Source organism: Callithrix jacchus, chromosome 7, assembly GCF_049354715.1.
Source record: "Callithrix jacchus isolate 240 chromosome 7, calJac240_pri, whole genome shotgun sequence".
In the NCBI taxonomy this organism is placed as follows: domain Eukaryota; kingdom Metazoa; phylum Chordata; class Mammalia; order Primates; family Cebidae; genus Callithrix; species Callithrix jacchus.
In genome coordinates, this window is record NC_133508.1 from 76,395,253 (window position 1) to 76,467,341 (window position 72,089).

Consider the following 72,089-nt stretch of genomic DNA (forward strand, 5'->3'; position numbering starts at 1 on the left):
GATGGTGCTGCTGTACTCCAGCCTGGGTGACAGGGTGAGATCCTTCTCAAAAACAAAACAAAGGAAACAAAAAGAATGTGGGGAAATCTGTGTTGATTTAAAAAACAATGAAACAAACCCAGATACGTTTATTATCCAATAAACTGAATTGAGTATTTATGTATGAAACTGGATTCTACCCAGAAAGGGTTTGAAATGTAAATAACATGAATAATAAAGTTATCTTAGGAAAATGATAGTCTGACCAGGAAATAAAACAAATGCAAAGTCAATTACCTTTAAGATAACCATATAGGGCCATAAAACTAGAAAAAAACAAAAAAGGGCAACAAGGCCCCAGCTGGTGAGGCTGTGGGGAAGCAAGGAGTCCACAAGCCACAGATGAGAGTGACGTGGGCCGTCGAGGCCAGGACCCCAGAGCACACCTGCAGCAAGGAGCCTTGTGGGTAAACAGAAATGAAATCCACTTTGATGAAAATGGAGATTTTTACAAGGAAACGGGGGTATCTCAGGAACCCAAGGAAGCACAGTGGGCCTCAGGAGGGTCAGGAACCAGGAGCTGGGAAGTCAAGAGGGATCTCTGTCTCCCTTTCTCTTCTGGGCTTCCCTCCCGCACCTACTGCTTTTCGCCTTCACTGTGTTGTAGCGCACCCATTCATAACAACCAATAGTTATTTCCTGTGTATAACCAAACATGGTTCTTGCATTTCTCTGTTCAAGTGTACCCAGCTAGGACTGAGCTGCAATTTGAAATTCCTGGGAGGAGTGTGCTTGGCCCAGCCGGCCCTCCACTGGTCTAAGAAGCTAGGACCCTGGAGGGTTTTGATCTCTGATTTGATCTCTGAACTTTATGAAGTTATGATCTCTGATTTCTTTTCCACAGGAAGAGAAATTCGTGAATGTGATTAGAAAAGATAAAGGTGCCCCAAGGCAGAGAGACAGCTCAAAACTTCTGAGCTCCAGGCCCTGGTTCCAGTCAGAACATCCTGTTAAACTTTTTCCTGCTTCCACAGACCACTTCCTTGTTATACCTTTACAGTCTATTCTTCACGTAGCAGCTAGACTTATCTTTCAGTATGTAAATCAGATCATATTCCTCCCCTCGCTAAACGACCAAACCAGCCAGAAAACTCTTTAACTCCTTCCTTTGCAATTAGAATAAATACCAGACCGGGTGCGGTGGCTCACACCTGTAATCCCAGCACTTTGGGGGCCTGAGGTGGGTGGTTTGTTTGAGATCAAGAGTTTGAGACCAGCCTGGCCAACATGGTGAACAAATTAACCGGCCAGTTACAGTGGCTCACACCTGTAATCCCAGCACTTTGGGAGGTCAAGAAGGGTGAATCATCTGAGGTCAGGACCAGCCTGGCCAACATGGTGAAACTTCGTATTTACTAAAAATACATTATCTGGCATGGTGGCAGGCACCTGTAATCTCAGCTACTTGGGAGGCTGAGGCAGGAGAATTGCTTGAATTTGAAAGGCAGCAGAGGTTGCAGTGAGCCGAGATTACACCACTGCACTCCAGCCTGGGAGACGGAGCAAGAACGCCCACCTCAACAGAGACATACACCAATCACTCTCTACCCTGCTTTTCAGTTTTTCACAGGACTTCACACTTACTGAAATTTTCTTCATTGTTTGTTACTTGCATTTTTTTTCTTTCTTGCCATGACAATGTAAGCTGCATTGGAGCAGGAACCCTGTCTCTCTCTCATATTTTCCCAGCAGCAAAGCTGAGCCTGGCACTTAGTAGACACCAAAAAATACTTTAATGAATGCATGAACAATTTGGTTTCAATATTAAACTGTGAGGATGTGCAGTGCAGCACTTCAGAGCAAAGACTTTGGGGCCAGACCACCTGAGTTCACCAGCTCCACAACTCCTGCCTGCATAAACTTGCACTGACTCACTAATCTGTGATTCAGTCTTGCCATATGGAAAATGGGGTGGAGGGGAGGATAGCAGTACACATCCCTCAGTGTTGTTATGAGAATTAAATGAGTTCACACATGTCAAGGGTTGGAAAGGGCTTGCCACAGAGCAAGCACTCAACATGTCCTCATGCTTATTATTCATTATTAATCATGAGTCCATTCAGTTTTGAATTATCAAAATTCATCTTTCATTGTTCTGCCCTCTAGAGCTCCTCTTTTACATTATTTTCATGTCTTTTTTTTTTTCTTTTTGAGATGGAGTTTAGCTCTTGTTACCCAGACTGGAGTGCAATGGCGCAATCTCGGCTCACCGCAACCTCCACCTCCTGGGTTCAGGCAATTCTCCTGCCTCAGCCTCCTGAGTAGCTGGGATTACAGGCACGCGCCACCATGCCCAGCTAATTTTTTGTATTTTTAGTAGAGACGGGGTTTCACCATGTTGACCAGGATGGTCTCAATCTCTTGACCTCGTGATCCACCCGCCTCGGCCTCCCAAAGTGCTGGGATTACAGGCTTGAGCCACCGCGCCCAGCCGTTTTCATGTCTTTTATCAGTTTCCTGTGTTCTAGGAGACTATCTGAAGCTTGTTTTCTTTACTAAATTGATCTTCTGTGCTTCACCTGGTGTTCATTGCTTCCATGCAGTTTTTAATTCAGCAGCCAGGTCTTTAATCTCCTCCTAATCTCCTCTTATCCCATATTATTCCATTTGCAGGATTGGTGATTCTAAGTGAATTATGTACCATTTTTTGAATCCTATTGAAACTTTAATCAGGTCTCACCTACATTCTCTTCTATTATTCTCTTCTATTATTTCAGAGGTGAGTGCTCCTCTAAATCTTCAGAGAAAAGCTAAATCACAGTCTCTGCAACTGCAGAATGTGTCTAATCCTCCTGGAAGGAAGCCTCTACATAGGGTAACCAATCATCTTCGTTTACCCTCACTAAGGGGTTTCCCGGGACATGAGACTTTCAATGCTGAGACCAGTAAATCCCAAGCCAAACAGGATGACTTGGTAACCCCATCTGCAGACAGTGTCAAGGAAGAGCTGTATCATATTAAGAAAAATGGTCATTTTCTCGTATTTAGAACTACTAGTTCCTTTCAAGTAGCTTTTTTTTTTTTTTTTTTGAGTTGGAGTTTCACTCTTGTTGCCCAGGCTAGAGTGCAATGGTGTGATCTTGGCTCACTGCAACCTCCGCCTCCCAGGTTCAAGTGATTCTCCTACCTCAGCCTCCCAAGTAGCTGGGATTACAGGCATGCACCACCGTACCCAGCTAATTTTGTATTTTTAGTAGAGATGGGGTTTCTCCATGTTGGTCAGGCTGGTCTCGAACTCCTGACCTCAAGTGATCCACCCACCTCAGCCTCCCAAAATGCTGAGATTACAGGCGTGAGCCACTGTGCCCTGCCCAAGTAGCATTTTAAAATGTGAAAGTCTCTTAGAAGTAAAGGGGGAAAAAAAACCTGCCTTAACCCCAGGCCTCCCTTTAGCAACCCCCCTCTTTCCTTTCCTAACTTAGACACTTGTCACTTTCTTTCTTCCCATTCATTCCTCAAACCACTGGAAATGGCTTCCATTTTTTAACCCTCAGCTGGCCCTTCTCCTACCAAGGTTACCATTGATGTCATCACTCAGATGCAATGGATACTTCTCATTCTTTATTGTGCACGACCCCCACACACTTCCCTGCAGACCACTCCCTTCTCCTAGCTCTGTGAGCTTCTCTGTCCATGTTCAAGGCTCTGCTCCAGATTGCTTCTCTTCTCACTACACCCCCTGCTCGAGTGACTTCATCTTCCAGCTTCAAATACCATCAATGCTGATAACTGAGATCCCTATCTCCAGCCCAGAGTGCAATCTGGGCTCAACCCGAATATCCAGTCCCATGAAGATTCTCTACAGATACCTCAGTCTCCACAAGTTCCAAACCAAACTCATCCTCAGCCCAAACCTGCTCTTCCTCCAGTGTTCTTATCTTGGCCAAAGGACTTGGCCACTGTCCAATCAACTGTTCAAGTCAGAAACCTGAGCCTCATTCCTGACCCTTTCCCCTCCCTCACTCCCAACATTTCATCAAGTCCTATAAATGCCACCTGCTAAATATCTGAACTGTCCCCCTGCCTCTGGGCTGTCTGCAGCCAACCCTTTCTCTGCATTGCACCAGAGTGATCTCTCCAGGAAACACATCTCATGTTTCTCAGGATGCATGCTTTTCAGGGTCCTCTATGACCCAGGTTCTGCAGACCTCTCCTGCCTTTTCCCCTAACACTCCCCTACCTTGCTTCTGCCCATTGTTCTCAGGGTTTTCTTGTTTTTGTTTTTTTGAGATGGAGTCCCACCCCGTTGCCCAGACTGGAGTGCAGTGGCTCCATTTTGGCTCACTGCAACCTCTGCCTCCCGGGTTCAAGTAATCCCCCTGCCTCAGCCTCATGAGTAGCTGGGACTAATGGCACATGCCACCATGCCTGGCTAATTTTTGTATTTTTTTTAGAGGAAGGGTTTCACCGTGTCACCCAGGCTGGTCTCGAGCTCCTGACCTCAAGCCATTCTCTTGCCTCAGCCTCCGAGCCATGGCAACTGGCCTCATGTTTTTTTCAGATTGCATTTTCTCAGGAAAGCCTTCCCAGATTCTTCTAGAATAAGTCAGGTAAAATCTTGTGTGTTCCCTGAACGACTCGATTACAGCATTTATCATATTCACTGAAATAGCATGGACGACTCCAGCTCTCTGAAGACAGGAACTGTCTTGTCACTGATATATCTTTAGCACCTAGAATAGTGAATGATAGGCACTCATTTTAAGTCCGTTGAATAACAGGCATTCCTAATTATAAAGCTCTTTGACTCCTAAAGTCCTCTACTTGCCTTCATATTAGTCCAGTTCAACTTACCATGTACTTGATAAAAAATACAACTACTTTTTAATTCAAAAATAACTGGAAGTGGCATAATCCAGTAAAAAGAACATTACTGTTAAACTAGGAGACCAGGGTTCCAGGCACGGCTCTGCTACTTACTCTTGATGCTGCTGTTGGTGACTTACTTAACCTCTCTGGGACTCGATTTCTCTATCTGCTCAATATCATTGCTAATCTGGATGAGGGATTTTCAAAGTGTGTCCCACAGTAGGGGGGCGCCAAATCAGAAGGACCAGAAGACTGTGTGCCCCATCCAGACCCCAAGCCATTCTGTTTCAGTACATATTATATATTGGAATTTATGTACAACTTGGGAGAAGGAAAAAAAAAGGAGCCACACTTAAAAACAAGTTTGAAAACAGCTGAAACATGATCACTGAATTCTCTGCATCCTTTACATGCTGACATTTAGAACAATAGAAAGAAGGTAGTTTCTAAAAAGCACTTGAAGATTCTGACTGCAAAAGTTTGGAGAGAGTAAGCTGGTACTTTTGTCTGCCATCAGGAACCCACCAGGCTCCAAGCAACTTGACTTCATTATGCAGATCCAGCAGGACACAAAGACATTTTTGAATCCACAAATAACATCTATATAAATATTTACACCTTGGGACCAGACACAGTGGTTCACACCTGTAATTCCAGCACTTTGGGACGTTGAGACGGGGGCATCACTTGAGACCGGGAATTCAAGACCAGCCTGGGCAACATGGCGAAACCCCATTTGTAAAACAATACAAAATTAGCTGGGCATGGTAGTGGGTGCTGGTGGTCCCAGCCTTCCTAGGCTGAGGTGGCAGGATCACCTGCGCCTGGGAGTGCCACTGCACTTTAACCTGGGTGACAGAGTGAGACCCTGTCTCAAAAATATAAAACATCTTTATACCTCGATCCCCTTGATATTAACAAGGAGGCTCATGCAGAAGGCACAGACTTAAATAGTTTTCCTTGAAGCCTTGCTTTCAGGTGGCTTGTCACCCACTTCTGGTGACTCAAAATCTGACCCCAGCCTCACACTTGATAATGCACCATTTGGGGATCTTGCAGAGACAGGGCCTTCCTTTTGCATGGGAAGTACTGGGTAGTTACTGTGTGCTGGTAAGGGCTGTAGTCAGAGGAATTGGACTTCTCTCCTGATCTGCTACCTACTCTGTGTCACTGCTATGGACACCTATTGTTTGGTCTACTCAGCACAAATCCCATTCCTGCCCTCCTTCTAAAAACTCTGTTTCCTAGCTTCATTCTATCATACTGTTCTATAGGGAGGGCCATGTTCTTAGATGGTACACTGTCCTGCTTAATCCGAGGGTAGACACCAGAATTCAGCTCTACTCAATTGAGTCTTTTCCTGGGGCTTTTTTTTTTTTTGAGACGGAGTTTTGCTTTTGTTGCCCAGGCTGGAGTGCAATGTCACATTCTCGGCTCACCGCAACCTCTGCCTCCTGGGTTCAAGCGATTCTCCTGTCTCAGCCTCCCAAGTAGCTGGGATTACAGGCATGTGCCACCACACCCAGCTAATTTTTTGTATTTTTAGTAGAGACAGGGTTTCACCATGTTGGCCAGGATGGTCTCAATCTTTTTCTTTTTTTTTTTTTGAGACGGAGTTTCGCTCTTGTTACCCAGGCTGGAGTGCAATGGCGTGATCTCAGCTCACCGCAACCTCCACCTCCTGGGTTCAGGCAATTCTCCTCCCTCAGCCTCCTGACTAGCTGGGATTATAGGCACGCGCCACCGTGCCCAGCTAAGTTTTTGTATTTTTAGTAGAGACGCGGTTTCACCATGTTGACCAGGATGGTCTTGATCTTTTGACCTCGTGATCCACCCGCCTTGGCCTCCCAAAGTGCTGGGATTACAGGCGGGAGCCACAGCGCCTGGCCTCCTGGGGCTTTTAAGCTTAGGATTTGGTCCACTTCTTTGCAGTGAAGAAAAGCTGTAAGATGTGAGGTGTGGCAGCTTCCAATGACCATATGAAGAAAGCCAGTTTGCATGGAGAAAAACGTGAAGTTGGCACACTGAGAAGAGATGAGACAGACAGTGCTGGTAGTGTCTGAGTCCTCGGTAGCAGTTGTTCCTGAGGCCCAGCTGCACCTCACCTGTCTGTTCAGAAGCTCAGTTGTTGGCTCTTAGATTCCATAAGCCAACAAATCCTCTTTTATACCTAAATTCATTTAAATTTGCTTTTAGTCCCTTACAACTGAACACCAGCCCTGTGTTAAATCATTGAAATAGTGTGAGTCTCTTTCTTCATTTGTAGAAACGACCTCAAAGGTTTTTGGCAAGTACTAACGAGATATGTAGTTTTGTTAAAACCATACTGAGCTATAAATTTCTAAGGAATGACTACTACAGATATCTCATGATGTAGCAAGTACCACCCAGAAGGCATGTGGACCTAGTTTAAGCTCAGCCCTCCTGCTAGAAAAGCAAGTGTCTTACTGAATAGCAGACAGCAGCTCCACAGTGGACACTCCTGCTTGTCTGCCCAGGTGCTCTCCCTCCCACCAACCTGCCACCCTCTTCCTCTGGGAATCACTCCACCTCCACTCCATCCTTTCCATGAAACTGTCCTATCCTTTCAGGAATCCATCTCCAGCCTGGCTGATGGGCCTCAGGATAAGCACTAGACCCAAGCTGGGCCAAAGGATCCCTTTCCTAGGACTTTGACTTTTTTTTTAATGGTGGTAAAATTCACTCTGAAGTGTATAGTTCAGTAGTGTTAAGCGTATTCACATTGTTGGCAGCTGATTTCCAGAATGTTTTCATCTTACAAAACTGAAACTCTATCCCATTAAACGTCTCCATTTGTCCTTCCCCTCCACCCCCGGCAACCATGATACTGTTTCTATGAGTTTGACTATTCTAGACACTTTATGTAAGTGGAACTATAACATATTTGTCTTTTGGTGATTGGCTTGGGTCTTGCTTAGCTGCCCACACTGCATTGCAGTGGTGCCAAGGCTTACTGCTGCCTTGACCTCCGAGGCTCAAGCAATCCTTTCACCTCTGACCTCCGAGTGCTGGGTAATCATTCTTTTATTTTTTGTAGAGGTGGCATCTCATTCTGTTGCCCAGGCTGGTCTCAAAACTCCAGCCTCAAGCAGTCCTCCCACCTCAGCCTCCCAAAGTGTTGGGATTACAAGCGTGAGCCACTGCGCCTGGGCTGGCTGGCTTTCATTCAGCACAGTGTCCTCAAAGTTGTAGCATGCGTCAGAACTTCCTTCCTTGCTAAGACTGAATATTCCATCCTATGTACATACATTTTGTTTATCCACTCATTCTTATTTTTGAGATAGTGTCTGTCTCATCCTCTCACCTAGGATCTGGAGTGCAGTGGCACAATCACAGCTCACTGAGGCCTTGACCTCCTGGGCTTACGTGATCCTCCCTCCTCAGCCTCTAAAGTAGCTTTGTAGACTCCACCTCTACAAAAAATAAAAGAATTATTACCAGCACTCGGGGGGGACGAACTGCCATATCATGTTCCACAGCAGCTGCATTATTTTACATCCTCACCAACAGTGCAAAGTGTTCCAATTTTTCCACATTCTTACCAACACTTGTTATCTTCTGGGTTTATTTTGTTTTCTTTTGTTTTATAGCAGCCATTCTAGTGGGTATGAGGTGTCTTAGGCTTTTGAACTTAGAACCAGAGAAAACAACTACACAATCTGTCTCCAGTTGTCAAGGCCGTAAGAGGTGAAACACAGGCGCTACTAGCAGGCCTGTCTCCTGCCATGTAGAGAAAGCCTGTTTACAGTGACAGAGGAACGAGCTAATTTGCAGAGAAAAGAGAAAGTCTCTACAGCCTCAGACTGGGTAGTGCAAGTTGTACCTGGAGCCTAGATACTTTCTTGACCTTGAATTTGATGAGATACCTCATTAACCCAATCATACATTCACTTTTTTAATTAAATTAGTTTGAGTTGGACTCGTCTCATTTGTAACCATGATTCTTGCCATAAACATCTTTGTACAAGAGTTAGTTCTTCAATCATCTTTTCGATCTTCTTTTTTTTTTTTTTTTTTTTTTTTAACATTTTCTTCCTTTGATTTCTTCTTAGAAGTAGATGGGATAGGCCGGGCATGGTAGCTCACGCGTGTAATCCCAGAACTTTGGGAGGCCGAGGTGGGCAGATCATGAGGTCAGGAGTCTGAGACCAGCCTGGCCAATATGGTGAAACCCTGTCTCTACTAAAAATACAAAAATTAGCCAGGCGTGGTGGTGCACGCCTGTAGTCCCAGCTACTCAGGAGGTTGAGGCAGGAGAATCCCTTGAACCTGGGAGGTGGAGGTTGCAGTGAGCCAAGATCGTGCCACTGTCTCAGAAAAAAAAAGTAGATGGGATATAAATCATGTGTACATTCAAAAACCCTAAGTTTGTACATTCAGAAACCCTAAGTTTGTACATTCAGAAACCCTAAAGAAATGCCCTTGCAGAAGTAGAGGGTTGTGGTTAGAGCATGGGCTTGGAGTTGGACCAAACTGGCTTCAAATTCGAGCTCAACAAATGTTTATGGGATGTGTTAACTAACTTGATTGTTATATACACACATACATATAAAATCACTTTGTATAGCTTAAATATATATAATTTTATCTGTCACTATCTCAATAAAGCTGGAGAAAAATAAAAGGCTGACTTCAAGTAAAAAACAAAAACTCAAATGTTTACTGAGAGCTTTTAAGCAGCAGACCCTTGTAGATGCCAGGGATAAAGCAGTGAACAACAGACGAAAATCGCTGCCCTAACCAAGCTTTCCCTCTGGTACTCAGCAAATATTTGCATGCCTACTCTGTGCCAACCACTGTTCATTAAGCTGTGTTTATAAAATGGTGATAATAAATTATCTTGCCTGCTTGTGGTTTTTTTTTTTTTTTTTTTTTTTGAGATGAGGTCTCTGTCGCCCAGGCCAAAGTGCAGTGGCACGATCTAGGCTCACCACAACCTGCACCTCCCAGGTTCAAGCAGTTCTTCTGCCTCAGCCTCCAGAGTAGCTGGGATTACAGGTACGCACCGCCCTGCCCGGCTAATTTTTGTATTTGTAGTAGAGAAGAGATTTCACCATATTGGCCAGGTTGGTCTCGAACTTCTGACCTTGTGATCCACCTGCCTCGGCCTCTCAAAGTGCTGGGATTATAGACATGATCCGCTGCGCCCAGCCTGTTTTAAGGAATCATTGTAAAGTACGTATGTGCTTGATACAATGCCTGACACACACAAAGCACTCAATGAAGAGAAGCCATATCTTTGTTTAGACTGGGAGATGTGCCTTGCAGGAATTAGCCTCAATATACATTGGGTGCCCAATATATGTTCCACAATCATCTTAAAATAGTACCCAGATCCTGGCAGAATTTACTTTCCAGTGGGAACAAGAGATAGATTAACAGGTGCTACGAGCTGTAGCAAAATAATGAGGCAGAACAGACTCTGGAGCCACCAGCCTATTTTCAAATCCCAGCTTGCCCTTGGCAAAGTTACCTAACTACTCTACACCGTTTCCTCAGTTGTAAGACAGAGCTAATAAGAACAATGACAATACTACCTCACAGGGCTTTGTGAGGATTGAGTTAATACGTGTAAAAGTGATCAGAACAGTGCCTAGCTCATAGGACAACATGAGCACCAGCTAATATTAACACTAACGTATTAACTGCTAGGTGGAGAAATTAAGCCTCCTTACAGGAGTCGAAGAAGTTTTTCTAAGGAGAGGACATCAGATCTGGGCCTTGAAGGATGTGCAGGAGTTCACTAGGTGAAGAGTAAGGGAAAGGACATTTCAAGGGAAGAAAATAGTTCAAGCAAATGAGCTGAACCATGGAAGTAATCATATGCATTAAAACAAACAAAACCTAACAGCTGAAGCCTACGTGGGTGGCAGACAAAGCCTGAGGCACCATTTCTGGCCATTAGTACTACAGTCCACTCAACTAGTCAGTCTTAAGTCACAGCTTGCCCTGATAGCTTCCAAGAAATGACACCATATCATAAACTAACATTTTAGTAGCGTTAACAATTTTTTGGCCAGGCGCAGTGGCTCATGTCTATAATCCCAATACTTTGAGAGGCCGAGGTGGGCAGATCACGAGGTCAGGAGATAGAGACCATCCTGGCCCACATGCTGAAACCCTGTCTCTACTAAAAACACACAAAAAATTATCTGGGCATGGTGACACGCGCCTGTAATCCCAGCTACTTGGGAGGCTGAGGCAGGAGAATTGCTTGAACCTGGAAGGTGGAGGTTGCAGTAAGCCGAGATTGCACCATTGCACTCCAGCCTGGCAACAGTGAAACTCCATCTCAAAAAAAAACAACAAAAAATTTTTTCCCCAATGAAGCAAATAAATCCAATTTATACCTACCATTTACTTGGCAGTACAGTGCCAAAACACTATGTTATTTACAAAAGGACCTCACTTAATCTTTACCATGTCCCCTGGAATACAGATAACTTCATTTAATATATGAGGAAACAGGCTTTTAAGCAATATTCCCAAGATCATATAGATAGTATTTTAGAAAGTAAAGTGTTCAGCTGCAAATACAAATAGTGGCTTCTCTCTCCCCCTGCCCCTTCCCCGCCACATAAAACAAAGTCTGGAGGTGGGCAGTTATTATTAGTTCAGTTATTCAAAAATGCCACCAAAACACCTTCCATCTTTCCCCTCCACCATCTTTTAGAGTATCAGCCATTGGCCCTGAGGTTTATAAGGTTTCCCATTCCCAATAATGCTTTCTTATTCTCATCTTAAAGTCTTACCAGTCAGAATTTTGTCAAGCTTTACTTTTTGAAATATTTCAGAGGTCAGCTCAATACAACTCACTAATTTCACAGATGGGGAAATAGAGAGATTTGCCCCTAGCAAACTAACAGAATTAATTAATTAGTTAAATGAGCCTGGAGTTGAGTGCTCCTTCCATGATACCAATTTAGTGGGGACTGTAAGTTACCCACCAAAATCTGTCCTCCCATTCCTTCTTGGCACATGGCTTGACTACGTTTCTCAGCCTTCCTGGCAGGTAGGTGTGGCCATCAGGCTAAGTCCTTGCCAGTATAAAGTGAGAATGTATGCAGAAGTATCCATGCCACTGCAGGGTCTAGGCCTTCAGTCAGCAGGTCAGCCTTCTCCCTGCTCCTTTTCCCCTTCCCATCAGCTGGGACCAGTGAGGACCCAGCTTCAAGCACATAGCAGATGAAGACAAAGCTCCAGAGGATGGAGAAGCAACATGATACAAAGAACCTGTGTCCCTGAATGACCATTTGGAGCAGAGCTGTCCCAATGACCTGGACTGCTCACTTCAGACAGGTTAACTCCCTTCAGAGCTGTTATGTGGGGAAAAATAAACTTCTTTAAGCCACTGTATCGTTCAGTCTCTTTGTTATAACAACTTAGCCTTTTACCCACACTAATACAAACATGCAGCTTCCCTTGTAAGCATTCAGAGTAGCTTTACAAATAACCAGTTAGCCATCATTTTTGAAAACAGCCCTAACTGCCTAAGTAGGTGATAATCAAATACTAAAATTCATGCCAGTGGCTATCCCAAAATTTCTTCATCCTGGCTGAAGGATATTGAAGCAGATCACTTATGTAGAGACCTAGTTAGTTTTTATGCTTTCGTGCAATTAATTTAACAAATATTTGACTGTTTCTAGGTGACATGGATATTAACAAGTCACTGCATTCATAAAAGGTTGATTTCATCCATGTGTTTGGGGGAAGGGATGATTTTATTTTTGAGCCACATGGTCTTACTCTGTCACCCAGACTGGAGTACAGTGGCATGACTGTGTCTCACTGTAGCCTCAATCTCCCAGGCTCAAGTCATCCTCCTACCTAAGCTTTCCAAGTAGCCGGGACTATAGGCATGTCCCATCATACCTGGCCATTTTTTTTTTTTTTTTTTTGGTACAGACTGGATCTCACTACATTGCCTAGGCTGGTCTCAAACTCCTAGGCTTGAGTGATCCTTCTGCTTCAGCTTCCCAAAGTGTTGGGATTACAGGTGTGAACCACTACACTCACACTATTGTTTCTTAATGTTATATTGTGTTTTTTGTTTTGTTTTAAGCAAAAAAAAAATCCTCTTTGGAACTAAACGGAGCTAAGAGAGTACAAAAAATTACCGAGAGTTAGGAAGGATCAAGCCATATTCCTGGAGTACAAATGAGCCATTCTCTTGCTTAGCCCTAAAAATCAAGTAAAGTATTTTCAAGTCTAAGAATCTAGATCTCTCTTCAGAATCAAAGTACTTACTACCCACTTACAACAATTGCCTGAACTGTAAGAAGTATCTAAAGCTGGCCAAGTTGGCCATGAGCCACCAGCAGGAAGTGGCTCATGCCTGTAATCCCAGCACTTTGGGAGGCTGAAGCAGGAGGATCACAAGATCAGGAGTTCAAGACCAGCTTGGCCAATACGGTGAAACCCTGTCTCTACTAAAAATACAAAAACTTGCCGGGCATGGTGGGTGGTGCACGCCTATAGTCCCAGCTACTCAGGAGGCTGAGGCAGGAGAATCACTTGAACCTGGGAGGCAGAGGTTGCAGTGAGCCGAGATTGTGTCACTGCCCTCCAGCCTGGGCGACAGGGAGAGAGACTCCATCTCAAAAAAAAAAGTATCTAAAGCCTAATCAAGATTTTTACTGACAGAAGTAGATGAACCTAATAGCTCACTGAGTATTGGAATTAATTGCCAAAGCCATTTAGATAGCACTGCTGGTGTGATGGAGTGGAGGCTCTGGGTACCTGGACTGGAGGGCTATGCTTGCCTGGAGATTAGCTATGGCCAGATGGTACAAAATGGCATTCCTCATTCTCACTCCAGGCTGAGCAAATAGCCCAAAGCTCTATGGTACTTTTCAGCTCTCAGATGAGATTTGGTATGAGATTTAGTAGTAGAGTAAAAGAAAGGTGATCTAAGGTTTGTCCTGCCTTTGCCTTGCTCTGTGACCGGAACATCCATATTTTAGGCCTGTTTCCCCACCCATACAAGAGATAAAGGATTTTTTCACCTCTAAATTTATGACCATCACAAGACAAATTACTTTTCTTTCCTACACTCAATAGCAAAGTCAATTCATAGGGCAGCAGGCACAAAAGGGGAAATCTACTCAGGGCAATGGCTCAGACCAAAGCACCACGCAGATTTCTAGTGAGTGTTCTGCCTTTCCCAGGCTCTTTGCTGCTGATAAAGGAATTCATTTGGCTGAATTTACAATATCTAAGATGATCAGTGGGCTCAACCAGTGCCTTACACTTAGTTAGTGCTTTGTAAATATTAAATACTTTGATTTTTTTGTAAAAAATGCCTGATTTCCAATTGCCATAGAGATAACGAGTTCGATGAGAAGTGACTGCTCTAGGTATTTCAGATGGAAGGATTAAAGGCTTTTTAGACTTTAAAATATTTAGCAACTTGGTCAGAGAAACTAAGGTTCTTCCCTACAAATAGCCAGCTTAACACAGTGCTTAATAGCTTGAGTGTACCAGCCTCACCTCAATTCCAGCTCTGCTGCTCGCTAGTTGTACTCCAACGCCGAGCCTTAGTTAACAGCATCTCCGTCCCAGGGCTGTGTGAGAAGATAATGCGTAAAGAGGACTTGGCACTAAGTTGCTCACAGTAAGTACTCATCTCCCTCCCACTGGAAAGACGTGGTTTTCCACTTTGTTAGGTCCTAAAGTAGTTAATAAACTTCTTAGCCCAGAGAATAAACTTATTTTTGAGATTCAAATCAGCTAAAGATGATGGGTGAGGCTCTGTTTAAAAAGGTCAATTGAGTTCGTTTTTTCTTTCTAGCTTCTCCTCTATGAAGTCTTTTACAGATAGGAAACAAAACATTTACCAATAATTGCTTTTCAAGGTCCAGCAGAAATGCTCCTCCTTCCATGATCCCTTCCCTTCCTTCTAAACTGAAATTCTACACAGCTCTTATGGCCTCTGAAACTCAATTGCCTGGATTGGTGTTTGTGTACGCACGCAATTATTACAAGCTCCCTGAAGGCAAGAACCACATCTCATCTCTGCATTCCCTTTAGCCTAATTCAAGGCCTCTCATACAGCAGATTCTGAACAAACAAAATGTATTTGAATGGGGAGTTTATGCTTAAGGGGCACAAAGTTTGTTTGGAGTGACACAAATTTTGGAAACAGATAGTGGTAACGATTGCACAACAACTATATTGTAAATATAGTCAATGCTGCTTAACTATACCCTAAAAATGCTATATTTGATGTTATATATATATAAGTAAGTATCTATTTAACATTGCTGGCAGCTCAGGTCACTCCAGAGGGCTTCAACTGGAAGTAACAGACCTCCAATAAAAGACCTTCTCTAGATGTCTTCAAGGACTATAATGTGTTAAGTAAACACCTGCTACATGAATGAACAGACAGCATAATCTATGAACAACGTCAAATTTGAGAAAAAGCTATCATGTTGATAACGGAGCATACTGTGCATAAACTAGACATGAACTTGTATATCTTTTTACAGATTACAGAGGCTCTTGTAAATTTTTTCTTTATTTAACCTTCAATAAAAATATAGATTTGTAATTCAACAGAAAGACAGCAGTAATAACTATTACATATGAGCAGCTCGCCAATTTCAAAATCTTTGGTCTTCAAGTCCCACGTCATAGCTTCCTCAGTCTGATTCCGTCTTCTGTAGAATTCTGAGAACTAGAGTGGTTAACTTACTCATCTCAGTGGGGATGGTCCTTTCCTGCCATTCATTCAAATCTAGAGCTCCTGATATGTGGCTCACAAATACTTCAGTCACCTACAAAAGCATCTGGAAATTAGATAATTTTGGCCATAATAAAACTTCTTTAAAGGGATATAGTCAATCCTGGTATTCACCACTAAAAAGATCCTCACATACAAAAATGTGGAATCCGTGCCTTATTAAAAATGGAACCTTTAAGGTTCAAAGAAAAAAAAATGCTTTCCTGAACTACATCATTTCCAGACACATCAGCCACACAAGGAGCTGACAAGACCTGCTGTTTCCATTACAGAGAACATGAGACTTTAAAACCACACCAATGAATGAAAGAAAATGGTGGGAGCTTTTCTACTATGCAGACAATTCTACATAGCACTCTCTGCCCAGACTGGGAGACAGACATAACACTCCCTCCTGAACTGGATCCCTGCCACCTTTGCAAAGGCCACCGGACAAGTCTCTTAAATGCTGCATTTCAACTCTTGATTATTGTGCCCTGGGGATCCCTTCTCTTTAGGTTCTTTGTCATGGTCTGGGGAGATACTCTGACTTTCCATGGTGCTGACAGCATCTGAATCCAATCTTCTTCTTTTCTTCAGTTGGTTCAAGTGGGATTTGGATTTTATATGCGCTGATAAGATAAAACCAAACAAACAGAAAAAAACTCATTAGAATTTTCTAGAATTAATCCTAGAAGCAAGTAAAAGTAACTATACAATGCTTTTCTTCAACAATAAATAGCAGGATCAACATATAGCTGCTTAGCATTTTTGAGGGAAGAATACATTATACGGCCAGTGAGCTAGCAAAATAAAGCTACCACATATCAAGTGCTCCCTGCTAGGTACTTTACATCACTAATCCTCATGGCAGTCTTGTAAGATGGTACTATTCTGCCCATTTTATACAAGGGAAACTGAAGTTCAGAGAGGTCTTACAAAATGTCCAAGGTCACACAGCAGGTAAACTCTTCTACTTAGATAGCTTCAAAAAGAGATCCCACTTTCCAGAATCAGGTCTTTGCAGTATGGGGCTTCCTGTTACAAATGCATTTAACTTGTAAGGCTGAAAAGTTAGAAATTCAAATCCTAATCTGTACTGCAGGGCATTGCCTATTGTCCTTCCTGGTCTGACATCCCTGTGCCTGGGTCAAAAAGGTCATGTGAGGCCGGGCACAGTGGCTCAAGCCTGTAATCCCAGGACTTTGGGAGGCCGAGACGGGTGGATCACGAGGTCAAGAGATCAAGACCATCCTGGTCAACATGGTGAAACCCCGTCTCTACTAAAGATACAAAAAAAATTAGCTGAGCGTGGTGGCGCATGCCTGTAGTCCCAGATACTCGGGAGGCTGAAGCAGGAGAATTGCCTGAACCCAGGAGGCGGAGGTTGCAGTGAGCCGAGATCACGCCATTGCACTCCAGCCTGGGTAACAAGAGTGAAACTCCGTCTCAAAAAAAAAAAAAAGAAAAGAAAAAAAGGTCATATGAATGACTCTGGCAAGATTACTATTCTATAGGCACACACTGCTCCAGGGAGACAGGAAGGTGCATTTATCAAAGACAATCTCTTGTGAAGGTCCACAGAAGAAATAAAACTAAAGGCCACTGTTGCCTGCTATCAAGTCCTGACCTGTCACCCCTAAGACAGTTCCCACCTTCTGACTGACTCATACAGGTTTATTTTCACTATCTGGTTCTTTTTTCAAGGAAATCTCGTCTGGGAACTGAAAGAGATAGACAACTAGTTTAAATTCTCTTTTATGTATATTTAAAACAGCATTTTTAAGAGTTTAGAAGCAATAATAAGTAAGGTAGAGGTTAGAAGTAAAAGAAAAGTTTACTTGGGGAAAGAAGTCAGCTTTGTTCTCCAGCTAAAGCCTAAGGCAAAAAATGGGCTTCTGGGCTGGCTCTCCATGGCAGCAGGAGATGGGAGCAAGGACTTGACAGATGGCACTACAGAAGGGCTTACACAAGCTAAGCTCACAAAGGCTCACAAATGCTGCTTCTCTAAGGCTATCCCTGAAGGACATTCAACAAATCGAACCACTAAGTTTCCTTTAGAAAAAAACAATCAGACACTCTCTTTCTCTTCTCCTTTCATCATTATAAACCAACAACAATGGAGGCTTCTTCTGCTGGTTGGGCAATCACAGCCGTCCCCAGTCTCTGACAACGGAGTTCATTTTGCCAGTTACCAGTTAATAGACCTAATCATTCTACTGGCTGCTTTGGGGAGAAAAATCTACTTCTCTGAGAATCCCATGCAAAACAGTACTCTGAACAGAAGGATCCCAGCCGCTGGGTAAATGACAAGCCCCACTGTGCCTGAAAGGAGCAAGCCTTACACCTGTTCCTAAATACATTAAACTCAAGGCTTGAGGATGAAGTCCTGGGCTTTGACTGGATGACTATAGAAATCTGAAAATCCAACAATGTGAGGGCAATGCGACTCTGTGGCAGAGGCAGATCCAGGCTCTAATGCAGGGATACAGAGCCTTAGGGTGGGGCTGGCCCTGAGGTGGTGGGGAACCAACCTTCTTTATACATGTGTGACAGGCTTGCTTTCACACAATTTCCCTTCACATCTTTTCATCACAGTTTTAGCAACTATCACTATGTCAACAATTACTTCAAAAGTTACTGAAGAGATATCACTTTTAAAAAATACTCTCAGGAGTAGTAACTGTATATCCTGCCCCCACCTGGCTATGCTCTGCTTCTTCCAGTCTACTGGATGAGCTTATCCTGGCTTCCCTTAGACCCTTACTTCCTAATCTCACACCCGCTTAGTTATAAACATGAAACAATTCCAGCTGAAGATGGAGAGCATTTGATCTTCCTTTGAATCTCAAAATACAGAGACAACTCCCCAGTTGGGGAAAACCTCCAAGGAATTTGAGTGTAGGCTCTTAGAGGAATCTAGCTGCCCTTTTATAAATAGACTGCAGGTTCAATCTACCAAAGGCCTTAAATTTCATGAAGTCAATGTGAACCCACCGTTATAGATTTCTTCATGCCTGGAGCTCCCCATACCTTACCTGCCCATTCCCGATCCCCAATGATGATTCGATCACAGATGTTACACATGTGATAACTTCTCTTGTTCTCAGCTTCATTGTATGGCATCTTTATTGGAGCGGCTGTAGGCTTGTGGCCCTAAAAGATAAGGGTGGAAGGAGTATTCAATTCAAAGAAACCTGGATATAATTCTCTATTAAGGGAAGTAGGATTTTCCTAAGATTTATTTTTTTCACCCCAGAGAGCAGATTGGCTGTATACAGATTTTAGAAACAACCTTTCTAAATGTAAAAGTAGAAAAGCAGTCTCTAGTCTCTATTGAAAACCAGCCAGCTCTTCTGCTTTATTCTATGGAAAAGAAGGCCTGGTTCTTCAATATAGCAACAAAGGTGTCAGCTAGCGAAAGTGCTCTGAAAGCCAGAAAAACGACTGTATCATGATTCACAATTACCTGGATGAAACTTTGCACGATTTCAAGAGCAGGTTCGAGAACAGACTCTTCCCACTTCGAGACATCAGATACCTCTAAGCCATAGACAGGGGGGACACTGGGACCGGGTCCTGATTATGACAAAGACAGGTTGTGAGAGATTAGCTTCTAAGACCCAATCTAATCTGCACCCAGGACTCTGAGATCCTCCAGGGAAATACACGGAGCCAAAGGAGTAAACATTTTGACCATGCTATTCATTCTAGCCAAATATGAACCACAATCCAGGAAAGACCTAGAGGTTTAACTGCTCTGCAGCCAATAAGACTAGCTACATAATCTGAATACATGGGTGCAGGATCTTCCAAATCAGCTAGGAAACTAGAATAGTGTGGGCTACAACACAAAAACAGCACATCATAAGAATAAATAAACTAACAGCTTTAAACAGGGGCCTATTTTAAGTTCCAAATCATCTTACAATTATGGCGATCCTCAAAGCAAGAGAATTCACAGCTTTCTTCAGGAGCAGATACTAGTCTTGGGTTTGGATATACTGCCTCAGCCGCCTGGGACTCATGAAATTCCTTGACAGCATGGGCTGGAATTACATCAGCCAATAAGCCGCAGAATCTGCGAACTAGAAATAAGCCTTGGAATTGATATAGTTGAGTAACTTCTTTTAAAGACCTGATCTAGAGGGTATTCAAGACCCCCTGATAGACACTTTTGAATGAAGATGAGACTAAAAGTAGCAAAGAGTATAGCTACAGGTATTTCACCCACCTGAGCCAATCATGTTGCAAGAGTTTAGTCTCCGTGGTTAGCTTCTCAGCCTATGAACACACTCAATTGCCTTCCACAGCTAGGTTAAGTCAGTTGCCTAAAGGCAAAGACATCCACCATGGACAAAAACATCAAAGGCCTTGGGATGCCAGCGACTGGCAGGTGCTGGCCTTTTGATTGTGCCAACCACAAATAAGATTCTTCATAAACTGGACTGGGCTGCACCTGCCACCACACGGAAAGGTGAGACTAGGAGGGTGCAGGCAGCATCCACAGCACACCTGGCCTTGGCTAAGCTCTGCACCTGTTTCCAGGCCACTCTACATTTTCCTTTCTCCTCTAAGCCCTTTGTTGGGTTTCTGTGCCCTGTCTAAGCACCTTTCAACAAGTTCTCGGCTCCCAGCTGCTATTTCTGGCTTGGGTCCAAGGCCAAGCTGGGGTGGGGAAGTCCTCCTGGCTTCCTGCCAGAACCATATCCCAGCAGACCAGCACTGGCCAATCATGCACCGCTCCTGATTTACAAGGCAGCTGTGCCTTTCACTCAAGCACCAGGATGATACTGGCATACACACGAATGAGGAACAGGCATATGACATACTGTGCCATCAACTCCTCCTGCCTCAGAGATGGAGGAATTGTTGTGGTTTTACTGCAGGAAGAAGTTCTAAATTATTTCCAAAAGTCTTCCGTTACAGGCTTATTGTCAGACATGGGGAGAAGAGAAGCTCCATTAGAAATTTGTAGAACAATAGTGAGCTTCAACTTCAGATGACACTAAGACTTCTATCTACCAGGACATGCAGAGAAAGCAGGATAGGCAGAAGAAAGCTTTACAAGCCTCTTCATACCACAACCACACTGGAGAGCTCAGGCAGAGAAGAGAGCAGAAGCTGGGAGAGGGAATGTCAGCAGTTTAGTGGTCAACAGCAAGGATCAAGTTATGTATTTTCAGAGGCACTGAGGGGGGCAGAGGCTTCAGCTGGCCCTTTCTGTAATTGAGAGCAGAAGTCTACCGGCAAAAGGTAAACATAGGATGATTCAGAAGCATATTTAAAACACGTCCACAAGATAAAACTGAAGCTTCACTTATGCTTAACCTCCTTTAGCTCATAATCACATAGTTTTTGACCCACAGTCCAATACTAATGGTGTCTTGCTAAAGTTACAGCTAAAGGAAACAAGAGTAGTAGTATAAAGCAGGGCGCGCACTCAGTGTCAGGCCTGCCTTCAGTTATCTACTGCCGACTAGCTGAGTCATTTTTGGCAAGTTATTTTAACTTCGATAGGCCTTCATTTTCTTATCTGTAAAAGGAAAAGAATAACACCTACCTGGAAGATTCAATAATATACATCTAGCATCAAATTTAGTGCCAAAGGCATAGTACAGGGTCAAATGAATGAGAATTTCCTTTCGTTTCCCTTAAAAATGCTATTCAGCTAAAGTTTCATTTGAAGCAATCTGAAGCACAATGTGGAGACACTGGGAGAGATGGTGAAGGTATCTTTTTATACTATTCATCTGGCCCCCAAAAAAACATTGTAATTAGGAAATCCTCCCTACAGAAATCTGACTGCTCTTCAGGTACAAAACTGAAGCTAAAAATTGACCCTGAACACCAACTCTCCTAAGGAGATGCTGCTGTTGTTCTTAGCTGTTTGCAGCCAGTATCCATCTGTTCAAGGCAGAAGGCAGACTCCTCAATGCAAACAATTTTGTTTTTCTGAGATATCACAAGAAAATATCCCTGGATAATCATTTATGTTATAGAACTTCCCCTAGGTCAGATCCAAAATCTTAGAACAGGCCCAGAAACTAAGAGTGAGCTGAGGAATCTATATTCTATTGAAAACAGACCCATAGGATAAGGAAAAACATGAGACTTACTGCTCAGAAAACGGTTTTTAACCCATCGGTTTTGCTTCCGGGCATATCTCTTGGTTACTTGTTTCAGAGCCTCAATACCTGAAAGATACAATAGATTTAAGAACATCTCGGTAAGCACTCCTTACCCTGCAGACAGGCAGGCCCTCCCAGCCCAAGAGGAGAAAATAAGCCATGGCAGTAAAATGTCAGACTTGGTGACGAAAAATCTCAATTCTGAACTGAAAGCTATTTGGGATGCTTTGAGCCTTGGCTCTTTCTTAGACCATACCATAGAGTACCCTGTCACCCAAAGATGTCCAAGACTAGGTTAGACGGAAGAATTCACACCTTTCTTTAGAAGCTGGTTACTAGTCTCCAGTGTGCATTTTCCCTCAGTGATCAGGTACTCGTGAAATTCCTTGAAGCCAATTGATTGGAAGATACCATGTTGATAGTCCTGGCTGGGAACAGGAGGGCATCAGCAGATGAGCCATTGCTCCTAAAAGCTAGCAGGGGCTTTGGAGATGGACCTAGTTGAATCATTTCATCTGTCAGATAAGGAAATTGAGATCCTGAGCAGTTACAGATTCTCTGAAATTCTCCCCTCCCCTGCCCACCAGGTTACTTCATTGAAAAGTTAACTCCTGGCAATGCCTGAAAGATTAAAAAACTGCATCTGTAACAAAGACTGATAAACCAGTAGACCCAAAGCCAGTATTAGTGTTATGGTCTTTTGACTGTAGGCAAAAGATGGATAAAAGGTCAGAACAGCCAAATCCTCACCTATTTTCCGAGACATTCTCCTGATTATAGCGTCTGTGAAAATCTCTTAGTTCCTCCAAGAGCCCAGCAGCAAGCATGTCATCCACCCTCTTATCCAAGCGCTCATCTAGAACTTGAATCAAATTAGCCCATCAACCAGCAAGCAAGTTGTAGGTATATACTTACATGACAAGTGAAGAGGCAGTCACAAAAGAAGATAATTTGTCCAAATGGAAGAAAGAATTCAGATTCCAAAGATTATGTAATAATTCATACTTTATTTACTTACGCTTATGACTTTGCAACTCCAAATAATAACAGCCACGATGAAGCACATGCCTTCTCATTATATACAGAAAGCTATGTAATTATAAAATTACAGCTATTGGCAGGGCATGGTGGCTCATGCCTGTAATCCCAGCACTTTGGGAGGCCGAGGCGGGTGGATCACAAGGTCAAGAGATCAAGACCATCCTGGTCAACATGGTGAAACACTGTCTCTACTAAAAATACAAAAAATTAGCTGGGCGTGGTGGCGTGTACCTGTAATTCCAGCTATTCAGGAGGCTGAGGCAGGAGAATTGCCTGAACCCAGGAGGCGGACGTTGCGGTGAGCCGAGATCACGCCATTGCACTCCAGCCTGGGTAATAAAAGCGAAACTCCGTCTCAAAAAAAAAAAAAAAAATTACAGCTATTGTGAAGGACAAATATTTTATTCTCATATGGAATGTATATATCAATGTGTTTTAGAGGTGGCTGAGGACCCCCTGGTTTACCGTTCTTATTTTTAATTTAATGTGCCATTATACTGTAACTTAGTGTTACTTACGTTTGAGAACCTCTAGATGACACCTTGGATAGGAACATGGAACTTTAATCCAAAGACATCCTAGATACATTCTAAGCTACTGAGCCAAGCAAAGGAGCAAAGAGTGAAAGGTTGTAATTGCCCAGATGGGACAGTTTTATTATGAATCAGATACCATTATTTTATGCTGAACTGTAGAGTATAAGTTTTTATTTACAAAATTTAATTATTGAAAAATTAACTTTTTCTAATAATTTATGGCAGATTAATTTAACAATACATTGTCACCATTTTTTTTCATTGTCACCATTTTAATTATGTTCTTCTACATCTCTACCATTGCGATTTCTTGGCCTACAGAAACAGTAACCTTCCTAGAAAGTTTGCATTTATTCTGGATTCATCATGTATCAACCACATGCTGAGCACTGTATATGTAATAATTCATTTAATCCTTAATGGAGCTATGAAATATATACTATTATTATCTCCATTTTACAGGAGAATTGGGACACAGAAAGGTAAACTAACTTGTCTTAATGATTCACATAACTAGAAGCTAGTGGAGCAGGAATGTGCTATCAGACAGTCTGCCTCAAGAGCCTCTGCTCTTCAGTGCTATACTCCACTGTTTGTCCACATAATAATGTCATCTTTCTAGGCCTATCATAGACTATCTTTGCAAACTGGTCTCTGACTCCCCCCAGAGAATGTTTGTCATCCTTACTCTGTGGCCCTACAGCACTCTGAAAATATCTCTAGCCCAGCATTTATCACATAAATAATATACAGACAGATAGAATCTATCTCCTTGTCTGTTGTCCCACTAGACTGGGAATTCTTTAAGAAAAGGCACTGTCTTTTCAATTCTGAAACCCAAGTACAACACAGAATACCCAGCACTTCACTGAATGCTTACTGAATGTTTGCTGGATGAATAAGTTACAGGCATAATTATACTTTAGCAACAAAACACCAAGCCAGCAAGCTAATTATAAGGCATACTGTTTCTAGAACATTCTAGCCTCCAGCCAACCTTCCACAAGAGACTTCCTTCTTTTTCTCCTTTGGATCTTCCCTGGATGGCAGTCTCTTTCCCATTCCATCCATCCCATCCCACTCTACCCATGATGTCTTATCCTAGTGCCATGGCTACACTTCCTCCTTTTCGAAACAGATATCTAGGGGAATGGTACTGTGCCTACGGCAACAAATAATAATGATAATGATAATAAAATTAATAGCTAACACTTGTTTAGTGTTTATTATGAGCCACCCAAGGTTCTAAGCATTTTATATATATAGTAACTTATTACTCTAAGTTCCATCATGGATGGACTCTAGGGCATCAAAGGGCTGTTACCTGCCTGGTCAGCATGAAGCCAGAGGATGCAAGGGTTAGAGAACTTAAGAGGACCTCCAAGGGGACCACCACCTTCTTCTGCATGTTGACGATGGAGAAATTCACTATGAGAGATTCCTGTTTCTTCAAAAATTTGCAAGCTCCTAAGTAATTTAAAAGGGGACAGAGGGAGCATACCCATAAAAACCATTAGAAAATATTCATTCTCAAGTAAAACAAGAAGAAAGGCTGTTTATTACAGAAAGCCTCATTCTTGAAAGCCAGGCATGACAGTGTGCACGCCTGTAGTACCAGCTACTTAAGAGGTAAAAGTGAGAGGACTGCTTGAGCGTAGGAGTTCAAGACCAACCTGAGCAACAACAGAGAGACCCTGTCTCTTCAAAAAGCGGGGAATGCAGAAAGGCTTATTCTCATTTTCACTGCATTAAGTCCCAAAAGACATGAAGGCCTAGGGTTACCCTGGTCCTACAGCTACTCAGAATAGGGTACTAAAGAAAACTTTAGGTAAAGTAAGAAATAATACTGTTTCTCTAAAGATACATAAACTTTTCTGAAACCAGTTAAATAGGTTCAGAAACAGGTTTCTTCTATAAAACAGAATGGTACTCACTCACTTTCAGATAAACAGTAAAAGAGCTTGTTTGGGACACTTTGTTACAAGCCAACAAGTCTGGTCTTGCTGGCATGCCGTTCCCACAGTACAAAAGCATGTTGTACATCCAGCTCATCAGCTTTCTTTTTAAATATGTCAAATTAATGAAGAATGCTCCTGGCTAATCCAGTGCTCTACTGGCACAAAGATCACTGAGAAAAGAACTCACATACTTATTCTTAAGCCACCATCCACTTCTGTCCGTATCTATTATGTTATGCGGCACAGGTAATTTAACTCCCAAATCTATACTCTACCACTCTGGGTGATTGCAACTTATCAGCCTGAAAGTGATCTTACCCTTCCTGACCCAATTCTACTTCCTGAAACCCTAACACAAGAGTGTAGACCCCTTGTCTTTCAGTATCACTGGTCTCTCAAAGAAGATCTATGAGAAAAAAATGTAGTAACAGATACCTCACTTATCTGGAGTTAAAATACAGCCTCAAGCCAAAAGAAAGATTAAAAAAAAAAGTCCTCATTCTCTAAAGGAGACTCTAGAGCTCTTGCTTAGAACCTATTGACTCTTACTAAAAAAAAAAAAAATTATCAAACTACTCATTTAGAAGCAGCAAAATGAGGAGAGGTGACAGGAAAGAACTGATTAGTAAAAGGAGAGAATAATAAACAAGTTCTAGAAGCATGTAATAAACAATATAAAAATGAATGTTCATCATAATGTTCCTAAGTTTAAAAAAAATTGAATGTTTTCTATTAAAGTGTTTAAAATGTTTGGATACTGAAAATAAACTTCATTAATCTAAAATATGCATTCATTTTTCCTTTTTTTTTTTTATTTTGAAACACAGTCCTGCTCTGTTGCCCAAGCTGGAGTGCAGTGGTGCAACCTTGGCTCACTGCAACCTCTGCCTCCTGGATTCAAGCAATTCTGCCTCACTCAGCCTCCTGAGTAGCTGAGACTACAGGTGCATGCCACCATGCCTGGCTAATTTTTTGTATTTTAGTAGAGACTGTGTTGCCTAAGCTGGTCTCAAACTCCTGAGCTCAGGCAATCTGTCCACCTCGGCCTCCCAAAGTGTTGGGATTACAGGTGTGAGCCACTGTGCCTGGCCCAAAACTTGCATTCTTAATGGGGTTATATTGCTTTTAAGGGGGTGAGAAAACTTAGATATTACAATTTGTGCCCCCTCTGCCCCGCCCAAAGGACAACCCTACCTGAAGAAATCCTTTTCTTGGCTGAGTACTATGGCTCATGACTATAATCCCAGCACTTTGGTAGGTTGAGGCAGGAGGATCGCTTGAGCCTGGGAGTTTGGGACTAGCCTGGGCAACATAGCAAAACATCTCTACAGACAATTAAAAATTTTAAAAACTAGCCAGGTGTGGTAGTACACACCTGTAGTCCCAACTACTCAGGAGCCTGAGGCAGGAGGACACCTGAGCCCAGGAGGTCAAGGCTGCAGTGAGCCATGATCGTGTCACTGCACTCCAGTCTAGGAAACAAAGTAAGACTCTAGCAAAAAAATAAAAAGTAATAATAATAATGAATGTTTTAAATCCTATATTCTAACATTATATTTCATTCGGGGGATAAAATTAGGAGGAAAAATATCATATTCATTTGAGTGGAATACTTCACAATGCCTATGAATATGAGATGTTACTTTAATATTTAATCAGTAGGTCCTTCATTAGATGTTCTACTATGCCAGAAGTGGTATCACTCCCAATACTGCAGAAAAATAAACCTAACATGAGGCTGCAATTTCAAAACAACCTAAAAAAACATGACCCTTGTGAGTTCATTCACTACCTCTCTTCCCTACAAGACAGTTTCCATGTGCAAAGGTGAGCTGATCTATGAGACAGTTTACAAAATCCACCTCCCACTGGGAAAGCTGCAGGGGCAGAACACAGCATTGCACAATTATGAAACCCAAATCACAATGTAAACAAACTGCATGCCAGAAAAAAATGTATATGAAAACTGTTATACAAGCAAAGATCAAATAGAAAATGAAGCAATATTATATAGGCCCTAGGGGAAAACGATATTGTACTATGCATTTAAAATGTAACAAAGTAGGGTGCAATTATTTATTGAGGGAGTTGAACTGAGGCAGTAACTCAGGGCCTTCCAACCTGCTGAGCTAGTACACATCACCAGTCTCCACTAACTGCTATTACCAAATCTCTCTCATCACCTGGGCAAACCGAAGAACTGACTGCGCCCTAGTTGTAAAGGAATTTGGGGTCAGCGGGCCAAGCTTTCTTACCTGGCCACTTTGCGTTTGTCATGTGGATGCAGCTTGGCGGCCATTTCTGGGTCCACTTGGCTTAGGCGTTTGTGAAGTACAAGACCATCCTCCTTTTCAAGCTCCACTTTACGGTCAATCACTTCCTCAGTGCCCATCTCCTGCGGCTATTAAATGATGGTTTAGAGGTAAATTGAATTCAACCAACACTGAGACAGTGTATGTGCCAGGCACTTTGCTAAGTGTCAGGAATACAGAGTAATCAGAAGATCTTGCCATATAGTGAGAGACAGATCATAAACAGAAAATTCCAATATGCTGTGGTAAGTGTTGTTAAGGCCACAGCAAACAAAGAGGAAAGAAGACTTGCAGCATAGGGAAATAGATACTTTGCTTCCTTGTCAGAAGTTCAAACAGGTACCAGGGCTAATGTATCTATTTTAACATATCCAGGAGTCTAGTCTTCTCAGCAAGGGTGACCAGAGAGACCAGGATTGCCAGCAAATTAGAGTTTACACAGTCTTACCCTACACAGTAGCACCTACGCAAGTAAGGTCAGTGCTGGACATCTCCCTGACATACATACTGTGCTGCCAGTCAGGAAATATTGAATCAGGCTAATGCATTGGGCTTTTTTCCTTTAAAAGTTTATTTAAATATATATATTTTTCTTCATTTCCGGTAATGGCTATAAGCAATATTTTAATATTTTTAAAGTAAAGAATTATACATATTTGGCTGTTATTGATTAAATATTAAAGTAACATCTCATATTCACAGGCATTGTGAAGTATTCCACTCAAATGAATATGGTATTTTTCCTCCTAATTTTATCCCCCGAATGAAATATAATGTTAGAATATAGGATTTAAAACATTCATTATTATTATTACTTTTTTTTTTTTTGCTAGAGTCTTACTTTGTTTCCTAGGCTGGAGTGCAGTGACACGATCATGGCTCACTGCAGCCAAAATATGTATAATATTGCTTCATTTTCTATTTGATCTTTGCTTGTATAACAGTTTTCATATACATTTTTTTCTGGCATGCAGTTTGTTTACATTGCGATTTGGGTTTCATAATTGTGCAATGCTGTGTTCTGCCCCAGATATTTTTGAATTATACATATCTCAGCACTTTGGGAGGCTGAGGTGGGTGGATCATGAGGTCAAAAGATCAAGACCATCCTGGCAAACATGGTGAAATCCTGTCTCTACTAAAAATACAAAAATTAGCTGGGTGTGGTGGTGCTCACCTGTAGTCCTAGCTACTTGGGAGGCTGAGGCAGGAGAACCACTTGAACTCACGAGGTGGAGCTTGCAGTGGGCTTAGATCACGTCACTGCACTCCAGCCTGGTGAAAGAGCAAGACTCTGTCTCAAAACAACAAAAAAAATTATACATATTTTTTTCTTGAATTGCATCTCTTTTTTTTTTTTTTTTTTTGAGACAGGGTCTTACCCTATTGTCCAGGCTGGAGTGCAATGGCGTGATCTTGGCTAACTGTGCAACCTCTACCTCCTGGGTTTAAGTGATCCTCCCGCCTCAGCCTCCTTAGTAGCAGCTGGGATTGTAGGCATGTACCACCACATGTACAACCACACCCAGCTAATTTTTGTATTTTTAGTAGAGACAGGGTTTCACCATGTTGGCCAGGCTGGTCTCAAAATCCTGACCTTGGCCTCCCAAAGTGCTGGTATTACAGGCATCAGCCACCTCCTAATATACTATTAATTTATAAGGAGATGCTAATTAATTTACACAATATTTTTCCCACACACAGCCCCTGGCCATAGGCCAGCCTAAATGAACACATTTCACATATGGAGGTGGCATTTGTTTGAGAATATTAAGCAGGAAAATTATAGTTGCTGAGTATAAGATATGGGCAAGAGCCAATCTTCCTCCTACTAAAATTAGCCAGCAAGAAAGAACAACCCATTTCCTCAGTAAGTTGCAAGTGAACTAAACTTACCTTGGTATTGATAAGAACTTTCCAGAGCAGAGATTCAATGTAATAATTGGTTCCTCCCACAACAATAGGAATTTTGTCTCGGGCAAATATATCTTCAATGTGAACATTAAGAAAGACATTACGGTATTTAATATTAAGAGAATCTGACTCACTTGGGAAGGACACTATAGCAAGAGACCACATTAATTTATCTGAAGAGCAGAGGAGAAAGTGTGGACAACAAAATGTGTTAATACCAGCCTTCAATGTTTCCAACAAATTTCCAGAATCATGTCCAATCAGTTCTGGAGAGACTTGCAGAAACCAGAGACAAATGCAGTGGTAATTTCTTCCAGTTCTAGAACTTTCTAGGTCTTGCTGCTAAAAGTCAAAGTTTTATTAGTATTCCAAATCAGTTCAACAAGCAGAAGCCCAAGGACTCTCACAGAACCAAGTGTCAGCTGCTCAGGAGGCCACCATCGTGGCATCCATTTCGTGACTTTGCCTTCTAAGGCAAAACACAAGCTGATTTCTTTAAGATTCTTAGACTCAATCAGTCTCTACCATCATGGAGAGACTATCAGATTTTTGCCACTTGAGGCTTCACCAAATTAAGTGAGAAGAACAGGTTGTGAAGATAAATAGACTTCAGTTATCAGGTTCAGCTCTTAGGCAAGTTATTCACCCTGTCTGAGCTTCAGTTTTCTCACTGTAAAAATCCCCATGCGTTCCTATGAGCATTAAATGTGACAGTGCATAGAACTCCCCTACCACAATGCCTAAAAAACAGTAAGCACCCAATTTACTTTAGCCACTATTTTTTCTTATCTCTGCTACTTTAAAATCTTTCTCTTCAGAATCTCCATTGAACAGATAATTATCTGCTTTAAGAAGGCCTTTTTTCCTGGGAATAAATTTTTTTTTTTTTGAGACAGGGTCTCACTCTGTCACCAAGGTTGGGGTGCAGTGGCATGAAAACAGTTCACTACAGCCTCGACCTCCCAGGGCTCGAGCCATCCTCCCACCTCAGCTCCCTACCACCAAGTAGCTGGCACTACAAGCACATGCCACCACACCTAGCTACTTTTTGTATTTTTTGTAAAGGCAGGGTTTCACCATGTTGCACAGGCTGATCTCAAACTCCTGAGCTCAAGCAATCCGCCCACTGCAGCCTCCCAAAGTGCTGAGGTCATAGGCATGAGTCACTGTGCGTGGCTGAAAGTAATTTTTTTAAAAAGACTTTTAATATCCAGCTACTCAGGAGGCTGAGGCAGGAGAACTGTCTAAACCCAGGAGGCAGAGGTTGCAGTGAGCCGAGATCACATCATTGTACTCCAGCCTGGGTAACAAGAGCAAAAACTCCATCTCAAAAAAAAAAAAAAAAAAAAAATCCAGGTAAATCATCATTTACACACTTCTTGCCAGCCAATCTACAGGCACATAGAGACAGACCAGCTCTTTTCTACTAGAATCCCACTAACCGTTAAGTGGGTGAGGTAGGATGGGAAGAAAGATCCTTGGACCAATCAAGGATCATAAAGAAAAAAAATCTTTATTTGTTTTAAAAACAGAAAACAAATTATTTATTTCCCCCTTTAAATTAAGTATAGGGAGCATACAATTTGCACAGCAAGATAAAACATCAATTATATACAGGTTAAATATCCCTTACATGGGACCAAGGAAATGTTTCAGATTTTGAATTTTTTTGAATTTTGAATTATTTGCATTATGCTTACTGGTTGAGCATCCCAAATCTGAAAATCTGAAAACCAAAATGCTCCAATGAGCATTTCCTTAGAGCATCATGTCAGCACTCCAAGTTTCAGATTTTGGAGCATTTTGGATTTTATATTTTCAGATGCTCAAACTGTAGTATAATTAACAAAGGGAAAGTAAGCAAGGAAATGAAAAGGGGAAGAAAAAAATGGTAAGATTCCAGAAAAGGAGAGAGTGGAAATAAAATGGAATAGGAAATACTTCACAGGGAAAGGTTTAACTTATTTGTGCAAGCCATGAAATGACTGTGATATTGAGCAAATATCCTTCTCCCCTTTGGGCCTCAGTATCTAGTACCTTCACCTGTCAAATCAAGAAGGCTAATTGGGGCCAGGTGTGCTGGCTCACACTTGTAATTCCAGCACTTTGGGAGGCCGAGGTGGGATGATGACTTGAGCCCAGGAGTTCAAGACCAGCCTGGTAACATAGCAAAATCCATCTCTTCAGAAAATAAAATTATTAGCTGGGTGTGGTAGTACACACCTGTAGTCCCAGATATTTGAAAGGCTGAGGTGGGAGGATCACCTGAGCCCAGGGGTCAAGGCGGCAACTAGCCATGACAGTGCCACTGCACTCCAACCGAGGCAGCAGAGTGAGACCATCTCCAGAAAAAAAAAATTACACACTTTCATTTGAATCTGTATATAGGTTTTTTATTCTGTAAAACAAATATATCTAGTACTAAATAAGTTCCATGCTAGGCCGGGCATGGTGGCTCATGCCTGTAATCCCAGCACTTTGGGAGGCCACGGTGGGTGGATCCCCTGAGGTCAGGAGTTTGAGACTAGCCTGACCAACATGGTGAAACCCATCTCTACTAAAAATACAAAACTAGCCAGGTGTGGTGGTGTGTGCCTGTAGTCTCAGCTACTCGGGAGACTGAGGCAGGAGAATTGCTTGAAGGAGGTGGAGGCAGCAGTGAGCCGAGATTGTGCCACTGCACTCCAGCTTGGCTGACAAGAGTGAAACTCTGTCTCCAAAAAAAAAAAAAGGTTCCATCCTATTATAATTATTATGACTTTTCAATATTTTAATATATAGCAATCCAGATACTAAAGGCAGTCTGCATGTTAACACATAGGGCAATCCCACTTGTATTATTATTTTTGCAAAAACTTCTTGGTTTCACCCAGAACCATATTTTTCAGTCCTCTCCCATCTAACAATCCCTTTCAAATTCTAACTATAACTCCATTATATTTAGATAAACTTCGTTTCTCCATTTAAAGGATAGAAAACCGAAGCTCAGTGGGGTTAAGGAAATGCTTTACCCAATAAAATTCACACGGCCAAAAAAGGCAGTTCTAGCACTACAACCCAAAATTTCTGATTCTTAAATTAGTATTCTTATCACTAAAACAGTGCTTCTCAAATTTTCATGTGTGTTATGAATCACCAGGGACTCCTGTTATAATGCAGATTCGAATTCAGTAGGTCTGGAGTGGGGCCCAAGAATCAGCATTTCTAACAGGTTTCCAGAGGATGATGATGCCACTCAGTGTAAGGACAAGAATCTGAGTGACAAAGGCACTATATCTTTCAGCTCAGTCTGATGGGGATGGCATCCATCAGTAGTTAGGCCTTGGGTGCCCCCCTTCTGAGAAGAAACTGCTGCTACCGAGAAGAATTGTCTCTTGGCTTGGGCTGCTTTCACCCACGAAACCCAGCCAGTGCCTTTCCTAAGGATATCAGAGCAGTTGCTCTATTTCTGAAGTCCACCACGGTGTAATTGGTCACAAGAGGATCCACAAAGCTGATCATGTGGTGCCGGCAGATTCTCTGCTCTCGGGCAGAAACCTTGTTGGTGATGATGTCTAGGCCTTCATAGACCTAAAGGAAAGAAAATTAACATGAGAAAGTCAACCACCTCCATAAAATGCATACTTATGGATAGAAATTTTGATCTGTTTCTCCCTCCTGCCAAACACTTCACTGACCCAAAGCACCAGGGTACATGTATTCTAACAGAGAGCACAGCCAGATTTACAAAACCCGAAACAAAGAAAGAAGAAAACAGAGCACTGGTTTTCTTATCAAATAGCAGCTATCAGCTCAGTTTTAAAGGTAAGAAGGGATGAAAATCCATGCCCAAGTAAAAACTAATTCTGCAAGATTAAAAGGAGGTCCTTTAGGCCAGAACTTTAAAGCATTGAAAATTGGGCAGGTTGTTTTATTTATTTTACTTATCACAAGACTCCAGAAAGGTAACATTTTGCATTGATTGTTCAGTTCTACTTCAAAATGCTTAGATATTTCTTGGATTTAAATGGCTCTAAAAGGTTTTCAGAATTTGTATAAGATTGGTTCCATTTGTGGAAAAGTAGTCTAACTACAAAAATACACATAAAACATACACATACACACTTTGAAGTCAGAACCCCTAATACTGCTGTACTCTAGTAGAAACATTGTGATCTATCAAAATTACTGCTTCAGGGGTCAGCAAGGACAATATAAATACTCAAAGGCAATATCCTGTCTGTGAGCTCTTGATCTGCCAATTCGACTAAAAAGTTCAAGTGTACTTTTTCTAAATGCAAGGTCTCCAAGAACAGATCTGAAAATACTAGTTTGAAAATAGGGATGAATACTTTGAGATTAAATGTTCTCTCTGTAATCACTGATTCCACAGGGAGCACTGAATGAACAAATAATAAGTTCCGTAGAACCCACAAAGATGTTAAAAGCATTTTTATCTCACGTTTCCCTTTACTTACATGGGTGTCAAATAAGTACAGTCCAGTGTAATGGTTAGGAGGAAAGACCCTGGCGCCAGGCTGCCTCAGCTCATTTCCTAGCTCTGCCACTTACTAGTTATTTGTAGTTGGAGAAGGCAGTTACTAACCTCTCCTGGGCCTCAATCCCTCGTCAGTAAAGGAAAATAATAATACCTATCTCCTTGGATTATTGTGAGGATTAAATGAGTTACTACTAAAAAGCACTTAGTATTTTCCTGGCACATTGTTAAGTGGCACATAAGGGTCGGTACTACCTAATTACTATCATTATCATTACTACTATCACAATAGCTAAAGGAGAAGGGGAAATAATTTTAGTGTTACTGTTTTATACTCAGAAGCCTCTATGCTCTTAACGACTGAGGTCATTTACCAAGCAAGGATATAAGCTATGTTTAATGAAATAAAATCAGTAAATAGTAAAACAGCATAAAAATAAAAAATAATGTAAATAGAGCCATAGGGAAAGTATCAACTCTGCCTTTTTAACTCATTTAATTTGTGCCTGACAGCAGACTCGAATCCTCATACCTGAAAATTAATGCAATCGTAAATCATATTCTTTTCTGTGTATCTTGAACAATAGTTCCTTCTAATGTTATACAAAGTCACATGGTTATCATACACTGGTGTCTTCTGTGCAAATTAAGAAAATTAAAAAGGAGGCCAGACGCGGTGGCTCACGCCTGTAATCCCAACACTCTGGGAGGCTGAGGTGGGTGTATCATGAGGTCAGGAGTTCGAGACCAGCATGACCAACATGGTGAAATGCCATCTCTACTAAAAATAAACAAAAAATAAGCAGGGCGTGGTGGCATGTGCCTGTAATCCCAGCTACTCAGGGAGCTGAGGCAGAAGAATCGCTTGAACCCAGGAGCCAGAGGTTGCAGTGAGCCGAAGGGAGACGGAGGTTGCAGTGAGCTGAGATCATGCCACTGCATTCCAGCCTGGGCAACAGAGTGAGACCTCATCTCAAAAAAAAAAAACCGGAAGGGGCCAGGACGGGTGTCTCACACTTGCAATCCCAGCACTTTGGGAGGCCAAGGTGGGTGGATCTCTTGAGCTCAGAAGTTCGAGACTAGCCTGGGCAATGTGGTGAAACTGCATCTCTATAAAAAATAAAAAAATTAGCTGGGTGTGGTGGAAGGCACCTGTAGTTCCAGCTACTGGGGAGGCTGAGGTGGGAGGATCACTTGTGCCTGGGAGAGAGAGATTGCAGTGAGCCCAGATCACACCACTGCACTCCAGCCTGGACAATAGAGCCAGACTTTGTCTCAAAAAAGAAAAGAAAAGAAAATGGAAGGGGCTGGGCATGGTGGCTCATGCCTATAATCCCAGCACTTTGGGAGGCTGAGGCGGGTGGATCACCTGAGGTCAGGAGTTCAAGACCAGCCTGGCCAAGATGGTAAAACCTTGTCTCTACTAAAAAAAAAATCCAAGAAAATTAGCCAGGTGTGGTGGTGTGTGCCTGTAATACCAGCTACTCAGGAGGCTGAGGCAGGAGAAGCTCTTAAACCTGGGAGACAAAGGTTGCAGCAAGCCAAGATCGTGCCACTGCATTCCAGCCTGGGCGACAGAGCAAGACTCTGTCTCAAAAAGGAAAAACAACAACAAAAAAAAAACTGAAGGGAGGAAAAGAGTTAATAATAACTGTTTATTCCCCTCTCTCTTCCTACAACCCTTGGTTGGCTCTGCTGTGGCTCAGAATTCCAAATGATCCAATATTAAAGAGCTCACATAGCAACAACTTGATTTTGCTAGTAGAGGATTCCTAAATCCTGTTAAGTATGTTTTAAGTAAGTAAAAAAATCCTTTTAAGTAAGTAAAAAGGATTCTAAAATTTTACACTGAGATTAATGTTAATTAATGTTAATCAGTATCATATGCATAGCTTCAAATATATAATTACTCACACCTCTAACAAAGTCAAAATGTAAATATCTCTACCAGCACCTTCTATTAGAAACCCTAGAAGGCTAGCTAAAATTTCTTCCTGTGATCTGACTTTAGGTGTAACTTCTAGAGGCCCTTAAAATGGTGAGTTTAAAAAAACTGACACACAAATATTATTCAAACAGAAGGTAACCCAGAGCTAGCTCACCTTATTTACTAAAGGAAGTGGCCTATTGTACTGCTTATGATATATACAAATGCCAGCAAATATCAGGAAAAAAAAAAGAGTATTAATGGTTTAAACTCATAGAGTTAACAAATTAAAATCTATAACTCATAAAAGTACTACAACTCAGCTACTAACATAAATTGTCATCTTTGGGTGATCTGTTAACCCTCTGCCTCTTATACCATCAGATTAAAAGAAATGGGACATAAGTATGTGGGTGATACTGACTAGACATCTGATTTACATATAATATGGTTTTATGGATATGTTTTATAGTCATTAACTAAATCCAAAACTGAAAACTTTTGAGCACCAAACACACCACTTGGAGGAGATGCTCACTGGAGTATTTTGGATTGTGGATTCTCAGATTTGGGATGCTCAACTGGTAAATATAATACAAATATTCCAAAATCAGAAAAAGCTAGGAAACCAAAACACTTCTGGTCCCAAGCATTTTGCATAAGGGATACTCAACCTGTATAACAGTGTATTAAAGTACAATAAATGAAAGTATATGACTGTGATCTGCAGTGCAACAACAAGAAAAGGAGAGACAGACTATAAATGAAAGATTGGAGCAGTGTTCATAATTATTGACTCTAGGCGATGGATATATGGGTAGTTCATTTCATTATTTGCCCTATTTTTTTAATATGCTAGGAAATTTCCATAACAAAAAGTTTATTTAAAAAAAGATATGGATGTACTTCACAATCATTATAGTGGCTATTAGAAAAAGAAAAACAGAAACAGAAAATTGGAAATGTTGGCGAGGATGTAGACAAACTGGAACCCCTGTGCATTGCTGAGGGGAATGTAAAATGGTGCAGCTATTATGGAAAACAATATGGCAGTTCTGGGAAGGGCAAGGTGGCTCATGCCTGTAATCCCAACACTTTAGAAGGCCGAGGTAGACCCAGGAGTTCAAGATCAGCCTAGGCAACATAGAGACCCCCATCTCTAGAAGTTAAAAACAACAACAATAAAAACTAGAAGAATAACAATATGCCAGTTCCTCAAAAAATAAAACAGAAGTAACATACAACGTATCAATTCCACTTCAGGTATATACCCAAAAGAATTGAAAACAGGGTGTTGGATAGGTGTTTACACATCCATGTCCACAGCAGCAGTATTCACAATAGCCAAAAGGTAAAGTAATCCAAATATCCATCCATAGATAAACGGACAAACAAAATGTGGTCTATGCATAAATGGAGTATTATTCAGCTTTAAGAAAGGCAGGAAATTGGCCAGGCAAGGTGGCTCATGCCTGTAATCCCAGCACTTTGGAGGCCAAGGTAGGTGGATCACCTGAGGTCAGTAGTTTGAGACCAGCCTGAACAATATGGTAAAACCCTATCTCTATGAAAAAATACAAAAATTAGCTGGGCATGGTGGCAGGTGCCTGTAATCCAGCTACTCAGGAAGCTGAGACAGAAGAATTGCTTGAACCCAGGAGGCAGAGGGTACAGTGAGCCAAGATTGCGCCACTGACTGCATTCCAGCCTGGGCTAGGGAGTGAGACTCTGTCTCAAAAAAAAAAAAAAAAAAAAGAAGGGCAGAAAATGATGACACATGCTACAACATGGATAACCTTGAACATACTATGCTAAGTGAAATAAGCCAATCACAAAAGGACAAACACTGAAGTACCTAGAGTAGTCAAATTCATAGAGACATAAAGTAGAAGGTTAGTTACTAGAAACTGGGGAGAGGGGAGAATAGGGATTTATTGTTTAATGGGTATGGTTTCATTTTAAGAAGATAAGAATCTATTGGACATAGAAGGTGGTAATGATTGCAGAGCACTGTGAATGTACTTAATGCCACTGAAATACTGAAAGGACTAAAATGGCCACTGAAATGGTTAATGGTCAATGTTATACCACAATTAAAAAAAAAAAAGACTTGGATGATAGCTTTTAGGCACAATAAGAAACCAGTGAATAGCAGCAATAAAATAAAAATTTCAAAATTATGAAAGCTGATAATGTTCTATTTCTTGAACTGAAATTCAGTTGAATTGTGGTTACATAGGTATTTTAATTTTTTGATAATGTATTGAGCTGTATAGTTATGAATTGTGTGTTTTTATGGGTATCCTTTATTTATCAATTAAAATCACAGTGCACAGCTAACAAGCAAAAACACATTTTTCACATTTTCACCAAGCATAAATATCTAAACAAGCCCAGAAATCAATCAAGTTTGTAAACATCACTTTGGGTCCAGAGGTTTAGGTCACATCCATGCTGTAAATGCCACAATCAGGCTTATGATTTTATTACCAGTCTAGAAAACATTCACATATGAGATCTGTAGCTGAATGTCTTACATTTCCCCTATTTTTCAGCTTCAATTAGTTTCAGCATCACCCTACCTACAATCATCCTGAATGCTGGGAAGAGCCAAAAGGATCTGTGTTATCTTTCAAAGACAGCATGCCACTCTGCTCCATTTCCCCTTCTCCCAAAGAACACCTGTGATCTGTGTATATAGAAATGATTTGGAATAAAATGTTTTCTCTGCACAAATAACATTTGGACAATACTGAGGGACTACTGGCTTCTTGGTGGGGCCTGATAACTGAAATATTCTGAAAAATTCCAGGTTTAACCCACCTCATCAATTATCTAACATAACTGACTTATCTCTGCAAACATTTATTAAGAGGTTTCTATGTGTTAGATATACTGCAAGATATTAGTTACACAAAGAAGATTAAGAAAGTCCCATGGCCAGACATGGTGGCTCACATCTATAATCCCAGCACTTTAGAAGGTTGAGTAGGAGGATCATTTGAGATAAGGAGTTCAAGACCAGCCTGGCCAACATAGTGAGACTCCATCTCTACCAAAAATTTAAAAATTAGTCATGTGTGGTGGCACGTGCCTCCCAGCTACTTGGGAGCCTGAGGCAGGAGGATCGCTTGGGCCCAGGAATCCAAGGCTGGAGTGAGGTAAGAAAGTGCTGCTGCACTCCAGTCTGGGCAACAGAGCAAGACCCTGTCTCTTTAAAAAAAAAAAAAAGAGTGCTAGTCCTCAGAGTCCAAGTTAGACACAAAGAGCTGTAATAAAAGGAGATACATGATATAAAAGTTTATAACCATTAAACATTTAATGTTCTAGTCGGAGCAGCAGCCGCTGAGGCGTCCCTGGCCAGTGTCCTTCCACCTGTCCACAAGCATAGGGAACATCTTCGCCAACCTCTTCAAGGGCCTTTTTGGCAAAAAGGAAATGTGCATCCTCATGGTGGGCCTAGATGCTGAGGGGAAGACCCCGATCCTGTACAAGCTAAAACTGGGTGAGATTGTGACCACAATTCCCACTATAGGCTTCAATGTGGAAACCGTGGAGTACAAGAACATCAGCTTCACTGTGTGGGACGTGGGTGGCCAGGACAAGATCCAGCCCCTGTGGCGCCATTACTTCCAGAACACACAAGGCCTGATCTTCGTGGTGGACAGCAATGACAGAGAGCGTGTGAACGAAGCCCATGAGGAGCTCGAGGATGCTGGCTGAGGGTTAGCTCTGGGATGCTGTCCTCCTGGCGTTCGCCAACAAGCAGGACCTCCCCAACGCCATGAATGCGGCCGAGATCACAGACAAGCTGGGGCTGCACTCCCTACGCCACAGGAACTGGTACATTCAGGCCACCTGCGCTAGCAGTGGCGACGGGCTCTATGAAGGACTGGACTGGCTGTCAATCAGCTCCGGAACCAGAAGTGAATGCAACCCCCCTCCCTCTCACTCCTCTCACCCTCTGCTTTACTCTCATGTGGCAAACGTGTGGCTCGTGGTGTGAGTGCCAGAAGCTGCCTCCGTGGTTTGGTCACCGTGTGCATCATACCATACTGTAAATGTGGCAGATGCAGCTTGCGGCCAGGCTTTTTATTTAATGTAAATAGTTTTTGTTTCCAATGAGGCCGTTTCTGGTACTCCTATGCATTATTACTCAGCTTTTTTTATTGTAAAAAGAAAAATCAACTCACTTTTCACTGCTGAGAGGGGATGTAGGCCTGTGGGCACCTGGCCTCCAGGAATCGCTGTGTTGGGAAAGCTGGGCACACTCTTGGCTTTAGAGCTGTGTTGAAATCCATTTTGGTGGTTGGTTTTTAACCCAAACTCAGTGCATTTTTTTAAATAGTTAAAAATCCAAGTCGAGAACACTTGAACACACAGAAGGGAGACCCTGCCTAGCAGAGATTTGCAGTTATGGCCTGGATGCCGGTCGCCAGCCCAGCTGTTCCCCTTGGGAACATGAGGCAACGGCACGGCAGACTGCGATCAATTCTGCATGGTCACAATAGAGATCCCACAACTCGCTTGTCCTTGGGTCACCCTGCATTCCATAGCCATGTGCTTGTCCCTGTGCCCCCATGGTTCCCAGGGGCCAGGCTGGGAGCCCACAGCCACCCCACTCTCCCACAGGCCACTCCACCCAACTTCAGGCAGCCTGTGGGAGACAGGGTCCCACTTGTCCCTCGGTCAGCATGTGGCCAGAGTGAGTCAGTCATCCCCAGACACTTTGGCAGGATGTCTGGGGTCTCACCAGCGGAGCACGTGCAAGCCGGGCAGGCGGTCCACCTAGACCCACAGCCCCTCGGGAACACCCCACCTCCATGTGTGACATAGCTTTCTTTCCCTGAGCCTGCAAGGGTCCAATTTGCCATCGAAAAAGACAACCTCTACTTTTTTCTTTTGTATTTTTATAAACACTGAAGAAGCTGGAGCTGTTTAATTTATCTTGGGGAAACCTCAGAACTGGTCTATTTGGTGTCATGGAACCTCTTACTGCTTTCAACACACGATTAGTACACAATTAGTAATCAACTGTTTTGTATACTTGTTTTCAGTTTTCATTTCGACAAACAAGCACTGTAATTATAGCTATTAGAATAAAATCTCTTAACTATTAAAAAAACATTTAATGTTCTAGGCATTAAAGTGGGTATTACAGAAAAATATACCTTTTTGTTTCATCTCTGTTGACGGTTTATTTCCAGACTGAAAATAAATTTTGGAAAAATGGCACAAGGCCAAAATAACCTGAACTCTCCAAATCAACAGAGCTGAAATGTCCAGAGTAACTAATGAAGGTAAAAGAAATAAAACCCCCCACAAACAACAACAACAAAGATACGAAAAAAAACAGGGGGCCGGGCATGGTAGCTCATGCCTGTAAACCCAGCACTTTGGGAGGGCAAGGCAGCTGGATCATGAGGTCAAGAGTTTGAGACCAGCCTGGCCAACATGGTGAAACCCTGTCTCTTCTAAGAATACAAAAATTAGCCAGGTGTGGTGGTGCGTGCCTGTAATCCCAGCTACTCGGGAGGCTGAGGCAGAAGAATCGCTTGAACCAGGGAGGTGGAGGTTGCAGTGAACCAAGACTGCGCCACTGCACTCCAGCCTGGGCCACAGAGTAAGACTCTGTCTCAGAAAAAAAAAAAAGACATGGAAAAACCAAAAAACAAAGAAATCTACAACAGAGTCCTACAGGAAAACCAGCAGAAACCAGAGCAGTGGTTCTCAACTCAAAGTGATTTTGTTCCCTGGGGGACATCTGGTAATGTCCAGAACCTTTTTTTTTTTTTTTTAATGGAGTCTTGCTCTACTACCCAGGCTGGGGTGCAGTGGTGTAATCTCGGCTTGCTGCAACCTCTGCCTCCTGAGTTCAAGCAATTCTCCTGCCTCAGACCCCAAGTAGCTGGGATTACAAGCACCTGCCACCACCACCCCCCAGCTAATTTTTGTGGTTTTCTTTCTTTCTTTCTTCCCTCCTTCCTTCCTTCCTTCCTTCCTTCCTTCCTTCCTTCCTTCCTTCCTTCCTTCCTTCCTTCCTTCCTTCCCTCCCTCCCTCCCTCCCTCTTTCTTTCTTCTTTCTTTCCTTCCTTCCTTCCTTCCTTCCTTCCTTCCTTCCTTCCTTCCTTCCTTCCTTCCTTCCTTCCTTCTTTCCTTCTTTCCTTCTTTCTTTCTTTCTTTCTTTCTTTCTTTCTTTCTTTCTTTCTTTCTTTCTTTCTTTCTTTCTTTCTTTCTTTCTTTCTTTCTTTCTTTCTTTCTTTCTTTCTTTCTTTCTTTCTTTCTTTCTTTCTTTCTTTCTTTCTTTCTTTCTTTCTTTCTTTCTTTCTTTCTTTCTTTCTTTCTTTCTTTCTTTCTTTCTTTCTTTCTTTCTTTCTTTCTTTCTTTCTTTCTTTCTTTGATGGAGCCAGGCTGGAGCCTTTTTTTTTTTTTTTAGATGGAGCCAGCTGCAATCTCAGCTCACTGCAACCTCTGCCTCCCAGGTTCAAGCAATTCTCCTGCCTCAGTCTCCTGAGTAGCTGGGACTACAGGCATATGCCATCACAGCCAGCTAATTTTTATATTTTTAGTGGAGACGGGGTTTCACCATATCGTCCAGGTTGGTCTTGAACTCTTAACCTTGTGATCCACCTGCCTCAGCCTCCAAAAGTGCTGGGATTACAGGCGTGAGCCATCCCGCCCAGCCTATTTTTGTGTTTTTAGTAGAGATGGGATTTCAGTATGTTGGCCAAGCTCGAATTCCTGACCTCAGGTGATCCACCCGCCTCGGTCTCCCAGAGTGCCGGGATTATAGGTGTGAGCCACTGTACCCAGCAAGAAACACTTTTGATTATCACAACTGTGGAGTTGAGAGTGCTATTAGCATCTAAAGGGTAGAGGGCAAGGATGCTGCTAAACAGTCAATGATGCACTCTGGTCTAGCCCTTAGCCCCTACCACAAAGAGTTATCTGGCCCAAAAATGTCAACAGTCCTGAAATTGAGAATCTCTGATCTAAAGAAATTTCACTTTGCAGATACTCCCCACAATTTTTTAGTGTACAGCCAAAGATCCCATCCTCTTAAGGCTCCATCCCTTTGGGCTGCCTTGCTGTAGGGTGGCCCTGAGTGTGCAAATCAGCAGCAGTGTCCGTGGCAGTGGGCAGATCCCAGAGCTCTGAGTGCTGGCTGTGATGTCCCAATATAGCTGTCTACAAGCAAAAGGGAAAGCTGCCCCCTGGTTTGGTTCCTTCCCCACAAGCTATCATTCACCTTTTCACTCATGTCCTTCCCATTTCAAATTAGATCTTAAAGTCCTTCAATCACTTTCTTGCCTCAATGGATTACACCTGCCTTGAAAACCATAACCTTGGATTATGGCTCAATATAATCATCCACTGCTTGCTGCCCTCCACTGCCCTATGGGTATCTCACTGAGATCATTAATGAACCTGACTGCCAAATATTATACTTTTCTACTAAGCTCTCAAAACAAGTAACGGAAAAAGCAACAATCTGATACTATTGAGCTCTCTCCTTCATAAATCACTTCCCTTTGAGGCTTCAAGGGCACCATTCTTTCCAGGTTTTTCTTCTTATCCCACTAGACCTTCTTCCATCTATTTTACTGAGGCCAGCCATTGATCTATTAGCAATACCCATCAGGGAACAATATTGAGAAATAGCAGTCTTTATGGCATCCACCTGCTCTTTTTGTATTATAAACTTTCTCTGGATGAAACCCATGGCTTCCACAACCATTATTGTGCTGATAACTCCCAAAATCCATATCCACAATCTAGTTCTCTTTTTGTGGTGCCAGACCTGTATATTCAACTGTCTAGTGGACATAATCGAGAAGCACATGATACATGGAAAAGTGGTTAACAGTAAGGACTCTCGTCAGGCATGGTGGCTCACACCTGTAATTCCAGCACCATGGGTGGCCTAGGCAGGCGGATCACTTGAGCCCAGAGTTCAAGACCAGCTGGGCAACATTGTGAGACTCTGTCTCTACCAAAAAAAAAAAATTACTCAGGTACGGTGGCATGCACGTAGTCCCAATTACTCAGGAAGCTAAGATGGGAGGGTTGCTTGAGCTCAAGAGGTTGCGCTGCAGTGGGCCATAACTGCACCACTACACTCTAGCCTGGGCAGCACAACAAGAAAGAAAGGAAGGAAAAAAAATAAAGAAAGAAAAATTTAAAAAATAAAAAGAAAAAAGAAAAGAAGAAAAGAAAGAAAAGGAAGGAAAGGAAAGAAGAAAAAGAAATAAAAAAGAAAAGAAAAAGGAAGGGAGGGAAGGAAAGGAAGGAAGAGAAAGAAGGGAGGAAAAAGAAGAGAGAGGAAGTGACGGAAGAAAGGAGGGAAAGAAGGTCACATCTCTCTTCTGGAACCTCAAGTTTCTCACATCTATCATCTCTTCTAGTTCTTTTTTTTTTTAGACGGAGTCTCTCTTTCCCAGGCCGGAGTACAGTGGCGTGATTTTGGCTCACTGCAACCTTCCCCTCCCAGGTTCAGGCGATTCTCCTGCCTGAGCCTCCCAAGTAGCTGGGATGACAGGCACCTGTCACCACGCCCAGCTAATTTCTTCTAGTTCTAATAGTCCAAGCTTCGGGAGAAAAGATAGTTTTATCATAGGTACATGAAAGGAAAAATTATTTTCTTAAAGGATGTTGACACTCACTGGGAAGTTGATTTTCCTTTAAACAAGTAAGAGATGTTGAAGAGTAGGGGAAAGGTTGATCTCTTGATTAAACTTTACTTTTTTATTAAAAAAATAACTTTTTTTTTGTGATGGAGTCTCCCTCTATTGCCCAGGCTGTAGTGCAGTGGCATGACCTTGGCTCACTACAACCTCCGCCTCCCAGGTTCAATCAATTCTTCTGCCTCAGCCTCTCGAGTAGCTGTGACTACAGACACGTGCCACCATGCCCAGCTAATTTTGTATTTTTAGTAGAGACAGGGTTTCACCATATTGGCCAGGCTGGTCTCAAACTCCTGATCTCATGATCCACCTGCCTTAGCCTCCCAAAGTGCTGGGATTACAGGCATGAGTCACCGCGCCCAGCCAAAAATAACATTTTTAAAAACAACTTCAGTAGCTTAAGACTAATAGGTTTGCTGTAGGAACATCAAGGCCATTATTCTTTTTAACTGTGGCAGAAATTCAACTGTAGACATGCTGAATAAATTGGACAGATTAAGATGCTCAGAAAGCAGGAGAAGGCCAGGCACAGTGGCTCACAGCTGTAATCCCCACACTTTGGGAGGCCAAAGCAGTTTTAGTCAGCTAGCCGTGGTGGCACATGCCTATAGTTCTAGCTACTCAGGAGACTCAAGTGAGAGGACTGCTTGAGCTAGGAGGTCAGGGCTGCTGTGAGCAATGATTGCACCACTGCACTCTAGCCTAAACAACAAGGCAAGACACTGTCTCAAAAAAATAAAACAAAATAAAAAAAACAGAAGAACCAGAGGGGCATGGTGGCTCACGCCTGTAATCCAAGCACTTTGGAGGCCAAGGCAGGCAGATCACCTGAGGTCAGGAGTTCAAGACCAGCCTGACCAACATGGTGAAACCCCGTTTACAAAAAAAAAGAAAAAATTTAATTTAAAAAAAAGCAGAAGAACCTGTGCCTGAGTTGTTGAGTAAGTGTGGCGAGACTCATGGTTTGGAATTCAGAGTGCAGATCATGGCTTTTGTTCTTTCCTATGGCTCTTCCCTTTAAGGGAAAAGAAACCAGAATCAGATAAGGCCACAGTTTTCAAACTGGGATGTGTATAATATGCATATGGTACACTCTTCTGAACTAAGTAGTTTTAAAAAATTGAAACATTTTTACATGTAAACAAACATTAGGGCAGAGAATGCAAAATTGGCATATATTTTTAAGTTAAAACATGAGAAACCGCAACATAGAGCTTCTGCAGAGGCTGCTTGGAAGTTCACCTGCAAAGAAACACTGGAGAAGCACGGGCATAAGGAAATTCAGAACATCCATCCAGTCCAAACACCCCAAATTGAGTATTTGAGAATACTGAGGCTCCCCTGACCATGTAACTGGCTGGAAGCAGAGACAGGACTAATGCCAGAATGCCCTGCCTATAACCCAAGCTATTTCTGCTGCCTCCTACTAGTAGAATTTTTATCCCCATTTGACTCTGGTGTGTTTGTTTGCTTTAAATAATGAATTCCTACTGAAGCGAAATTAAATTCCAGAAACTGAGGAAAAGACAGCTACCATACACTGAACCCCTTCAAGGTTCTTATGAGAGAAAGCTACAAATATACACACAGACAACGCCATGTGACCATAATGCTGACACAAAAACAAAGGGCTTAAGAGAGAAAGTAAGGTTCATAATGAAGTTTCCATTCTTTGGCCCTTTTTACAGCCTCAAGATTGGCCCATCTTTGATGATTTCAGTGATATTTTATCTCAAGATACCTAAAATAGCATATGAGAGCTGAGGTACTCCAGTATTTGGAGGTCCATGTATAAGTTAGGAGGAGACAATAGAGTATCATGGAATGGACCACATGGGTTCAAATTTTGCCTCTGCCATCCAGCGGTGGCCTTCACTTAGAAGATTATTTAAATATCTAATATTTTGTTGCTTCAAGTGTCCCCATCTGTAAAATGAGGATAATACGAGCACCTACACTCCTTATGAGGTTATTTGAAGACTAGTGTTAGTGCATGCAAAATGTTTAGAATGATGCCAGGTAGATAAGCACTAAGTAGGGAGTGATCACTTGAGCTCAGGAGTTGGAGACCTGCCTGGACAACATAGGGATAACAAATTTAAAAATTAGCTGAGCATGGGTGTGGTGGCACACGCTTGTAGTCCCAGCTATTCGGTAGGCTGAGGGGGAAGGATCACTTTAGTCTATGAGGTTCATGGAGCAACATACCACCTCAGAAAAAAAAGTCACTAGTTGCTGGTGTTGCTAGTATAAATGAATACATACCCAGGGCTTTCATGCCTTTATTGCCCCTGTTGCTCTTCCCTACATACTTGTAGGTAACTGCAGGTTTACTGTGGAGTCCTGTGTTATCCAGGCATACTTATGTCTGGATAGGTTTGGTTAGCTACCCAATTTCCTTTTCTTTTTCTTCCTTTCCTTTTTCTTTTTTTGGTTTACTTCTCATTACCTAACACAGTACTTGTAATAATGGTTTTCTTTTCTTTTTTTTTTTCTGTTTTTTAAGAGAAAGGGTCATGCTCTGTTGCCCAGGCTGGTGCAATCTCAGCTGACTGCAGTAACTTTCCAGGCTCAAGCGATTCTCCCATCTCAGCCTCCCAAGTAGCTGGGACCACAGGTGTGCACCAGCAGGCCAAGGTTATATTTTAAATTTTTTATAGAGATGGAGTTTTGTAATGTTGCTCAGGCTGGTCTCTAACGCCTGGGCTCAAGTGATCCACTCACCTCAGCCTCCCAAAGTGTTAGGATTGCAGGCATGAGCTACCACACCTGGCAGACATGAACTCTTTCAAAAAGAGTGTTAAAAAACTATTTGTAGGTCGGGTGTGGTGGCTCATGCCTATAATCCTAACACTTTGGGAGGTTGATGTGAGAAGACTGCTTACAATCAGGAGTTTGAGACCAACCTAGACAACAGTGAGATATCTCTCTCTCTCTCTCTCTCTCTCTCTTTTTCTCGTATAGTATAGTATAGTATAGTATAGTATAGTATAGTATAGTATAGTATAGTATAAATTTTTTTTTGTAATGGCTGGCCAAGAATGGTGTCTCACACATATAATCCCAACACTTTGGGAGGCAAAGGCAGGCAGATGGCTTGAGCTTAGGAGTTGAAGACCAGCCTGGGCAACATGGCAAAACCCTGTCTCTACAAAAACAAACAAAATTAGTTAGGTGTGGGTGGTGCACCTGGGACTGTAGTCCCAGCTATTCGGTAGGCTGAGGTGTAAGGATCGCTTGAGCCAGGGAGGTAGAGGCTGCAGTGAGCAGAGACTGTACCACTGCAGAATGTAAATGAAAGAAGCCAGACACAGGCTAGGCACTCTAGCCTGGGCAACAGAGTAAGACCCTGTCTCAAAGAAAAAATAAATAAAAGGTGTAACAAACAGAAAACTTAAAAAAGACAAACACAGGTGGCCATGCTAGGTAAAGTGGCTCACATCTGTAATCCCAGTGTTTTGTGAGGCTGAGGTATGAGGATCACCTGAGGCCAAGAGTTCAAGACCAGCCCTGGAAACAGAGGGACTACATCCCACAAAAATAAAATTAAGGAGAAACACGAATGGCCAATACATCCTTGAAAAGATAATTAACCTCCCTTGGAAATGTAATTAAAATGAAATCAATTTGTTATTTACCAGAGTGACAAGAATGAAAAAGACAGGGAATACACAGAACTGCAAATGTGAGGTGAAACAGACATACTACTGGTATAAACTTTTTCCAAAGTAGTATGGCAATATGTTTCAAAATATAATGTGTGCAACTCATCAACAAAAAACAACTCAAGTGTAAAATAAGCAAAGGACTTTGAACCGATATTTTTCCAAAGAAGATACAAATGGCCAACACACCAAAAAATGTTCAAAATCATTAGCCACTAGGGAAATATAAATCAAAACCACAGTAAGATGCCACTTTCATACCCACTAGGATGGCTATAATTTTTTAAAAAGGAAAATAATAAGTGTTAGAATCAATATGGAGCAATCTGGTACCCTTGTACTTTGCTGGTGGGAATGTAAAAAGGTATAGCCACTGAGAAGAACACTATGGCAGTTCCTTAAAAAATTAAACACAGAATTACCACATGATCTAGCAATTCCGCTCCCTGGTATATACCCCAAATAATTCAAAACAGGTACTAAAACAAACATGTACACTTGCATTCACAGTATTGTTATTTACAATAGCCTAAAGGTGCTAATGCCTACCAACAGATAAACTAACTGTAGTATATACATACAATGGAAAATCATTCAACTATTAAAAGGAATAAAGTACCAATACATGCTACAACTAATGTAAATGAAAGAAGCCAGACACAGGCTAGGCATGGTGGCTCACGCCTGTAATCCCAGCACTTTGGGAGGCAGAGGTGGAACCAGCCTTGGCCACATAGCAAGACTCCACCTCTCTCTCTCCTCTCTCTCTCCTCTCTCCTCCTCTCTCCCTCTCTCTCTCTCTCTCTCTCTCTCTCTCTCTCTCTCTCTCTCTCTCTCTCTGTCTCGGAACCAGCCTTGGCCACATAGCAAGACTCCACCTCTCTCTCTCCTCTCTCTCTCCTCTCTCCTCCTCTCTCTCTCTCTCTCTCTCTCTCTCTCTCTCTCTCTCTCTCTCTCTCTCTCTCTCTCTCTCTCTCTCTCTCTGTCTCATTTATATGAAATAACCCAGAATAGGTAAATCTATAGAGACAGAAAGCAGACTGGAGGTTTCCAGGGCTGCCTGCAAAGAGAAATGGTGAGTAACTGCTTAATGGATATGAGATTTTCTTTTGGGGGGATGAAATATTTTGCAACTAAATAGATGTGATGGCTGTACTACATTGTGATTGTACTATGTGACTGAATTGTTCATTTTTAAATGGTTAAGGTTAGGTGATTTTAACCTCAATAAGAACAATAATACAAAATATACCCTCTACTGAAGCTCTTGAAGTGGAAGAAGATGGGAAAAAAAGCCATGTGTGTATCCTCTCAACCAACAATATCATTCTAGCAATTTATTCTGAAGAGAGAATCATATAAGGGCAAAAATACAGATGTGCAGAGATATTCATCTCAGCATCATTTGTAACAGCAAGAAACTGAAGACTTCAAATGTCCTTCAGTAGAAAACTGGTTAAGTAAATCATGATGCATCTATATGATGAAATAATAAACAGGGACTGAAACAATAATGTAGATAAGCTGGAGAGCTAACACTATTCAGTTTCAAGTCTTACTATAAAGCTTCAATACAAGACAATGTGATACTCGTGAAAGAACAGACACATAGCTCAGTGGAGCAGAAGAGAGATACCAGAAACACTCAAAAATATAATCAGTTTTGACAAAGGTGCAAAGCCCAATTCAATGGAGAAAGGATAGTATTTCAAAAATGGTGCTGTTACAAATGAACATTCATATATATATATATCTGATATACAACCTTATACAAAAGTTAATTCAAAGTTGATCACAGACCTAAATGTACAGTACAAAGTTATAAAACATCTTTTAAAAAAAAGGGGGAGGCCAGGCACAGTGGCTTATGCCTGTAATCATAGCATTTTGGGAGGCTGAGGCAAGTGGATCACCAGAAATCAGGAGTTCAAGACCAGCCTGGCCAACATGATGAAACCCCATCGCTACTAAAAATACAAAAATTAGCTGGGTGTTGTGGTGCGTGCCTGTAATCCCAGCTACTCAGGAGGCCAAGGCTGGAGAATTGCTTGAACCCGGGAGACAAAGGTTGCAGTGAGCCGAGATCGCGTGCACCACTGCATTTCAGGCAACAGAGCAAGACTTTATCTCAAAGAAAGAAAAGAAAACAAAATCTGCATGACCCTGGGTTTGACAATAAGTTTTTAAGATGACTTCAAAGACACAATTCATAAAAGAAAAAAACAGATAAATTAGGCATTATAACAATTTAGAACTTTTGCTCTGTGAAAGATACTGTGAAGAAAATGAAAAAATAAGCCACAGATTGAGAAAATATTTGTGAATAACATATCTGACAAAGGATTTGTACCCAAGATATATATAAAGAACTCTTAAAATTCAACAATAAGAAAACAAACAACCCCACTCCTGTGGGCAAAAGATCTGACAGACACTTCACCAAAGATATACAGATGGAAAATAAGCATATGAAAAGAAGTTCAACGTTGGCCGTTGGCCGGGCATGGTGGCTCACACCTGTAATCCCAGCACTTTGGGATGCTGAGGTGGTGGAAATCACCTGAGGTCAGGAGTTTGAGACCAGCCTGGCCAACATGGCAAAACCCCATCTCTACTAAAAATACAAAAATACATTTGTTCTCATTTTTTTTTGTAGTGTTTCCAATTCAATAACCAAAATCCTATTGGTTGTATTTCTAAAATATTCAAATGGTTACCTATTCTCTCTAGCGAAAGCCCAACTCCAGCCTCACCCAGGCTAATGTAACAGAATCCTAAACTTTCTTCTTCTCTAACCCACTCTCCACCCAGTTACTTTGTAAAACAGATTTACTACCACTTCCCTCTTTAAAACCTCAAACTTCATGGCATGACTTTTGAGGGCCTCAAAAATTTGTTCCCGGGATCTAGATTTTTCATTTTACCTCCTCCTACTGTCCCTCAAGTACCCTCTATGCCAGATAGTCGCTGGTCATATCATGCACTTTCTTAACTTTGCCAATAGTGTTCTTTTGTCAGTAACATTATTCTTCCCATTTCTCTGCTTGATAAAATGTACACAGTGATACAGGGGAAAAGAAGGGGATGGAGGATGAATGAATAAATAAATAGGACTTAGAGGGAAAAGTATAAAACAGCATGAAGATAGGGTTCAGGAAAGTAATTCTGGGTAGGAATGAGACAATAACAGCACCCATATCAAAAGGTTGTGGTGAAAATATTATATAATATTTGTCAAACTTTTAGAACAGTGCCTGACATATATATTTTTTGCTATTATCTTCAGCAGTATAGTTATTATGATCATTCATGGTACAGTAGAGAGGGTTTAACTCTGGCTGCCACAACGAAGGAAGAGCAGAGAGGCTGCTGCTCACAAGCAGAGCCCCAAAGGGATCAAGAAGCAAACAGGATCCTGGTCTGATTCAAGTTTCTAAGGAATTCAAAAGCATACAGAAAAACAAAGCCAATTCCATTAAATCACACTGGAGCGCATATGTGAATTCCTATATATTCCAAGTAACTTTTACTCCTCAAATACATATTTCTTTTTGAAGTGGAGCTGCTTCAACACCCTGCCCCAGGGTAAAACATCAGGGTAGCACTCATCCTCATGAATCTGAATCTGTAAGCCTCATTTGTGCTCTCCTGTGATTTCCCATTTGGCCAGTAGTTACTTCTCCTTCATTATAGAACACAAATTTGACTCCAAATTCTCCCTGTTGCTGCAAAAACATGACCACATATGTACAACATACACAGCTTAATAATACTGTAGACAAAAGAAAACTAAATTCACTTACAATGAAGGTGAACCAAGAGACCTAGAAATTACATACACACACACACAGACACACACACACACACACACACACACGATGAGTTGAAAATTTTGAGATTTCCTTTTTAGCCTCTTCTAAGTCTTAGTCCTTTTAAAAAACTGCCTTTGTCAGTTGTGGCAAATAGCCTCCAGACAGACCCCATTTCTCCTGGTGAACAGGTCTTCAAGCCTTTTGTTTCACATTTTATTAAGCCACTGTCATCCACCATTCCATTTCTCCTTTCATATCCCCCCAACCCGCAAGCATCCCATATCTCCCTTGATCAGACCGTCTTTTGGTACAAACACTGCTCCTATAGTATGTCCCAAAGCAGACAGAAAGAATACAGAGGCCGGGTGGGGTAGCTCATGCCTGTAATTCTAGCACTTTGGGAAGCCAATGCAGGAGGATTGCTTGGGGTCAAGAGCTCAAGACCAGCCTGGGCAACATAGTGAGACCCCATTTCTATTTTTTTTTTTTAAGAAGGCAAGTGTTGTGGTTCACACCTATTATCCCAACACTTTGGGAGGCCGAGGTGGGCGGATAGTGAGGTCAGGAGCTCGAGACCAGCCTGGCCAACAAGGTAAAACCCCGTCTCTACTAAAAATACAAAAATTAGCTGGGTGTGGGGGCAGGAGCCTGTAATCCCAGCTACTTGGGAGGCTGAGGCAGGAGAATCACTTGAACCCAAGAGGCATAGGCTGTAGTCAGCCGAGATCGCGCCATTGCACTCCAGCCTTGGTGACAAGACTAAGATTCTGTCTCAAAAAAAGGAAGAAGAACAAAGAGCTCCACATCTATTAGATAAGATGATACATACTCTGCTTGCTTACTAGTCAGACTGCCAAGAATCATTTGCTTTTCCTCTTGTAGGTTTAAACAAACACAAAAGGAACTGTGCTCCTATGTACACCTAATGCTTTTCCACAGGACTTAAAGAACTGAGGCATTAGAGACACTTCCTCTCTATAAACCCAAACAGAACACTTCGTTTCTTTTCTCTTAGCATATAGTTGGTAATTTGTATTTCCAGACCATCATTGTACATGTTTGGCAAGGGCCTTCAATTTTCTCAGTACAATATTTCATCCAGTCACTGAAGGCCTTGCATTGTACCTTGAATTTACATGCCAAGAAAAAGACAGACTGAAAAGAAGACCTTCGGTATCATCTTCCTGAAATGTATCAGACTCTACAAATGAGTTAGAAGACCCAGATCCAATTCCCAGTGTCTTGCAGTGTGATCTCTAGACGGCTCTTTAATCTTTCTGTACCTCCAGTTTTTCCATCTTGGAAAACAGGGATTGTATTACCTGTCCCTCCTTGAATTCAGACTCTTACTACTGAATGAGAATATTTTTATTTCTATAATTTGTGAAACAACCACCATTCAGAAGACTCAGCAAATAAAGCACAAATGTTGTTTCTCACTTCTGTCAGAACTGCCATGTAGAAATCCTCAGCAAAACCTAAGAGATATCCCAAAGCAGGTAATTCCCTCAGAAAGTAGTTATGATTTCCCAGTCCACAAATACCATGCATAAGAATCCATGCATAAGAATCCATGCATAACAGAGGGCACATGTTTTCAGGACCTCCTGGGGCTGTGTCATAGGAAAAAAAAGAAAAAAATACTAGGAAGCAAGAGGACAGGCAGGACCTTCAGATGCCAGATGGCTAGAGAAGCAAGTCACTGCATATCAGGCTACATGAAGAAATTATCGCTCTAGACACAATACCTTTAACAACCCCATTGTGATTTTACCTCAAGAATTTAAAGCACTAATTCAATGTTTACAAAAACAAATACTTTCTCTGGATAGGAACTGCCCTATAGGAGCTACAGGTGTTGCTCTGGGGATGACCCTACAGTTTAAAGTAGGACAAAAGGGGTGACAAAAGCAATATGAGGTATGAGATAATTTAACATTGAAGATAGTGTTGTACAATAGTTTTTGAGTTACTGGTATACTTCTAAATACAAAATTTTCAGCAGGACACCAAAAGAAATTATTAAAATGCAAATACTGGTTGTAAAAAACCCAATTTGGAAACGTGAAAAGACTTTCTAATCATCACACTTTCTATTTGGTCACCCTCTGGTCTGTTACAACAAAGAAGTTTACTGTTCTGTCTAGGTTCTCCACAAGTCCAAGTTTACCCTTTGTTCCAACAGACAGTCTTTGGTACCATCTTGACATTAGATTCTATTAATATCTCTTAGCTGGAGCAAATTTTATCTCCAAAGAGTGCATCAGGTGGCTTCCAGTCAGCTAAACACTCCACTTGACAGATACCACTATGAATTAACACTGTGATTTACAATATGAACCCTAAAATATATCTTATATCCTGATCAGAATGTAGCACACTCCTATGAAGGATAAGTAGCATACAAGTTAAAAACTCCCAGCTGGTGCAGTGGCTCACTCCTGTAATCCCAGCACCTTGGGAGCCCAAGGCAAGCGGATCATGAGGTCAGGAGATCAAGACCATCCTAGCTAACATGATGAAACCCTGTCTCTATTGAAAATACAAAAATTTAGTCAGGCGTGGTGGCACACACCTGTAGTCCCAGCTACTTGGGAGACTGAGGCAGGAGAATTACTTGAACCCGAGAGGCAGAGGTCGAAATGAGCCAAGATTGTGCCACTGCACTCCAGCCTGGCAACAGAGTGAGACTTCGTCTCAAAAAAAAAAGAAGGCCAGGTGCAGTGGTTCATGTTTGTAATCCCAGCACTTTGGGAGGCCGAGGCAGGCAAATTACCAGGTCAGGAGTTCAAGACTAGCCTGGCCAATATAGTGAAGCCCCGTCTATACTAAAAATACAAAATTTAGCTGGGCATGGTGGCAAGCACCTGCAATCCCAGCTACTCAGGAGGCTGAGGCAGGAGAATCGCTTGAACTCGGTAGGCAGAGGTTGCAGTGAGTTGAAATCGTGCCACTGCACTCTAGCCTGGGCAACAGAGTGAGACACAGTCTCAAAAAAGAAAACCACAAGCTATAGTCTGGGCGCAGTAGCTCACGCCTATAATCCCAGCACTTTGGGAGGCCAAGACCAGCAGATCACCTGAGGTCAGGAGTTGCAGACCAACCTGACCAACATGGAAAAACCATGTCTCTACTGAAAGAAAAAAAATACAAAATTAGCCGATTGTGGTGGTTCATGCCTGTAATCCCAGCTACTCAGGAGGCTGAGGCAGGAGAATCACTTACACCAGGGAGGCAGAGGTTATAGTGAGCTGAGATTGAGCCACTGCACTCCAGCCTGGGCGACAACAGCGAAACAATGTCTCAAAACAAAACAAACAAACACAAGCTGTAGGCCAGGCACTGTGACTCATACCTGTAATCCCAGCACTTTGGGAGACTGAGGCAAGAGGTCAGGGGTTCACGGCCAGCCTGGCCAACATGGCAAAACCCCATCTTTACTAAAAATACAAAAAAAAAATAGCCAGGCGTGGTGGCACGCACCTGTAATCCCAGCTACTTGGGAGGCTAAGGCACAAAAATCATTTAAACCTAGGAGGTAGAGGTGGCAGGGAAACAAGATTATGCCACTGCACTCCAGCCTAGGTGACAGAGGGAGACTATCTCAAAAAAAGAAAGAAAAGAAACAAACATTTCTATGGTACACAGCTAGAAAGAGTAAAAAGACCTAATAGGTATTACAGAGCTATATCCAACCCTCCCTGCCAGAACCCAGTAACTTACTTAAAAATAGATGTAAGGCGCGGTGGCTCAAGCCTGTAATCCCAGCACTTTGGGAGGCCGAGGCAGGTGGATCACGAGGTCAAGAGATTGAGACCATCCCGGTCAACATGGTGAAACCCCATCTCTACTAAAAAAAATACAAAAAATTAGCTGGGCGTGGTGGCGCGTGCCTGTAATCCCGGCTACTCGGGAGGCTGAGGCAGGAGAATTGCCTGAACCCAGGAGGCGGAGGTTGCGGTGAGCTGAGATCGTGCCATTGCACTCCAGCCTGGGTAACAAGAGTGAAACTCCGTCTCAAAAAAAAAAAAAAAATAGATGTAAGGCCCACGGTGGCTCACATGTGTAATCTCAGCACTTTGGGAGGTTGGGGCAGGTGGATCACCTGTCACGAGATCCAGACAAGTCTGGCCAACAAGGCAAAACTCCGTCTCTATTAAAAATATAAAACTGGGTGTGGGGTGGGTGCCTGTAATCCCAGCTATTTGGGAGACTGAGGCAGGGGAATTGCTTGAACCAGGGAGGCAGAGGTTGCAATGAGCCGAGATCACACCACTGCACTCCTGCCTGGGTGACAGAGTGAGACTCTTGTCTCAAAAAAAAAAAAAGATGGAAAATTATTGAGAACACTTTCTTTCTTGACAGGAACTATGCATGGTTTATGGGGGGAGGCAGTCAGAGGCCTTAATATGGTGACATGAGTAAAGACCTGAACAAAGAGGGGAGCAAGCCACGTGGTTATGTAGGCACAAAGGTTCCACTAAGTAGAGGGAAAAAGTGTCCTGAAGTAAATTCACTTCTGTGCCATTCTCCACACATCCACCAACTAGATATCCCCTTTGGATGTCCTGTTGCCACTCCCATGTGCCCTGCAAGATCTCTCTGACTTCCAGGTTCACCATACTCTCCCAGACATGTAAACCTGAATCTAGACTCACTTTTTCTTCCCCCGCTACCCAACTCCTATTGTAACATGACACTACCTTCAAAATGTTACATCTCTCTCTTCCCCTTCATTCCCATTAATACCAAGCCAACCCAGAAGTATAGAAATTATAGAACAAGAGCCGGATATGGTGGCTCACGCCTGTAATCCCAGTACTTTGGGAGGCTGAGGCGAATAACTTGAAGCCAGGAGTTCGAGACCAGCCTGGCCCACATGGTGAATCCTCATCTCTACTAAAAATACAAAAATTAGCCAGGTATGGTGGTGCATGCTTGTAATCCCAGCTACTTGGGAGACTGAAGCAGAAGAATCCTTGAACTCAGGAGGTACAGGCCACAATGAGCCAAGACTGCACCACTGCATTCCAGCCTAGACGACAAGAACGAAACTCTGTCTCAAAAATAAAAATAAAAACAAAAAAATAAAGTATAGGCCGGGCGAGGTGGCTCATGCCTGTAATCCCAGCACTTTGGGAGGCCGAGGTGGGCGGATCCGAGGTCAAGAGATCGAGACCATCCTGGCCAACATGGTGAAACCCCGTCTCTACTGAAAATACATAAATTAGCTGGGCATGGTAGCAGGTGCCTGTAATCCCAGCTACTCGGGAGGCTGAGGCAGGAGAATTGCTTGAACCCAGGAGGCGGAGGTTGCAGTGAGCCAAGATTGTGCCACTGCACTCCAGCCTGGTGCCTGGTGACAGAGTGAAACTGTCTCAAAAAATAAAAAAATAAATAAATAAAAATAAATAAAGTATAGAACATAAATATTGGCATGGACTTAGATGTCATCAGTGTAACTCCATCTTACAGAAACTCTTATTACTCAAGTCTCTGAAGTATCGGACGAAAGATCTATTATTACACCATTCTTGGATATTTTTCATTCAAGTCCCATATGTACTGCTCACAAATTAATGTTCCTTACACACTGCCTTCATCATGTTACTCATCTCACATTCCATATGTACAATTAAATATTCTCCTTTTACTATCCTACCTATATAGTATGCCCATTTCACCTTCTAAATCTTCATCCTCATTCACGCTCCTTTTATTTTAAAGGCTAGTCATGTACAGTGGTGAGAAGGGGCCAAAGAGTAGAAAAAGGAGTTCCATCTGTAACTGACTGTGAACAATCAATAAAGACAACTCAGTACCTTTGGACCAGCCTCGTGTTCTTTTCTTTAATAAGCCTTTTCTTCTTTCTTACCTATCCAAACTTGACCTATTTTTAAAGCCCCTTTTCAGAGAGCTTTCCATACTAAGCCAGGCTTCACTGATTTCTCCTGTCTCAGAAATTCTATAATACTTGTTTGTCATAAAATCTAGCATTTGTAGTCTCTCTCCTCCCAACACCTTGCAAATCCATTAATACCTCTGTCCAAACATTTATTAGCTCTGCTTGTTTCATGTTCAGCTGGACTGAAACTCATTAAGGGCAGGGATCATGATTCTGTTTCTCCAGTAGGGCCTTGCAGAAAATAGCAGCTCCTATATTTTTAGCTCTTACTATGAGCCATATATTGTATAAAGTACTGCACATACTTTATTGCACTTAATCATCACAATAATGTTGTGTTATTGATATTATTCTTTCTACTTTACAGAAGAAGAAAAAAGGCATGAAGAGGTTAGGCTATAGTTGCATATCTTGGAAAAGACAGCTGGGATTTGAACTAAATTGTCTTCTGAAGCTGGCACAAAGTAGACTGCAAACAAATTATTTGTTGAATATCCGATCGTTTCATGTGTGCTGATGGTCTTGTCATGCCAAATAACTAATGAAAGCAGCAACCATGCCCACTGGCTTCTGGGAGAGTTGGGGAAAGGAAATGCCCTTCTTTGCTGAGTACTCATCAGGTGCTAGGTTCAGTGCCAGGCATTTCATATTCAACATCTCATTTACTCTGTGAAGACTCAAAACTACATTCTCTTCAATACCTGCTGTAATTCCTCCATCAGATATTTGCCCAAAATGTCATCCACTCTTAATACAGCAAAATGCTCCCAGATGTGATGTACACCGGTTCTGGGCCTCCCAGTTCAAAGAAGAGGACAAAGCCCCTTCAACTTTAAATCGGTCAGTAGGATTTAAAACCTCCACTTAAAAAAGCATTTACCACGAGTCTGGCCTTATTCGGTACAGGGCACTCTGTTCTTAGTTCTAACGCTCAAGATCTCATTTATCAAGCACCATAACCTTGTGCAGTAGGTGACATTTTCCTCACTTCACAGTCACATAAAATAACGTCCAAATAAACGACATTGCTGATCCGAAGTCGCATGGCCAGTGACAGATTCGGGACTAGAATCCATGTCTCCTGACTCAACCCTATTCCACTCCCCCAGCAGACACCATAGGCGGTATCCAATTTATCCTGATCTGGCTGGGCTAGGGTTAGAGTTATAACAAAAGTGCTGAAATAATTTCCATTCAAAAGATATTTACTGGATGCCTATATAACGATCTTGTAGGTTCAAATACCACGTCTTCCACTTATTCGCGATGTGACCTGGAGTCATTTCACCTCCCTAAGCCCCAACTCCCTTCTCCATAAAAGGAGGTAATAGAATCTACCAAAAAGTAACGCCGTGAGAAGTTAATGAGATGAAAAGGAAACATCTGGCACTGTGTCTGGCACGCGGCGGGCGCCTAATAAGTATGGGCTCCCTTTACCTACCTCCTACGCCCCTACAAGCCTCGGGTTCACCCTTTTAGACCTTTGCCATAGGGTGTCCAAGCGGCCTCCGGGGTTCCCAGACGCCCGGGCCAACCGCACTGCCATACCTGCATGGAGTCAGCGCTGACGATCTCACCACCGAGCCGCTGGCCTAGCTGCAATGCCAGCGTGGATTTGCCGGTGCCCGTGGCCCCGAGAATCACTACAAGAGGTAGGGTTCGTTGCAGGTCCCGGAGCCCACGGCCGACAGGAACTGCTCGGGCAGCCGCCACGGACGCCATCTTACGGCCGTCTGCGCTTGCGCCGGACAGCTGTCCCTATGGCGACCGTCTGTGCGCCTGCGCAGATCTGAGGCTTTGTAGCAAGGTTACTTAGGGAGGAGGGAGCGGCAGCACCCAGGCGACATGACTGCAGTCAACTAGCCGGTGTCAGAACCGCAACTACCTGCCGTCTTAAATGGTACATCTAGCAACCCTATCTAAATAGATCTGTCCTTATTATTCTTTCACAGCACTCAATTATTTTTCTTCATAGCGCTTATTACAATATGAAATTATAAATAGGTATCTTGTTTTTTGTCTGACATCTTGGGACAAATTCTGCTTAGATCATTGCTGTTATCTCCAGTGCCTAGCTCAGTACCTGGTACCAAATAGATAGACACCCAATACTTGTTAAATGAAGAGGAGAATGACTTGCCGGTCTAGTGCCCGAGGCAGTGAGCTCAGAGGTGTGGCATTCTCCAGAATGAGATTTGCCCAGTTCTCAAGCCAGGGAAACTGCTCTAATATTTTCATACCGTAGTACAACCTCATACTCAATCAGAAGGCAAACCTTTGGCCGGGCGCAGTGGCTCAAACCTGTAATCCCAGCATATTGGGAGGCCGAGGATGGTGGATCACCTGAGGTTAGGAGTTCAAGACCAGCCTGACCAACATGGGGAAATCCCGTCTCTACTAGAAATACAAAAATTAGCCAGGCGTGGTGGCGCATGCCTGTAGGCCCAGTTGCTCGGGAGGCTGAGGCACGAGAATCGCTTGAACCCGGAAGGCGGAGGTTGCAGTGAGCCGAGATCGCACCATTGCACTCCAATTCGGGCAACAAGAGCAGAACTCTGTCTCAAAAAAAAGGGCAAACCTTTTCATCTCATTGGCCAAAGAATGCAACAGGTGGGGTGCGAACAGAGAAAAACAAGTAAACTACAATCTGCAAAGGAGGAAGAGGAAAAGGAAGGCAGGTAGAAAAGATCATTAAAGTTGGCTGGGCATCTGGCTCACGCCTGTAATCCCAGCACTTTGGGAGGCCAAGGTGGTCATATCACCTGAGGTTGGGAGTTCCAGACCAGCCTGACTAACATGGGTGAAACTCCGTCTCTACTAAAAATACAAAATTAGCTGGTCATGGTGACTCATGCCTGTAATCCCAGCTACTTGGGAGGCTGAGGCAGAAGAATCACTTGAACCCAGGAGGTGGAGGTTGCAGTGAGCCAAGATCATACCATTGTACTCCAGCCTGGGCAACAAGAGCAAAATGCCTTCAAAAAAAAAAAAAAAAAAGGATTAAACTTGTAGCAACCTTCAGGTTAAAATGGAGGCGGAAAAAATTAGGACCAGAGAGGACCAAAATTCCAGAGACCACACCATTTTAAGAAAGGGCTTTGAGGCTGGGCGTGGTGGCTCATGCTTGTAATCCCAGCACTTTGGGAGGCTGAGGTGGGTGGATTACCTGAGGTCAGCAGTTCAAGACCAACCTGGCCAACATGGTGAAACCCCATCTCTTAAAAAAAAAAAGGGGGGTTTTGGAGTAATATAGAGCTGGGTTCAAATCCCAGCTCTGTGGCCATCATTAACTTCACCTCTTTTTTTTTTTTTTTAATACAGGTTCTTGCTCTATTGTCCAGGCTGCAGTGCAGTGGTACAATCTCACAGCTCACTGCAGCCCTGACCTCATGAGCTCAAACAGTCCTCAGCACTCCAACACCCCAACCCAGCTGGGACTGCAGACCCATACAACCACGCCCATTATTTATTTTTTTTTTTTCTTTTTGAGAGATGAGGTCCTACTATGTTGCCCAGGCTGGCGTCCGACTCTTGGGCTCAAGTGATCCTCCTGCCTGGGCCTCCTAAACTGCAGGGATTACAGGAGTGAGCCAGCACTCCTGGCCTAACTTTACCTCTTAACCTCAGTGTTCTTATCTTTAAATTCATCTCAAGATTGCCATAAGGAGAAAATGAAGTAATGTCTGAAAAGTGCCTGCTACAATGCCCTGGAACATAACACCCACCATTTGTTGAATACTTTGTATTATTACAATGGTAACACCCCATCTGCCTCTCTGAAGAGGTAAAAGCAGCAGCCTAAGGGCAGAGAAATTTTCAGTAATGTGTAAAGGTGCCTAAATAACTATTCTACTAACCCCTTGTTAGCCAATTTTAGAATTCTAATTGCTTTTTCACTGAGATTAGCTCTGTCTCTCAGGTCATATCACCAGGATCCCCTGGGCCAAAGGCGTGACCCTTGCAAGTTTCAAGCATTTGACAGGCCTGCTGGAATTAGCTGAGAACTGCTAATACAGTTCTCAATCACTTGGCATAACGACCACTCTTGCAGACCCAGCCTAAAACTCGTTGCCACCTAAATTGTTTGGAGCATACCAGTCCAGTTCTGGGTCCCCTGTACCTCCTTTTCTCAATCCAGCCTGCTCAATCAAAAGCCCTGTTCTCTCCAATTTGTGGTACCCACCTGGGGATGGGTTTAAAATGGAGATGCATGGCCACATATTGGCAGACACTCTCACATGATGGTTGTTAACTGTAGAACCTTTGCCTAGAGACTTTCAGAGGGTACGGTTACCATGACAACCACCAGAAAGATGGCAGGCCAGAGAAATGATGCAATTAAAGGAAAACGGAGGCTGATTTCATGATGACAATCTGACCATGACAGAGTATGAGTATGCTCACTCACAGATGGGATAGCACTGTCCAAGTCATGACTTGGTGACTATTACTAGAAAGAGAAAAAAGATGGGGGTGGAATTTACCACCAAGAGACCAGAAGATGAAGAGACTCGTTACCAAGGCAACTAGGGAGAAAGGAATGGAAAAATGGAGCTTCACCATAGCAGCAGAAAATTGCTTCTAGCCAAGCAACACAGGACTGTTGCTATGGAAACAAGGAGAACAGGGATCCCGTAGACCATGGGGAGAATTATCACTGAAATGCTGAGCAGAAAAGACTTCTAAATCAGAATGGAGCCTGTGGTCCAAAACAAATGAGGAGAAGTGAAAAAAAACATAGCACCATTTCCATTCATCGTAATTCTATTAGTCCTACCAAAAGAGAATGGGAACATTATTTTTAAAAATACCTTAGGCTGTTTTATTTGTAGCTTTGTTTGTCTCCCTAGTGATCTTCTGAACTCTAAATTATACTAAAAATAGGTCCTGAAAGATATTCTGTAACTTGAAATCCTAATTGGAGACATTAAGTTCAAGGGAAGATTGGGAAATTGAAGTCTATGACCAAGAGATAATAAGTATTTCTTTTAAAAACTACATAAAACCCTCTAACGGGAAGCTTTGCAGGGTAAAAAAGAGACAAAAGAAGGCAAAAGGGAGTCAGGAAAGCTAATTGTACTCATGCCTAGGTATTGGCTCTGACTCCCCTCCCCTTTCTGTGAGGCCAGAGGGGAAGTAGCTCACTGTGTTCTGGAAGGGAGGCTAAAAAAAATTCTCTCACTTCCAATGTAGTATATGTCTAGAGGTGATGGACGCAGAATCCCATCTCCAACATGCTTCATGCGTTACAGATTATTATGGGCAAAGAAATTCCGGTTTTGGCAAAAATGCCAAAATAAGTTCAGCCTGGAAGAGCTTATCTAAAATGCAGAAATGAGATACCAGGGATACTAAAATTACTTGGAGAGTAATAATTCCCTACCTGCCTTACTGAAATCCCACAGTTTGTCATTTAATTTTCACCCACAGTGTGTGTGAGTTATACCTTAAGGGCAGATATATAGTTAGGCTTTCTGCAATGACCTCACCTTCTTTAGGAAATTGAGAGCAATACATAGGGTGGGATGGGCAAAGAAAGATGGCAGGAAAGGAGAAAGTGGGGGGAGTGCAAAAAGATAGGGAGGAAAATCTCACTGATGACCCATAAATATTTATTCAATAGTATTTGCTATCCTATGTATACCTTAAATAACACATTTAAAATTTATTTTAAAAAAGAAAGAAATTTGGCTGGACGTGGTAGTTCACACCTGTAATGCCAACACTTTGGGAGGCCGAGGTGGGTGGATCACCTGAGGTCAGGAGTTTGAGACTAGCCTGACCAATACAGAGAAACCCCGTCTCTACTAACAATAAGAAAATTAGCTGGGCGTGGTGGCGTGTGCCTGTAGTTCCAGCTACTCAGGAGGGTGAGGCAGGAGGATTGTTTGAACCCAGGAGGCAGAGGTGGCAGTGAGCCGAGATCACACCATTGCACTCCAGCCTGGGCAACAAGAGCAAAAGTCCATCTCAAAAAAAAAAAAAAAAAGAAAAAGAAAGCAATTTACAGGGAGAAGGCAAAAAATAAAGCCATTAGAGTAAAAGGGCCATTTAAAGCAGACCTTCCAAAGAGTGCAGATGGAATTCTAGAGGATATGGTGACATTTAGAACAGAAAAAGGAACATGCTATGGGAGGCCTGAAGCATCTATCTCCCAGGTAAGAAAGAAAGTTTGGTCAAAGACAAGCACTAGCTTTTTAAACATTTATTTATAAAAGTTTATAATAGAGATGAGGTTTTGCCATGTTGGCCAGGCTAGTCTTGAACTCCTGGCCTCAGCTGATCCACCTGCCTCAGACTCCCAAAGAGCTAGGATTACGGCTGTCAGCCACCGCACATGGCCAACAAGCTTTCTGGTACAACCTTAGATGCTTTTGCAGCCCAATCTTCATGCTAATTAGCTACCCCAGATAAAAAATACTTTGTTTGGGGACTTGGAGCAAGCTATTTATTAGAGTTTTGCAACAGAATTCTTGTTTGAGGCCTCTAAAGACTACTTGTAAAAGTCAAACAATAAAATTCATTTTAAATGCTAAAATATATATATATATATTTCTTGTGGGAGATATTTTATGATGAACATGGTTCTTATATTAGATTCCAAGGCCTGTCATAAATTACCACAAACTTCATGGCTTAAAGCAAGGGAAATTGGCAGGGCATGGTGGCTCATACCTGTAATCCCAGCATTCTGGGAGGCCAAGGCAGGAGGCCAGGAGTTCAATACCAGCCTGGCCAAAATGGCGAAACCTCATCTCTACTAAAAATACAAAAATTAGTTGAGCGTGGTGATGTATGGTTATAGTCCCATCTACGCAGTCAGGTGCAGGGCTGAGGCACAAGAATCGCTTGAACCCGGGAGGCAGAGGTTGCAGTGAGCAGAGATTGCACTGCTGCACTCCAGCCTGGGCCACAAAGCCAGACTCTTTTATCTCAAAAAAGAAATAAAAAAAGAGAGAGAGAAATTTATTTTCTCTTGGTTCTGGAGGCTAGAAGTCTGAAATCAGGGTGTCCACAGGGCCAAGTTCCCATGCTTCCCTCTAGGGAAGAATCCCTCCCTCCTCTGGCTTCTGGTGGTTGCCAGCAACCTTTCGTTGTTCCTTGTTTTGTGGTAGCATAACCCCAATCTCTACCTCTGTCTTCACATGGATGTTTTCCCTCTATGTGTGTCTGTGTTCAAATTTCCCTCTTCTTGGGACATCGGTGATTGAATTCGGGCACATCCTAATCTAGTACGACCTCATCTTAACTTGATTACATCTGCAAAGACCCTATTACCGAATAAGGTCACCTTCACAGTTCTGCAAGGACATGAATTTTGGTGTTGGGGAGGGGATGACAATATCTCCATCCCCTAGTACAGTGCCTATGAGTAATCACAATATCTTACATTGGGTCAGTAAATTGCTATTTACATTACTATTTCCATTGGCCAATTCAAATTTGAATTTTGGGGAGCATCAGAATTGCTCAAAGCATGTGAGACGAAGAAGAGAGTAGAGCTCACTTTCTTACAGGGCTTGTGTTACACCTAAAGTTAAGTTTTAGGGTTTGCTCCAGAGCACACCAGAATGTTCTCAGAGGGAGCTTACTTCTGGCCTGTAGAGCCCTCTAAGATAGCCTGCAACCCAGCAGAGGATCCCTGAAGGCTGCAAAATCAGGGTGGCGGAGATAGATGCAAAAGGGAAAAAGTCATCAGAACTAGAAGTACAATTCTAATCTCATCGCTCTTTTGAGCTCTGTCCTTTACTTCCCTGGTCCTTTCTCTTTCTCTTAGCTTGGTATTCTGGGCCTTAATCATCTGTATAGCCCCAAGTGATCCTTTAGCCTCAGCTTCCCAGTATCAAGATAACAGCTTTTTAGGGCCCTGTGTGGTGGCTCACACCTGGAATCCCAGCACTTTGGGATGCCAAAGTGGCATCAGCTAAGGTCAGGAGTTCAAGACCAGCCTGGCCAACATGGTGAAACCTCATATCTACTAAAAACACAAAAATTAGCCAGATGTGATGGCACGTGCCTGTAATCTCAGCTACTCAGGAGGCTGAGGCAGGAGAATCGCTTGAACCTGGGAGGCAAAGGTTGCAGTGAGCCGAGATTGTGCCACTGCACTCCAGCCTGGGCAACAGAACAAGACTCTGTCTCAAAAATAAATACATAAATTAAGAAAAACAGCTTTTTAATTTATGTATCTTTTGTAGAGACACGGTCTTACTATGTTGCCCAGCCTGATCTCGAACTCCTGACTTCAAGTGATCCTTCTGCCTCAGCCTCCCAAAGTGCTGGGATTATAGGCATGAGCCACTTCACCTGGCCATATTTATATCCTGATGAGTCTTAAGCCTGTATCTTCCATTTAAATCCCTTTCTAAAGCCTCAATATCACATTTTCAACTTGCTAGGTACTTCATTTTGGATTACCCCATCACCTTAATTTCATCATGTCCCAAACCACAATCAGTTTCTTCCCCTGACTTCCCTATTTCAAAGAATCACAAGAGGATGTTTGCTATTGAAAGGATCCCCTTAGAAATCTAGTACAATTCTCCTTCTTTTGTAAAAATGAGACTACCCAGTCAGCAAATCAGACCAGATTTGACACAACCTTCTTAACTGCTCTTTCCCAAAGCTATTCTCTTAGCATAGAACATCCTTCTTTTCACTTAGCCAAATACTATCTGTACTTCTAGTTCTGGTTAATGTCACAATTTCCAACAAAACTTTCATGATGACTCCAAACAAAATGTTCTCTTCCCCTTCTGAGGTTCACAGCCCTTCTTTGAGACACATACAGCCTTATTTTGTGATCATGTTTGTGGTCTCTTTATTATTATTATTTCTTCAGACCAGAATGTTTTCTGATTGTTTCCATGCTTATAAACTTCCAGAAGGAAGGAATCATAGCTTCGTGTATCATTGCAAACATGTTGCTCTCACTACATAGCTGGCACAGTTTTAAGCACTTTACGTGTAACAACTCCTTTAATCTTCACAACAGTCCCGTGACATAGCTATCATTATTATCTCTATTTAACAGAAGAAGGATACTTGTAGGACTCACAGAAGTTGAGTGATTTGCCCAATATCACACAGGTAGTAACCCCAAGTCCTTGTTTGTTATTGTTGTCGTTTAGAGATAGGGTCTCACTCTGTCGATCAAGCAGGAGTGAAGCGAAGTGGCCCGATTCTATAATTGGGCAGCCTCTCTCACTGCAGCCTCCTCAAACTCCTGGGCTCAAGTGATCCTCCCATCTCAGTGTCAGCCTTCATGCCAGCTTTTTTTAAAATTTTTTAGTAGAAATGGGATTTTGCTATGTTGCCTAGGCTGGTCTCAAACTCCTGAACTCAAGTGATCCTCCCACCTCAACCTCCCAAAGTGCTGGGATTACAGGCATGAGTCATTGCCTGGCCCCAAGTCCTTGTTCTTAACCATTATACTATTATATGGTTATATAATACTACCACCTTCTGTTAATACTTTTTATCTTTGCAAAACCTGGGCTCCAACCCCTTATGCCAATGTTTTTCTAAGTGTGGCCTTAGGAATTCACCTCCCTGCTTGCTTGTTAGCAATGCAGATTCCTGGCCCAGACCTAGGGTGGGCAGATCCTTAAGACACATTCAGATTTGAGAATTACTATCTTAACAAGACAGGCATTAATGACTAAATGGAGTCAGTTGACTCTAGCTCAGTGTAAAGGCACCGTGACGCCCAGTAAGGAAAAGTAGAGGGTTTGTATGTGCAATGGTTTTGCTAATGCACAATCTCTGCTGGCCACGGGCTGTGGATGCTGTAAACCAGTCTGAAGCTCCAGTCTTTGCCCTCCCTCCTCCTCTGCTTATCACAAGCTCCCCAAACCTGGCTATTCCTTTCTTAATAATTAACCACCTCTTGAAGCATCAATATGTGCACTCTGAGAAGTTTTCTTATTTTACCAATTCCTTCTATCACCTTTCAAATACGACTAATCTGTATTCCAAGTGTGGCTAGTTAACATGGTTTAAATAATACTAATCATTTACTGAGCACTTACTATTGCTCTGATGACCCAATGAAGCACATGCTACTATTTCTACCTATTTTATAGATAAGAAAACGAGGGTTAGGAGAGGTTAATAACTTGCCCAAGGTCAAGAAAATGCAGGGCCAAGATTTGGAACTGAGACCTGTTGGGTGTGGGTGACCACTTAATCATACTGCATCCCACAAGTTTAAAGGCAATCCATTATTTACTGAGCACCTACTGGACCCCTGGTACTGAGCCTAATCATTTAATAACACACCTCATTAGAGACTTCCTTTTTAAAATATTTACAGTTCCTTGCCAAGAGAATGGTAACATTAATACAGTTGCTCCCTTTGGCTGGAGTGTAAATAAACAGACATTAACAAAAGCCGCCCACTGGGCTTACGGTAGAAATGCCTACACACCAATCAACAGAACTCTAGCTGACATATTTAGACACCTCCTCCTTCCCCCACTTCCCAGTCACCCGGTCATCCATCATCTCCCAGCTGGTTATCTTATCCTTAAAAAGGAACCTCTCTCACACTCCCTCCCATCACTTATCACAGATCAAAAAGCCATCCCCATCCTCTTTTTCCCCTTTTAAAGTTAATATATTGGAATATCCTGACCTCGGGAGCACTGTAGACAAATTCAGCACATCTAAGATAGTTCAACCTGTCTCAGTTCCCCAAAATAACTGCCAACAGAAGCAGAAGTTAAACATACACTTTAGCCTTTTATTGTCTGACAGAGACGATGTCCTCCTCTCTTTGCACCAAGTGTAGCTTCTGGGTCACCCCATATCGTCTACATTCTGAGTTGGGAGTGTGATCCCTTAGGTGCATTATTCAGAGGCAAACCTAATTTGTAGAAATTGTCTTCTGAAATCCAGGAATAAACTCCTGGCTATTTTCAGACAAAGATAGAGGTAGGAGTCTGTAGAAATGAGCTAGGAAGGAGCTTAAAATACTTCGCATTCCAGAAACACCCTCCCTTCCCCCAGGAGATGGCTTTATTCCCACTTCTTTCTCAGCAGAGTTGACTCAAAAAGAGCTGAAGCTTGAAATCAGGCAGCTGGTACTAGCTGTGTGGGCTTAGACAAATGACTTCAATGTCTCTGATCTTCAGTTGGCTTATCTGTGAAATAGGGCTGACAGCACCCTGCTCTCCAGGTTATTGTAAGAATTAAGATACGCAAAGCTACTAACATTCATGCCTGTACCCATGGGTCCATACTATTGTACTAAGTGCTTTCAAAATTTTTTACTGAATTATTTCAAGGTCCAGTAAAGGGAGGTATGTCCTACAAACCAGACTCTTGACTAGTGGCCTCAAAAAAGGAAGATAAATACACTGGGAGTTTTAAGAAAAGAGTTCCAATAATCTATGTCTGTTTTACCAAACAGCTTCTTAGGTTCTGAGTTTGTTACCTTTGTGCAGTGGGGGACAAGTGGAAAAAGCTTACCTGATAGGAAACTGGGCTTGATCCTGATTTTGCTATGTGATTTTGAGCAAGAAAACTCTCTGGGCTCCAGTACCATCAAGCAGATATTGCTTACTTACCAGGTTGGAAGGTCACAAGAGGGTAATTTTGTAAATCTGAGGAATTAAGAGGAACCTTTTGACCCTACTGAGGCTCCATAAGAATCCATGTGGGCAATACTAACCCAAGTCCTATCTGTAAGGAGGAGTTAGTGGAGGCAAAGCCAAAGCTGCCTTCTTTCACCATGATGCTCACAGCCACCCTGAACAGCAACTGTTTTCTTTTCAGCCCCAGAGCGGGCTTTTTTTCAGCAAGACTATCCCACCCAGCACACATATGCCTCAGAGTTGCTGGTGGGACATTTGCTCCGTTTCATCCCAATAAGTGGCAGGCACAGTAGCCCCAAAGAGAGGGAGTTCCAACAAGCAGTTAAGTGATGGAATTCCGTGTTTACCTACTCCATATACTCCGTGTTAACCAACAAGCTGATCATCATAACGTAGTGGCTAAGACCTCTTGCTCTGGAATAGGCAGAGCTGGTTTCAAATCACAACTTACAAGCTTGTGAATTTGCATAGCTTTGTTTACTCTTAGAACCTCAGTTTCCTCATCTGTAGCCCTGACACATGGTTGATATGGCAAAGTGTTCAGACGTAAGCAGTGCCTTATGAGGAACAGCTATTATTGAATTCCTCTCTTGCATTTACAGCAAGTTTATGAGAACTATGGGAGAGAAATGAAGCTTAAACTTTCTTTCATTAATTAAGGGAAGAACTTTTTTTTTTTTTTGAGACAGGGTCTGACTCTGTTACCCAGGCTGGAGTGCAGTGGTGTGATCTAGGCTCACTGCAACTTCTGCCTCCCGGGCTCAAGCCATCCTCCCACCTCAGCCTCCTGAGTGGTTGGGACTACAGGCATGTGCCACCATGCATGGATAATGTTTGTATTTTTTGTGGACATGGGTTTTGCCATGTTGCCCAGGCTGGCCTTGAACTCCTGAGCTCAAGCAGTCTGCCTACCTTGGCCTCCCAAAGTGCTGGGATTACAGGCGTGAGCCACTGCACCCAGCCAGGAAAAAGAATTTTAAAACTATCTTTCTATAAGAAAAAAGTATATTGCAACACAAATTCTCAGAAAAAAATTTAAAAGACATCTTGCAGAAGGTCATCATACCACTAAGATAAGAATAATACCATCCTAAAGAGTATAAGGCTTTACAGTTTAGAAAGCAGTTTAAAGTCTACCACTTCATTTAATACCTGCAAAAACCCAGTGAAGTAGCATTTATCCCCATTTTACTGATAAGGAAACTAGGACTCAGAAAGATAACGCTAAAGGCCGCAGAAGTGGTGGAGCCAGGATTTCAAGCCTTCTAAAGTACAAATTCAGCACTCTTTGCAATTCACAAGAGAATTCTGTGTTCACTGAGTACTGAGCCTACATTGTTTCGACATGTCTGAAATGGCATTTCAGGAACCCAGAGTGGAATGACCAGGTTAGCAACATGGTTAGGGAAAGGCAGTCCTCTGGATCACTTGTGGCTACCCTGACATAGTTTTCCATGGTTCAGGAGGACTCAGGTGGCATAAGCTGCCCCCACTCTGACATGTTTGAGAAATCTTTTATTAGAAGATGTCCCAGAAGGCAACATTTTAAAATCAGGCAATCAGTAATCACAACTAAATACAAAATTTCAGGTGAACTTGACTTTCAAAATAAATCAGACCCTTGCAACAGGAGAATTGCCCAAGAGTTTTTTTCTTGTACAAAAACAGTTAACACCACTTTGCAAAAGGCATACAAAAATACAATATAAAAAAAAAAAAAAGACTCCCCCCAGCATGATACCCAACAGCAGCTTATAAAACACAAGCTATTCAGGTGAGACATCAGTAACCTACACCCAAACTGTCCTCCATAGACAGTTCCAAAGTCAGCTGGCTTTTGTAAACCATGTTCCAGAAGGTTAGAGAGGCTATTTCCAAACATCCCCTGGGGTCCTTTGAGGCCAAGAAGCAACCTCAGAAAGAAACCATTACGGACAATAGATTTGGAAGTAGCAGCTGGTTTTCCAGAGCCACATATAGTACTTACCACCCCTTACCCACCCCAACTCCCAAACCCAGAGCCAGGAGGCACCTGCTATCCTGGGCAGAGTTCTGGACGGGCTGCTGGTCCTTCTTCCAAGACAGGCCTAGAGATGCCTGTGGTCACCCACATGACAACTGCTAGGTTGGGTGACTTTCTCAGACTGGAGGCTGCACCTGGATTCCACTTGGAGCTGCAAAGTCCAGCTGAGGCAACCATGATGGATTCATTATGGTTGGCTAAGCATATCTCCTGGGGGCTCCTTTAAAACCCACCAGAGGCAAGTCCACCTTCTGGAGCACTGGATCCAGAATGGCTCTCCCCAAAACTTCAGAACGGCCCAGATTCTGGGAAAGAGATCTCATTCAGGGCAGGCTGGCTGGGGCCCAAGGGTGGCTGCAGAGCCAGCAAGTTCCTTGGAGTTGCACAAGAAGGACAGATTTGCATGGTTTCGGAACTTCAAACTTGCCGGTCAATGACTGAAATGAGAAGCAGGTGAGAAGAGAAAGCAGTACAGTTCTCCCTCTGAGGTGTCTTATGCCTGCCTTGAGAAA

The 72,089-nt window shown here is 42.5% G+C and overlaps 1 protein-coding gene and 1 pseudogene across 2 annotated transcripts; one reads left to right on the forward strand and one right to left on the reverse strand.

Annotated features, from left to right (window-relative positions):
- Positions 1 to 15,375: 15,375 nt before the first annotated feature.
- TRIT1 (tRNA isopentenyltransferase 1) lies at positions 15,376 to 59,692 on the reverse strand. 2 transcript variants are annotated; one of them, XR_013519959.1, is made up of 12 exons: positions 59,506 to 59,692; positions 32,915 to 33,057; positions 29,470 to 29,566; positions 27,517 to 27,662; positions 24,628 to 24,770; positions 22,477 to 22,588; positions 22,042 to 22,154; positions 21,715 to 21,792; positions 19,525 to 19,683; positions 19,065 to 19,174; positions 18,634 to 18,751; positions 15,376 to 16,227 (listed from the first exon to the last, which is right to left on the reverse strand). XR_013519959.1 is itself a non-coding variant. In XM_054259186.2 (11 exons), exons 1-11 carry the CDS (start codon positions 59,677 to 59,679, stop codon positions 16,058 to 16,060), a joined length of 1,404 nt encoding a protein of 467 aa, XP_054115161.1. In that variant the 5' UTR covers positions 59,680 to 59,692; the 3' UTR covers positions 15,376 to 16,057. The 2 variants fall into 2 exon arrangements, 1 of the variants encoding a protein (XP_054115161.1); XM_054259186.2 differs by lacking the exon at positions 19,525 to 19,683.
- On the forward strand, positions 39,221 to 39,885 carry LOC108592568 (ADP-ribosylation factor 1 pseudogene; annotated as a pseudogene).
- Positions 59,693 to 72,089: the final 12,397 nt, after the last annotated feature.

What these genes read in the sequence shown, in the direction of transcription:
- TRIT1 (XM_054259186.2), bottom strand. Translation starts at nt 59,679, where the DNA reads ATGGCGTCCGTGGCGGCTGCCCGAGCAGTTCCTGTCGGCCGTGGGCTC. An exon ending in TCAGCGCTGACTCCATGCAG is followed by an intron (nt 33,058 to 59,505) that starts GTATGGCAGTGC and finishes TCTTTCCTTTAG; the next exon opens with GTCTATGAAGGCCTAGACAT. An exon ending in GAGAATGTCTCGGAAAATAG is followed by an intron (nt 22,155 to 22,476) that starts GTGAGGATTTGG and finishes TCCTGTTCCCAG; the next exon opens with CCAGGACTATCAACATGGTA.